Source organism: Schistocerca americana, chromosome 5 (genome assembly GCF_021461395.2).
Source record: "Schistocerca americana isolate TAMUIC-IGC-003095 chromosome 5, iqSchAmer2.1, whole genome shotgun sequence".
NCBI lineage: Eukaryota > Metazoa > Arthropoda > Insecta > Orthoptera > Acrididae > Schistocerca > Schistocerca americana.
Genome location: NC_060123.1, coordinates 225,149,758 through 225,221,846, shown reverse-complemented (window position 1 = coordinate 225,221,846; position 72,089 = coordinate 225,149,758).

Genomic DNA, 72,089 nt, shown 5'->3' with positions numbered 1-72,089 from the left:
AGCGATCTCCTACACTGGCCGTACACCACTGGTGATCGTCGAGGGGACACTGAATAGTGCACGGTACATCCAAACCGTCATCGAACCCATCGTTCTACCATTCCTAGACCGGCAAGGTAACTTGCTGTTCCAACAGGACAATGCACGTCCGCATGTATCCCGTGCCACCCAACGTGCTCTAGAAGGTGTAAGTCAACTACCCTGGCCAGCAAGATCTCCGGATCTGTCCCCCATTGAGCATGTTTGGGACTGGATGAAGCGTCGTCTCACGCGGTCTGCACGTCCAGCACGAACGCTGGTCTAACTGAGGCGCCAGGTGGAAATGGCATGGCAAGCCGTTCCACAGGACTACATCCAGCATCTCTACGATCGTCTCCATGGGAGAATAGCAGCCTGCATTGCTGCGAAAGGTGGATATACACTGTACTAGTGCCGACATTGTGCATGCTCTGTTGCCTGTGTCTATGTACCTGTGGTTCTGTCAGTGTGATCATGTGATGTATCTGACCCCAGGAATGTGTCAATAAAGTTTCCCCTTCCTGGGACAATGAATTCACGGTGTTCTTATTTCAATTTCCAGGAGTGTAGTTCACATATTATTAAGCATCGGTTAAAATGAAAGTTGCAGAAATGTGATAGATGAAGCCCTCATGAATGAAATGGGCGTGCGAGAGAGAAATGTTAGCAACGAAGAACAACAATGGAGCATGGTGCCGTGTTGCGTAACCTGTAGCTCTAAACATCTCGCTGTGTTGTACCGACAGCGGCTGGTGGTTATCCTCTTTCGCAGGTTTTGCTTCAGTGGTTTTTTCTGTGACTATATGTGTGCAGATGTAAGCTCTGTGTGTGTGTAATTTTTATTTTACTATTTTTTTCCACATATAAAAATAAATATAATAAAATAAAACAAATAAAACAGCGCGCACACACACACACACACACACACACACACACACACACACACACACAGATTACACACAGATCTTACATCAGCACACATATAGTCAAAGCAAATACAATCGATGCAAAACCTAAGAAAATTGGCAATACTTACAACAGCAATGACACTTCACACACAGAAAAATGTTATATGTTGGAAACAGTGACCAAAAGGGAAACTGTGTACTTTCAACCAGTTTGCTACGTGAGAATAAGCTTTCTGGCTTAAAAATAATGAATTAGTACCCGGGCCTGTAAGTACTTTTGAATTTTGTTATAAAAACCTCAATGAACTGTTTTAAATTTATAGCATATTTGTGTAAACGGTAACCTGTATGTGGAAACGAAAACATCGTGTAATATTTCAAGACACCCAATGAAGATACCTTGTAAGTAAAGCTAGACGCGTCTGGGCGTGTAAGATAGATAAAAAGAACTTAATGTGCAGCATACAAAAGGAGTTTTTCTTTTGAAATACTGTGATTTATATACAGCTGCTGCGAAAATGGCCAGCACAAGGAACTCGTTTTTAGTTTACTTTATAGCTTCACTAACTGACAAATCCGATACTGGCCGGATATTCATTTTTGAAAATTTTCTATTAAAAACGAAACCTTGTATGTACTCCTGCAGTAGGCTTAGTGTGATATGATCCCGGACAGTTTATGTATGAAGGGTGCAACTGCTTCACGTGTCTCCAACACGATTTTGTAAACGTCTCTATGGTAACGCCTCCGCAACTTCTATAGACGGCAGTTGTTTTCGCCTACTGCCGTTTGCGCTTCGCTGTTAAAAGCTGTCAAAGGCGCTGCCAGGTGTCGGGGATTTCCGTAAGCTTATTCGACTGTAGGAGTTTCTAAGTAGTATTCATGCATCATGAAGCATTTTTCGAGCATCTCAGAGTTTATGATGTGATATCTCTTGAACTATGTGTCATACAATGATTTATTTGTGTAGACACATTCAGCGGCATATGTGGATACTGCCTGAGGAATATATTGCGAATAGAGGTAGTATCACAGGCGTAATAAATTTAAAAGCCGTGCACGATGCGATAGTTTTTCATGAACGTCATTATTTATGGCGTCATATCTCCTCAACTACGATGGGTGGGTGATTCTTATTCAGACAGCGATTGTTGCCTGACAGTAATTAATATGTGTACCAAGTTTGGTTGAAATACGTCCGGTGCTACATGAAGAGATGTGCAACATACATACTATGTATGTATCATGCACATCACAAATTAACGTGGTCTTCTCATTCTGATAGTGACTGAACTACTGCTTCCTCTCCTCGTGAAGTCTTGGAGATGACCCCGTGAAGGTCGGACATGGTAATATCCAATTGAAATTTTACGTGATTCTGCTGGCCAATAAATTTTAAAATTAATTTAATCAACCACAGTCGTCTCCATTACGATTGAAGTATTCTTTCCAAAAGTCTTCGATTTGTAGTTCTTGTAATGGTCTTCAGTCCTGAGACTGGTTTGATGCAGCTCTCCATGCTACTCTATCCTGTGCAAGCTTCTTCACCTCCCAGTACCTACTGCAACCTACATCCTTCTAAATCTGGTTAGTGTATTCATCTCGGTCTCTCACTACGATTTTTACCATCCACGCTGCCCTCCAATACTAAACTGGTGATCCCTTGATGCCTTAGAACATGTACTATCAGCCGATCCCTTCTTCTACTTAAGTTGTGCCACAAATTTCTCTTCTCTACAATTCTAATCAGTACCTCATCATTAGATATGTGATCTACCCATCTATTCTTCAGCATTCTTATGTAGCACCACATTTCGGAAGTTTATATTCTCTTCTTGTCCAAACAATTTATCGAGCAAGTTTCACTTCAATATAGACTACACTCCATACAAATACTTTCAGAAACGACTTCCTGAAACTTAAATCTATACTCGACGTTAACAAATTTCTCTCCTTCAAAAATGCTTTCCTTGCCATTGCCAGTCAACATTTTATATCTTCTCTACTTCGACCATCATCAGTTAGTTCGCTCCCCAAATATCAAAACTCATCTACTACTTTAAGTGTCTCATTTCCTAATCTAATTCCCTCAGCATCACCCGATTTAATTCGACTACATTCCACTATCCTCGTCTTGCTTTTGTTGATGTTCATTCATATCCTTCTTTCAAGACACTGTCCATTCCGTTCCAGGTCCTTTGCTGTCACTGACAGAATTACAATGTCATTCGTAAACCTCATAGTTTTTATTTCTTTTCAATGGATTTTAATTCCTAATTCGGATTTTTTTTGTTTGTTTCCTTTACTGCATGCTCAATATACAGACTGAATAACATCGGGGATAGGCTACAACCCTGTCTCACTCTCTTCCCAACCACTGCTTCCCTTCCATGCCCTCCAATCTTATACCGGCCGTCTAGTTTGTGTAAAAATTGTAAATAGCCTTTTACTCCCTGTATTTGACCCCTGTCACGTTCAGAATTTGAAAGAGTGTTCCAGTCAACATTGTCAAAAGCTATCCCTAAGTCTACAAATGCTAGAAACGTAGGTTTGCCTTTCCTTAATCTATCTTCTAAGATAAGACGTAGGGTCAGTACTGCCTCACGTGTTACAACATTTCCACAGAATCCAAACTGATATTCCCCGAGGTCGGCTTCTATCATTTTTTCCATTCGTCTGTAAACAATTCGCGTTAGAATTTTGCAGTCGTGACTTATTAAACTGATGAAATTTTCACACGTGTCAACATCTGCTTTCTTTGGGATTGGAATTATTATATTCTTCTTGAAGTCTGAGGGAATTTCGCCTGTCTCATACATCTTGCTCACCAGGGTTGGCTCTCCCAAGGCTGTCAGTAGTTGTAATGGAATGTTGTCTACTCCCGGGTCCTTGTTTCAACTTAGGTCTTTCAGTGTTTTGTCAAATCTTCACGCAGTATCATATGTCCCATTTTATCTTCATCTACATCCTCTTCCACTTCCATTATATTGTCCTAAAGTACATCGCCCTTGCGTACACCCTCTATATACTCCTTCCACATTTCTGGCTTCCCTTCTTTGCTTAAAACTTGGTTTCCATCTGAGCTCTTGATATTCATACAAGTGGTTCTCTTCTCTCCAAAGGTCTCTTTAATTTTCCTGTAGGCAGTATCTATCTTACCCCAAGTGATATATGCCTCTACATCCTTACATCTGTCCTCTAGCCATCCCTGCTTAGCCATTTTACACTTCCTGCCGATCTCATTTTTGAGGTGTTTGTATTACTTTTTGCATGCTTCATTTACTGCGTTTCTATATTTTCTCCTTTCATCAATTAAATTCAATATTTCTTTTGTTACCCAAGGATTTCTACTAGCCCTCGTCTTTTTACCTACTATATCTTCTGCTGCCGTCACTATTTCATCTCTCAAAGCTACCCATTCTTCTCCTACTGTATTTCTTTCCCCCGTTCTTGTCAATCGTTCCCTAAGGCTCTCTCTGAAACTCTCTACAACCTCTGTTTCAGTTTATCCACGTCCCATCTCCTTAAATTCCCACCTTTTTGCAGTTTCTTCACTTTTTATCTGCAGTTCATAACCAATAGATTGTGGTCAGAGTCCACATCTGCCCCTGAAAATGTCTTACAATTTAGAACTTGGGTCCTAAATCTCTGTCTTACCATTATATAATCCATGTGAAACCTTCCAGTGTCTCCAGGCCTCTTCCATGTATACAACCTTCGTTCACGATTCTTGAACCAAATGTCAGCTATGATTAGGTTATGTTCTGTGCAAAATTCTACCAGGTGGATTCCTCTTTCATTCCTTACCTTCCAGTCCATATTCACCTTCTACTTTTCCTTCTCTTCCTTTCCCTATTATTGAATTCCAGTCACCCATGACTATCAAATTTTCGTCTACTGTAAGTATCTCAATAATTTCTTTTATTGCATCATACATTTCTTCAATCTCTTCATCATCTGCGGAGCTAGTTCGCATATAAACTTATACTACTGCGGTAGGCGTGGGCTTCGTGTCTATCTTGGCTGCAATAATGCGTTCATTATGCTGTCCATAGTAGCTTACCCGCACTCCTATTTTTTTTTATTCATTATTAAACCTACTTCTGCATTACTTCTTTCTGATGTTGTATTTATAACCCTAAATTCACCTGACCAGAAGTCTTGTTCCTCGTGCCACCGAACTACACTAATTCTCACTATATCTAACTTTAACCTATCCATTTCACTTTTTAAATTTTCTAACCTACCTGGCCGATTAAGGGATCTGACATTCCACGCTCCGATCCGTAGAATGCCAGTTTTGTTTCTCCTGATAACGACGTCCTCCTGAGTAGTTCCAGCCAGGAGATCCGAATGGGGGACTATTTTACCTCCGGAATATTTTACCCAAGAGGACGCCATCATCATTTAACCATAGAGTAAAGCCTCATGACCTCGGGAAAAATTACGGCTGTAGTTTCCCCATGCTTTCAGCCGCTCGCAGTACCAGCCCACCAAGGCCGTTTTGGTTGATGTTACTAGGCCAGACTGTTTCTCCTGCAACTACTGAAATGGCTGTTGCCCCTCCTCAGGAGCCACATGTTTGTCTGTTCTATCAATAGATACTCCTCCGTTGTGGTTGCACGTACGGTATGGCTATCTGTATCGCTGAGACACGCAAGCCTCCCCACCAACGGCAAGGTCTATGGTTCTTGGGGGGAGGGGTCTCCGATTTATTGCAGGGATTCTGGGAAACTAATTCATCTACAAAAGAAATTGCCTCAAAACTACTGTAGTAGTACAACAGTGCTCGAATCAGTGAGACGGACATCATGTCGAACTACCTGGAGAAGACGAGTGTACGGTTAGATGAATGGCGCGAATGACCACAGGTCTAGTTGAGTGGCGAGAGCTGGAACTGAAATGAGAGAAGTTTCAGTTGCTCTCAGGAACACGCCTCATGTCTCGCGAAATCTTGCGTATAAAACTCCGAGAACCGAATTTGAGGTTTGTAACTATATCTATTCCTGTCGTAAAGAACGCACAGATAAAATCAGGCAAACAGCGTCTCGCACAGACTAGAGGAAACAGTCGGTTTCTTTCACGCTCCACCCATGAATGGAACGAGAAGAAAGTTTATTTTTTTATTGCTACATTTATTAAACTCTCTGTCTTGTCATCGAAAAACGAGTCACACGATTTACACAATGTTTTTGAATAACTGATGCTTAATGTTTTATATGAATTTAAAGCACTTAAAATTTGTCATTAACAAAACTTATTACGATATTTATTATTAACAAAACATAACAAGCTGATAGTAAAACTTGGTTAAAGAAATAGGAACAAGCTACGTTACATGTTCCCCGCTGATTATGCCAGTTTTCTGCAAAAGAACTCAGGTCTGCTCAGTGAGTTTGTAACAGTCGTACGGTGCGACACTTTTGCGGATATGGAATGTATTGACATTTACGGAGAGCCAAGACACTTCAGGTAGTTTTTTGCTTTCACATTCATGGCCTTCGCCAACTCACAACCAATCTGTCACACTCCAACCTAACGTAGACTTCAGTCTGTCACTTCAACTACGTTTTTAGCTTTCACATTCGTCGGTGTAGCCAAGTCACATTCCAACGTAACCTAGATCTCAGGCTAAGCAGCAGAAAAGTCAGTCCAACAACTGTCACATTCCAACGAAACGATGTCTGATAGGCAAATCATCCTGAAACTGATAAAGGCAAAATAAAATACAGCATGTCTCAGGAAGAATGAGGAATATTTAGGGATATGACAGGAAAGATCATTCGAAGCAAAAATGTCTCGTAAACATGGGATCTAAAATGCATGCCGTAAGAGCTATGAGCATTTCTTTATCTTGTCACTGTGCAACAAATCTTTTCTACCGTAAGCTCTTTGCTTTTCATATTTTGAGAGAATAAAAAAATAACAAAAAATAAAAAGAAGTTGTGTCCAGTAAACATAGGTCCTAAAGTACATGCCTTAAGAGCATTGAGCAATTATTCATCCTCGCTACTGCGAAACACATCTCTTCTACTGAATAAGTCTATGGGTATGCATTTTAGAGCGACTATTTACTCGACAATTTTTTCTTGTTTTGGTGCATACTAGCTCCTCCCAAAATAGGAAATCAAAGAGCTGGTAATAGAAGAGATTTGTTTCACAGCATCGAAAATGACGAAACGCTCAGAGCTCTTAAGGTACGCATTTTAGAACCCCTGTTTACCAGACTTCTTTAGTTCGAATTCTCGTTTCTGTCGCATCCCTGAATGTTGACCTTTCCTTCAAGGACGTCCTGCACAAAAATAGACTGGTCGCTATTTTTCAACCTTTCAACTTTCATTAAAATTAATACCAAATAACACGTGTCGTAGACTACAGCACGCACTGTCACACTGCTAGACAGGAAACAAATTCTTTGTCTGCCTGCATGCTATCTGCGAAAAGCCGCTTAACCCAGCAAGTGCCCCTTGCACCTCGGAAATGTCTCTCTGTAAAAGTGTCACTCTGCAGAAATGTGCCAACTGACTGCTCATTCGCTAGGATGAGCCTACTGTAGTGTTGTAGTATTAGTACCAGTTACTACATCTGTTGTAGTGCAACAAAATTTGTGAGACTCCCGAACGGCTTGTTCGGCAAACCACCACTATAAACACCATGTCCTCTACACTCCTTGTTGTAGTTGTTGCGGTCTTCAGTCCAGAGACTGGTTTGATGCAGCTCTCCATGCTACTCTATCCTGTGCAAACTTCTTCATCTCCCAGGACCTACTGCAACCTACACCCTTCTGAATCTGTTTAGTGTATTCATCTCTTGGTCTCCCTCTACGATTTTTACCCTCTACGCTGGCCTCCAATACTAAATTGGTGATCCCTTGATGCCTGAGAATATGTCCTACCAACCGAACCCTTCTTCTAGTCAAGTTGTGCCACAAATTTCTCTTCTCTCCAATTCTATTCAATACTTCCTCATTAGTTATGTGATCTACCCAACTAATCTTCAGCATCCTTCTGTAGCACTGAATTTCAAAAGCTTCTATTCTCTTCTTGTCTAAACTATTTCTCGTCCACGTTTCACTTCCATACATGGCTACACTCCATACAAATACTTTCAGAAACGACTTCCTGAGACTTAAATCCATACTCGATGTTCACAAATTTCTCTTCTTCAGAAACGCTTTCCTTGCCATTCCCAGTCTACATTTTATATCCTCTCTACTTCGACCATCATCAGTTATTTTGCTCCCCAAATAGCAATACTCATTTACTACTTTAAGCGTCTCATTTCCTGATCTAATTCCCTCAGCATCACCCGATTTAATTCGACTACATTCCATTGTCCTCGTTTTGCTTTTGTTGGTGGTCATCTTATATCGTCCTTTCAAGACACTGTCCATTCCGTTCAGCTGCTTTTTCAGGTCCTTTGCTGTCTCTGACAGAATTACAGTGTCATCGGCGAACCTCAAAGTTTTTATTTCTTCTCCGTGGATTTTAATACCTACTCCGAATTTTTCTTTTGTTTCCTTTACTGCTTGCTCAATATACAGATTGAATAACACCGGGATTGGCTACAACCCTGTCTCACTCCCTTCCCAACCACTGCTTCCCTTTCATACCCGTCGATTCTTATAACTGCCATCTGGTTTCTGTACAAATTGTAAATAGCCTTTCGCTCCCTGTATTTTACCCCTGCCAGCTTCAGAATTTGAAAGAGAGTATTCCAGTCAACCTTGTCAAAAGCTTTCTCTAAGTCTACAATTGCTAGAAACGTCGGTTTAACTTTGCTTCATCTATTTTCCAGGATAAGCCGTAGGGTTAATATTGCCTTACGTGTTCCAACATTTCTACGGAATCCAAACTGATCTTCCCCGAGGTCGGCTTCCATCAGTTTTTCTATTCGTCTGTAAAGAATTCACGTTAGTATTTTGCAGCTGTGACTTATTAAACTGATAGTTCGGTAATTTTCACATCTGTCAACACCTGCTTTCTTTGGGATTGGAACTATTATATTCTTCTTGAAGTCTGAAGGTATTTCGCCTGTCTCATACATCTTGCTCACCAGATGGTGAGTTGTTCTAATGAAATGTTGTCTATTCCCGTGGCCTTGTTTCGATTCAGGTCTTTCAGTGCACCGTCAAACTCTTCACGCAGTATCGTATCTCCCATTTCATCTTCATCTACATCCTTTTCCATTTCCATAATATTGTCCTCAAGTACATCGCCCTTGTATAGACCATCTATGTACTCCTTTCACCTTTTGCTTTTCCTTCTTTGCTTAGAACTGGGTTTCCATCTGAGCTCTTGATATTAATGCAAGTGGTTCTCTTTCCTCCAGAGGTCTCTCTAATTTTCCTGTAGGCAGTATCTATCTTACCCCTAGTGATAAGCGCCTGTACATCTCTACATTTGTCCTCTAAACTGCTCACATTTTCTAAATGAAGGAAAGCGTTATAACACCACGCTGCTACATTAAAAAATAATACCGCTGAACCACTGTTTAACTTTTAGATAAAGGATCAGGTGCTATCCGCTAAAACCTGTAGCTATCCGCATCGAAAGTGCCTTAGGAGCTGCTCATGATGACACGGGCGGTGCAGGGGAAAGTGCTTCACAAACTGTTTCATCACTAAAGTCATTCACATTTTTAAGTACAACTGTAATACGTGTTTGCTTTAAAAATACCCTACGCCAGACAGCTCGTAGCGATTGGCTGAGTACAACAGTAGACAGTCGTCCAAGGCAACCGCAGCCGGTGGCCCACCTCCGTGCCAAATACGGACGCAGTGGCCAGTGTCTCAATGACACGGCCCGTGACCCTCGCAGCTGAGTAATTCACCGGCGCTATTCTTAGGCGCCACCGGTGAATACGTAGGCACGGAACACGGGTTTCACTCCGATGTGTCAGCACCCGGAAGAACGGCTGGACACCTCAGCGGACAGATATGCCGAATTCCCAGTCCGGTGAGTGTGCTCGAACTCTCTGTCAGCGCCCACGGCAAGGACAGCCACCAATTGCCGCCGAGTGGCCGCCACTGCCCAAGTGTGATCTAAATGTCATGCAGTTCGAGTCCTACTGGTGATGCAGTCGTGGGAACAAGGCGTCACTGCTGTCACTGATTTCATGTTGTCGTTTCTTTACTGATTTTCAGTCCTTTGACAGACAATAAACCCTACTTCTTTGTGAACATTTACGCAGTCTTTTTTTTTTTTTTTTTTCTTTTTTGGTCATCAGTCTTCCGACTGCTTGGGTGCGGCCCACCACAAAGGCCTCTCCTGTGCTAACTTCTTCCTCTCAGAATAGCACTTGCAACCTACGTCCTCAATTATTTGTTGGATGTATTCCAATCTCTGTCTTCGTCTACAATTTCTGTCCTCTACAGCTCGCTCTAGTACTATGGAAGTTACACTACTGGCCATTAAAATTACTAAACCACGAAGATGACGTGCTACAGACGCGAAATTTAACCGACAGGAAGAAGATGCTGTGATATGCAAATGATTAGCTTTTCAGCGCATTCACACAAGGTTGGCGCCGGTGGCGACACCTACAACGTGCTGACATGAGGAAAATTTTCAACCGATTTATCATACACAAACAGCAGTTGACCTGCGTTGCCTGGTTCAAAAATGGTTCAAATGGCTCTGAGCACTATGCGACTTAACTTCTAAGGTCATCAGTCGCCTAGAACTTAGAACTAATTAAACCTAACTAACCTAAGGACATCACACACATCCATGCCCGAGGCAGGATTCGAACCTGCGACCGTAGCGGTCGCTCGGTTCCAGACTGTAGCGCCTAGAACCGCACGGCCACTCCGGCCGGCTGCGTTGCCTGGTGAAACGCTGTTGTGATGCCTCGTGTATGGAGGAGAAATGCGTACCATTACGTTTCCGACTTTGATAAAGGTCGGATTGTAGCCTATCGCGACTGCGGTTTATCGTATCGCGACATTGCTGCTCGCATTGGTCGAGATTCAATGACTGTTAGCGGAATATGGAATCGGTGGGTTCAGGAGGGTAATACGGAACGCCGTGCGGGATCCCAACGGTCTCGTATTACTAACAGTCGAGATACAGGCATCTTCTCCACATGGCTGTAACGGATCGTGCAGCCACGTCTCGATCCCTGAGTCAACAGATGGGGACGTTTGCAAGACAATAACTATCTGCACGAACATTTCGACGACGTTTCCAGCAGCATGGACTATCAGCTCGGAGACCATGGCTGCGGTTACCCTTGACGCTGCATCACTGACAGGAGCGCCTGCGATGGTGTACTCGACGACGAACCAGGGTGCACGAATGGCAAAACGTCATTATTTCGGATGAATTCAAGTTCTGTTTACAGCATCATGATGGTCGCATCCGTGTTTGGCGACATCACGGTGAACGCACATTGGAAGCGTGTATTCGTCATGGCCATCCTGGCGTATCACCCGGCGTGATGGTATGTGGTGCCATTGGTTACTCGTCTCGGTCACCTTTTGTTCGCATTGACGGCACTTTGAACAGTGGACGTTACATTTCAGATGTGTTACGAACCGTGGCTCTACCCTTCATTCGATCCCTGTGAAACCCTACATTTCAGGAGGATAATGCACGACCGCTTGTTGCAGGTCCTCTACGGGCCTTTCTGGATACAGAAAGTGTTCGACTGCTGCCCTGGCCAGCACATTCTCCAGGTCTCTCACCAATTGAAAACGTCTGGTCAATGATGACCGATAAACTGGTTCCTCGCAATACGCCAGTCACTACTCTTGATGAACTGTGGTATCGTGTTGAAGCTGCGTGGGCAGCTGTACCCGTACACGCCATCTAAGCTCTGTTTGACTCAATGCGCAGGCGTATCAAAGCCATTATTACTGCCAGAGGTGGTTGTTCTGCGTACTGATTTCTCAGGATCCATGCACCCAAATTGCGTGAAAATGTAATCACATGTCAGTTCTAGTATACTATATTTGTCGAATGGATACCCGTTTATCATCTCCATTTCTTCTTGGTGTAGCAATTTTAATGGCCAATAGTGTATATAAAAAAACAACTTTTGTAGGTGCGGGAGTACCTTTCGCCCCCCCCCCCCACCCCTCCACACACACACTCACATTGACACACCGCCACAACCTCACACTTGGATCCGCAACTGCTAGTTGATGAAGTAGATTAAGTTATTAGTCACATTGCGTATGTTGCGGAATGGATACGCAAATAAGTGGAGTGCGGAAGTACTAAGGAATGACGAGACAGAGTTGAAGTTCTCTAAGGTTATAGATACAGCAATAAGGAATAGCGCAGTAGGCAGTACAGTTGAAGAGGAATGGACTTCTCTAAAAAGGGCCGTCACAGAACTTTGGAAGGAAAACATAGGTACAAAGAAACTGCGAAGAAACCATGGGTAACAGAAGAAATACTCCAATTGATCGATGAAAGGAGAAAGCACAAATATGTTCCGGGAAACTCAGGAATACAGAAATACGAGTCGCTGAGGAATGAAATAATGCTAAGACGAAATGGCTGCAGGAAAAATATGAAGACATCGAAAAAGAAATGATTGTCGGAAGGGCAGACTCATCATACAGGAAATTCAGAACAACCTTCGGTGACATTAAAAGCAAGGGGTGACATTAAAAGCAAGGGTGATGACATTAAGAGTGAAACGGGAATTCCACTGTTAAATGCAGAGAAGAGAGCGGATAGGTAGAAAGAATACATTGAAGTCTCTATGAGGGGCAAGATTTGTCTGATGCGATAGAAGAAGAAACATGAGTCGATGTAGAAGAGATAGGGGATCCGGTATTAGAATTAGAATTAGTGTGACCGGTGTACTGTGACGAGCCATTTGCTCGGCCACCATTGACCAGACGTTTTCAATTGGTGAGAGACCTGAAGAATGTGTTGGCCAGGGCAGCAGTCGAACATTCTTTGTATCCAGAAAGGCCCCTACAGGACCTGCAACATGCGGTCATGCATTATCCTGCTGAAATGTAGGGTTTCGCAGGGATCGAATGATGGGTAGAGCCACGGTTCGTAACACATCTGAAATGTAACGTCCACTGTTCAAAGTGCCGTCAGTGCAACAAAAGGTGACCGAGACGAGTAACCAATGTCACCACATACCATCACGCCGGGTGATACGCCAGGATGGCCATGACGAATACACGCTTCCAATGTGCGTTCACCGTGATGTCGCCAAACACGGATGCGACCATCATGATGCTGTAAACAGAACTTGGATTCATCCGAAAAAATGACGTTTTGCCATTCGTGCGCTCAGGTTCGTCGTTGAGTACACCATCGCAGGGGCTCCTGTCTGTGACGCAGTGTCAAAGGTAACTGCAGCCATGGTCTCCGAGCTGATAGTCCACGCTGCTGCAAACGTCGTCGAACTGTTTGTGCAGATGGTTGTTGTCTTGCAAACGTCCAAATCTGTTGACTCAGGGATCGAGACGTGGCTGCACGATCCTTTACAGCCATGCGGATACGATGCCTGTCACCTCGATTGCTAGTGGTACGAGGCCGTTGGGACCCAGCACGGCGTTCCGTATTACCCTCCTGAACCCATCGATTCCGTATTCTGCTAACAGCATTGGATCTCGGCCAACGCGAACGGTAATGTCGCGATACGATAAATCGCAATCGTGATAGTCTACAATCCGACCTTTATCAAAGTCCCTTTCAACAAACTCCGCAAGCCACCATATGGTGTGTAGTGGAGGATACCATGTACCACTACTAGCAATTTCCTTTCCTGTTCCACTGGCAAATGGAGCGACGGAAACACGATTGCCTATAAGGGTCTGTACGATCCCTCTTTTCTCTTATCTTGCCTTCACGGTCCTTACGTGAAATGTACCGTAGCGAGACTATAATCGTTCTGCAGTCAGCTGAAAATGTCTATTCTCTAAATTTCCTCAATAGAGCTGCTTGAAAAGAACATCGTCTTCCCTCCAGGGATTCCCATTTCAGTTCTAGAAGCATCTCCGCAAACTCCTGCGTGATCGAATCTACCGGTAACAAATCTAGCGGTATGCTTCTGAATAGCTTCGATGTCTTCCTTTATTCCGACTTGTTGATAATCCTAAAAACTCGAGTAGTACCCAAGAATGCTTCGCAGAAGTGTTCTTTTCAGGTGAGCAACACTTTCCTAGAATTCCTTCACTAAACTGAAGTCTCGCCTTCCCAACTCCAGGCATAACGTGCTCGTTCCATTTCATATTCGAACATTACAGGACTGTTTTTCCTACCAGTCGGTATGAAGATACTTCTAGCTACATTGAGAGAAACCTGACACTCGTCACACTAAATAGAAAATTCTGCCTCCAAGTCATACCGTTGTAAGTAGGCTGTTTAGGTTTTTTGTGTTGGTAACGTCACGTAGCGCTCTGAATGAAAATCACTGGCTGTGCTGTGTGCAGTATGTGGCTGGCTGGCATTGTTGGAATATTCGCTATTGTAGTGTTGGGCACCCCCCATGAACCATGGACCTTGCCGTTGGTGGGGAAGCTTGCGTGCCTCAGCGATACAGATGGCCGTACCGTAGGTGTAACCACAACGGAGGGGTATCTGTTGAGAGGCCAGACAAACATGTGGTTCCTGAAGAGGGGCAGCAGCCTTTTCAGTAGTTGCAGCGGCAACAGTCTGGATGATTGACTGATCTGGCCTTGCAACATTAACCAAAACAGCCTTGCTGTGCTGGTACTGCGAACGGCTGAAAGCAAGGGGAAACTACAGCCGTAATTTTTCCCGAGTACATGCAGCTTTAGAGTATGATTAAATGATGATGGCGTCCTCTTGGGTAAAATATTCCGGAGGTAAAATAGTCCCCCATTCGGATCTCCGGGAGGGGGCTACTCAAGAGGACGTCGTTATCAGGAGAAAGAAAACTGGCGTTCTACGGATCGCAGCGTGGAATGTCAGATCCCTTAATCGGGCAGGTAGGTTAGAAAATTTAAAAAGGGAAATGGATAGGTTAAAGTTAGATATAGTGGGAATTAGTGAAGTTCGGTGGCAGGAGGAGCAAGACTTTTGGTCAGGTGGTTAGAGGGTTATAAATAGAAAATCAAACAGAGGTAATGCAGGAGTAGGTTTAATAATGAATAAAAAAATAGGAGTGCGGGTTAGCTACTACAAACAGCATAGTGAACGCATTATTGTGGACAAGATAGACACGAAGCCCATGCCTACTACAGTAGTACAAGTTTATATGCCAACTAGCTCTGCAGATGATGAAGAAATTGATGAAATGTATGACGAGATAAAAGAAATTATTCAGGTAGTGAAGGGAGACGAAAATTTAATAGTCATGGGTGACTGGAATTCGACAGTAGGAAAAGGGAGTGAAGGAAACGTAGTAGGTGAATATGGATTGGGGGGGAAGAAATGAAAGAGGAAGCCGCCTTGTAGAATTTTGCACAGAGCATAACTTAATCATAGCTAACTCTTGGTTCAAGAATCTTAAAAGAAGGTTGTATACCTGGAAGAATCCTGGAGATACTAAAAGGTATCAGATAGATTATATAATGGTAAGACAGAGATTTAGGAACCAGGTTTTAAATTGTAAGACATTTCCAGGGGCAGATATGGATTCTGACCACAATCTCTTGGTTATGAACTGCAGATTGAAACTGGAGAAACTGCAAAAAGGGGAATTTAAGGAGATGGGGCCTGGATAAACTGAAAGAACGAGAGGTTGCAGAGAGTTTGAGGGAGAGCATAAGGGAACAATTGACAGGAATGGGGGAAAGAAATAAAGTAGAAGAAGAATGGGTAGCTCTGAGGGATGAAGTAGTGAAAGCAGCAGACGATCAAGTAGGTAAAAAGACGAGGGCTAATAGAAATCCTTGGGTAACAGAAGAAATATTGAATTTAATTGATGAAAGGAGAAAATATAAAAATGCAGTAAATGAAGCAGGCAAAAAGGAATACAAACGTCTCAAAAATGAGATCGACAGGAAGTGCAAAATGGCTAAGCAGGGATGGCTAGAGGACAAATGTAAGGATGTAGAGGCTTGTCTCACTAGGGGTAAAATAGATACTGCCTACAGGAAAATTAAAGAGACCTTTGGAGAGAAGAGAACCACTTGTATGAACATCAAGAGCTCAGATGGCAACCCAGTTCTAAGCAAACAAGGGAAGGCAGAAAGGTGGAAGGAGTATATAGAGGGTTTATACAAGGGCGATGTAGTTGAGGACAATATTATGGAAATGGAAGAGGATGTAGATGAAGATGAAATGGGAGATGCGATACTGCGTGAAGAGTTTGACAGAGCACTGAAAGACCTGAGTCGAAACAAGGCCCCGGGAGTAGACAACATTCCATTAGAACTACTGACGGCCTTGGGAGAGCCAGTCCTGACAAAACTCTACCATCTGGTGAGCAGGTGAAATACCCTCAGACTTCAAGAAGAATATAATAATTCCAATCCCAAAGAAAGCAGGTGTTGACAGATGTGAAAATTACCGAACTATCAGTTTAATAAGTCACAGCTGCAAAATACTAACGCGAATTCTTTACAGACGAATGGAAAAACTGGTAGAAGCGTACCTCGGGGAAGATCAGTTTGGATTCCGTAGAAATGTTGGAACACGTGAGGCAATACTAACCTTACGACTTATCTTAGAAGAAAGATTAAGAAAAGGCAAACCTACGTTTCTAGCAGTTGTAGACTTAGAGAAAGCTCCTGACAATGTTGACTGGAATACTCTCTTTCACATTCTAAAGGTGGCAGGGGTAAAATACAGGGAGCGAAAGGCTATTTACAATTTGTACAGAAACCAGATGGCAGTTATAAGAGCCCGCATCTCGTGGTCGTGCGGTAGCGTTCTCGCTTCCCACACCCGGGTTCCCGGGTTCGATTCGCGGCGGGGTCAGGGATTTTCTCTGCCTCGTGATGGCTGGGTGTTGTGTGCTGTCCTTAGGTTAGTTAGGTTTAAGTAGTTCTAAGTTCTAGGGGACTGAGGACCATAGATGTTAAGTCCCATAGTGCTCAGAGCCATTTGAACCATTTGAGCAGTTATAAGAGTCGAGGGGCATGAAAGGGAAGCAGTGGTTGGGAAAGGAGTGAGACAGGGTTGTAGCCTCTCCCCGATGTTATTCAATCTGTATATTGAGCAAGCAGTAAAGGAAACAAAAGAAAAATTCGGAGTAGGTATTAAAATTCATGGAGAAGAAGTAAAAACTTTGAGGTTCGCCGATTACGTTGTAATTCTGTCAGAGACAGCAAAGGACTTGGAAGAGCAGTTGAACGGAATGGACAGTGTCTTGAAAGCAGGATATAAGATGAACATCAACAAAAGCAAAACGAGGATAATGGAATGTAGTCAAATTAAATTGGGTGATGCTGAGGGAATTAGATAGGAAATGAGACACTTAAAGTAGTAAAGGAGTTTTGCTATTTGGGGAGCAAAATAACCGATGATGGTCGAAGTAGAGAGGATATAAAATGTAGACTGGCGATGGCAGGGAAATCGTTTCTGAAGAAGAGAAATTTGATTCGCGTATAGATTTAAGTGTCAGGAAGTCGTTTCTGAAAGTATTTGTATGGAGTGTAGCCATGTATGGAAGTGAAACATGGACGATAAATAGTTTGGACAAGAAGAGAATAGAAGCTTTCGAAATGTGGTGCTACAGAAGAATGCTGAAGATAAGGTGGGTAGATCACGTAACTAATGAGGAGGTAATGAATAGGATTGGGGAGAAGAGAAGTTTGTGGCACAACTTGACTAGAAGGAGGGATCGGCTGGTAGGACATGTTTTGAGGCATCAAGGGATCACAAATTTAGCATTGGAGGGCAGCGTGGAGGGTAAAAATCGTAGAGGGAGACCAAGAGATGAATACACTAAGCAGATTCTGAAGGATGTAGGTTGCAGTAGGTACTGGGAGATGAAGAAGCTTGCACAGGGTAGAGTAGCATGGAGACCTGCATCAAACCAGTCTCAGGACTGAAGACCACAACAACAACAGTGTTGGGCAGTTGGATGTGAACAGCGTGTAGCGTTGCGCAGTTGGAGGGGAGAGAGAGATGGCAGAATTTTGAGAGCGGACGATCTGGACGTGTGTCCATGAGAAAGAGTAACTTTGTAATACTGGATATCATGAATTGATATATATATGATGACTTTTGAACATTATTAAGGTAAATACATTGTTTGTTCTCTATCAAAATCTTTCATTTGCTAAGTATACCTATCAGTAGTTAGTGCCTTCAGTAATTAGAATCTTTTATTTAGCTGGCAGTATTGGCGCTCGCTGTATTGCAGTAGTTCGAGTAACGAAGATTTTTGTGAAGTAAGTGATTCATGAAAGGTATACGTTATTGTTAGTCGGGGCCTTCTTTTGTAGGGATTATTGAAAGTCAGATAGCGTTGCGCTAAAAATACTGTGTGTCAGTTTAGTCTTGATCAGAATAAGTAAAGAGAGAAATGTCTGAGTACGTTCAGTTTTGCTCAGCTGTTTGAAAACCAAATAACCTAAGAGGTTTATCAGCACAGTCATTCATAAATTTTTCTTCTAAGGGGACGTTTCATATGGCGACCCTTAGCCGAGGATACCTCACTGGTATCTTCTGACTTTTTTTGTAGTTTGTGTAATTAGTGTAGCTATTGTTTATTGCTAGCGCGTAATTATAGAGAGAATTTCCTTTGTAATTGTAGTTTTTCATTGTTGTACAGTAAAACAGTTGTGGCATGCATGTAGATTTGCACCAAGTATTTCGCAGCTGCGCTTGCAATTAACTAGATGTTACTTTCAGTGCGATGTTAATGTGTTTTCTTGTTTTTGCTCTTCAAATTGTGCTTTTCTTGTTATCGTGTGAATTACGTGATAATTATGGCGTGTGAAAACCGTAACACTAGGCTCCAAAGTAAATTGAGAAATGATAGTGACGACGAGCGTAACTTATCAGCACCACTGTGTAATGAATTAACAGACATTCAAAGTAGTAATTTGGTAATTGTGCATAGGAAACTGGAGCGGGCGGAAAAATGGTGTAGACAGTGAAACAATTAGTGAAAATGGAAGCATTATCAATCGATCGGTCAGCAACAGCTCGCCTCAGGATTCCGAAATGACAGGACACAGTCTTGCAAATACTGTAGATTCAATTTTTGCGTCCTCACCGTTTTCTCAAATAAGTCAAGACACATTTTCTGCTTTTCAAAATGCGAATATTGCCGCTTCAGATGCACTGCCGAATAGCACTGAGGAACATGTTTCAGACACCAGTGCATTGTTATTACAATTAATGCAACAAATGGGACAAAAGCTTCAAAGGTTAGACACAATGGAACAAAATCTTCAAAAGTTAGACACAATGGAACAACACCACAGACAAACACAGCAACAGCTTCAAAAGTTAGACACCACGCTTGAACAGACACATGAAGGTTTAACTGCTCAGTTAATTAAAATCGAATCGAAATGTCAAAAAGTCTGTAATGACGTAAAAACACAAATTTGTGAGTATTTCCAACATATTTTTTCGCGTCATGAAGCAGCCATAAAAGAACTGCAAACTATTGTTCATGAAAATCACGACACCTTGCAAGCTAAAATTGACGCAGTTGCATCTACCGATTCGGTTACGTAACTTGCAAAAACTCAGGAAAACTTAGAGAAACACAGTAGATACGTTTTCATCACAAATGGACACTCTGAAACTTGGCTCAGAAAAACACACTGAGGAAACCAGTTCATTATCAGAGAAAGTAGCCGAACTTTCGGATCTGTTCACTAACTTATCTACAAAGGTAGATGATGATCTGAATGACACAAGACCCGTAGCCTTCATTGACACAGAAGAGTATGAACAAATTAGAAAATTCAAACAAAATCAAAATCAAATCAATACACAGTACAAAAGAGAAATCCGGGAAGCACAAGATCAGTTGGCACAAGTAATACAAGAATTACATATTTCAGAGGAGACTCGCGCTCCAACACGGGAAGAGAGACTTAGAAATACGGAAAAGCCATAAAATAATAACACTGGGCATTTCGGAAAATATGAAAGAAATTGGCAAGGTGCACCGAATTTTGAGATAGAACCGCCAACACGACGTAACAATGACCGATATGCGACTCGCCAAAACGATGACTTTGACTATAAGCTGTTCATTACTACACGTTAATTCAAAACATTTAAGAATTCTGGCAACGACATTCATCCACAAGCGTGGCTTCGTCAATTCTCTCATTGCTTTCCTCCCAACTGGTCATTAGAACACAGATTAGAATTTATGTGTGGCTATTTAGAGAATGAACCAGCTGTAAGAATGCGATCGGTCATTCACGATTGTCACAGTGAAGGAGAATTTTATCATGCCTTCCTCTCAGCATATTGGTCTCAAGCTACACAAGACCAAGTAAAACACAGCATCATAATGATGAAACATTTCGAACAATCTTATTTTTCCTGTCTTGTGAAATATTTTGAAGACATGTTGCATAAGAATCAGTATCTGTCAAACCCATACAGCCCCTCAGAACTTATTCGTATTTTCTTAATCAAATTGCCTGAACATTTACGACATATTATTTTGGCAGGACGTTGCAAAGACGACATCGAAGCTTTTCAGGGACTGTTACAAGAATTGGAAATTGACACTGACAATCGCGGGACGCAAAAACAAGAACACAACAATTACAGGTCACATCCGTCACAATTCCGCGATGACAGAAATAATAACTGGATACGACAAGGCTATTCTTACAACGCAAATCATGACCAAAACAGACACCACCCGTATGACAACCGTTGGCAGAATAATAATTGCAGAGAAAGATCGCATTTCCGTAGTAATGAATATGACAGAAACAACCATAGAAACAGAAAATATGGGAACCAAAATAATTATTATCAAGGGAGACAGAATAACTTCAGACGCAACGTTCCACCACGCAGTTATGACTCAGGGAGAAGTTCTCCAGCACGTGACCAACAAGAAAGAAATTACAGAAACTACCGACATGACGACAGACGACATAATCGTAACAACAGACCAGAATTTAATCTGAACTGGCGGGATTCAAACAGGGCTGGGCCCTCTCGACAAGGTGAATTTATAGAAGTTACGTCTCCAGATCCCAGTAACGATGCGCAACAACAAAGGTAACAGACAATGACTCGCAGTGCAGGCAGTCACGTGCGACGGATGGCTCAGAGAAAAATAACATAGATGCTAACCTTGAGAAAAATTTGAGCATTCTTTACCGATGTATATCTACCGTATCTTCCTTCGCCGTCGGCGTTGTCGTTGTTACCGTGAGACATCGTTATACCAAGAGGAAAGGCGCGTCGATCTTAGAGCATGAGATATGATGACCTTATGCCATTGACAACACACAACGGTCACGGTAGCACCTGATTCCAGAATAGCTGCAGTAGTTAGGATCTACGAACTGTCCCCTCTTGACCAGGTCCCCAAAACCTAACTCGTAACGAGATCCCATCGAAGCAAATTGTCATAACGATCGTCTATAAAGGCTTCGTACAACGAGATTAAATGTTACAGTTTATGGAATAATAACAGATACGACCAGACTGTCTTGTCTCTTCTGCTTTATTTAACATAACTTCGTTCACAGTTTCATTTCGCATTCACCACTCATTCACCGAAACCCTTTGATGAACAGTTTTGGTTGCTTGACACCAACAGTCAATGATAATGATACAGCTTTTCTCCTTTTTATAAATTGAAGCCCGCTCTCCGCGATATAATAAAAAAAACGGTCTCAATACCGCGTCCCTCGTGAGATGCGAATAAACTTATCCCGGAATTGACCGCCCTGTAGGTGCATTCAATTTAATGACCACACTTCGCTATCCGCGATTTCGTGTAACTAAATGTCCATTTGTTAGTCTGATAATACACTGTAGCTATTTAAAATTCGCCCCTATATTTTTCACATCGCACAATTATCACTTCTTTACTTGTTTATTTCTAAGAGTAAACGGAAAAAAAGACGCCATATCATCGGCTTAGTCGATATAAAGCAAAACACCTTCATATGCCCAGTTTTACCTCTTCTTACAGGATCGGCTACCTTACTCATTAATTTACTACATATTATTTCCAATAACACTAAACAGGTATATTTTAATTGTATTCAAAAGCATGTTACTACTATTATGACCGACCAGATCGTAACAAATCGCGCGGCGTGCGTTTTTAACGATAACTTTACGCTATTCAAGTTCCGTTACAGCTGTCTTGACTTGTAATGTTACATATACCACATGAAAATTGCGTTGAAGCTGAAGCTCTGTGTACTAGGAAGAGTAAAGGTTTACACTACGTTTCACACGTAAAACCATTTATTGACAGATAATCTGATTTATAACTTAGTCTTTGCCATAAAAGTTTTCACTTCACTTTACTAGTACGGGTTGTCACACTTAGAAACTGTTAACATGCAACAGTGTTTTGAAGTCAACTATACAGGCAAGAACCTAGGGAACATATTTAGACAGTAATTACAAATGCATTGTTACAGTGAACAGACGACACAGTGTCATCGTGTGTACATTCTTCCTTGTTCATTGCATGATTATGTAACGACTATAAGGCTCACATGCCTAGAACATATACCGGTACTGCTAATGAGATTTTAATGCAACATTTTGGTTTACTTGAAAATACATTCTGGATTTAAAGTACTTTCTGAGAGATACTAGACGACACAGTGGTTAGATTATTTGACAGCTACACGATTATATCACGACGGTACTAATGGGTGACACAATTTATATTATTGCTTTTGCACTGTATCTGTTTTATATCTGCACAGTTTTTCTGAATTCTTGTGGAAAGTAAAACATGTTTTAGTAGTAACTTTTGTGGTATAGCTACAATGAGACAGCCTTTTTCGTAGCACAACAATATGTTAGAGTATAGTATTTTCTTGATCACAGTACTGTATGTAATGACTACGATATGTATACACATTGCATTTTGTTTATTACGAGGTAAGTACATTGACTTCTACATAACTTTGCTTACGGACGATGATAATTACGACACTTGGCACATTTTTTACCCTTAAGTAATGACAGAGATTATTTTACAACAAGACGCACAGTTTAGCGCTACAGTGCACGTATTTGAGTGATTAATTTTGTACTTAAAACATTTATTTTTAAAGACTTTTGAACTACAAAGATACAAAGGTTTTCCGTGATACATTTCATTCCATTGCTGTAATCTGTAACACCTGAGGGTATAATTACATTAATCCTCAGGGGGTACACGCCTACTTTGTGTACTAAGCGTGCAAGCGCTAGGAGCCCTAGCTAATATGGTATTTGCTTATACAAATTTACACATATTTCTGTAACACAGAATTACGCAGCTATCTGATCATTTAACTGAGAGAGATAAACATGTTTTTTTACTATGTCAGTGACACATGTTTACGCAATTACACAACTGGATAACTTCACGCTTATGAAATTGTATTTTGTCTGTACTTCGTAAACTCTTCATATTTTTTCAGAACCATTTGATACTATGAGAGCTTTGAATGATGCATTTGGTATGGTATCATGATTTTTAAAGTACATTTGAGGTAGATGACACTATTGAAATGAGCAGAGAATTTTTTTTTTAGGTTTTGAAATTATTGCAGAAAGCTACGACGTTTTTGAGATTTGACTGAGGTGTTATGATGTTATTACTATGATGACAATGTGTATTATGCTGTTGAGGTATGTTTATGATCAATAAGCTGATGCTATGTGAGGAATTTGATTATGCTACATATTTATTATGATGAAATATTGAAGAAGTGTTGACGAATATGTATATGTGTAATAAGGTAAGGAATTATGAGTAGTGGTTAGGGACTCTGATTTGTGAAAAAGGATGTTGGAAACCAAGAATCGTACTTTTAAGCGTTATGAAACGTCTGTACATGCATGTATCACAACACTGCTATTCATGAGATTTCGTTTCTACACATTTCTGCTGTAATTTTTCGACCTGTGAAATTTGATTGGTATCAAACTGTCACTGTAGTGGACACCGCAGTCGTAAATGTTTCGGTAAGGAAGTTAAGTGACCTTGACGTAACGCATTGTGAGCGCCCATCTGCGCCAGTCGCCTGGAGAAAAAGGCATTAGGTGGAGAAAAAAGAGTCCATTAACCTCACTGTTGACATTCCTTTGTAGAAAGCATCGCAAATACGACACGCTCGTACTTGAAAACATGTGATTACAGTTTGGAGCTTTTACTTTCTGTTAGTTACTGAAATGCCTAATGAAATGATGAGAAACATTTTTATGACTAATGTCTTTCTAGTTGAAAGATATTTTACTGCCTTAGGAGATGCCATATGGCTAGTGAATGACATCTCATGCCTTGCTTTATGTACATATTTGCCTATTTTGTTTAATATCTAGCTTCTAGTTGCACTGCAGCATTGGTTCACATAAAATGTAATAGATGTACTAATATCACTATTTTATGCCTACAGATCCATTAAGTAATAACTATATGATCTACTTTCTTTAAAAAAAATGGGAGGAGCACAATCAGACATTTTCCTTCACAGGAGCTGCATACATAATTTTTCAATGATTTTGAAACTTTTTTGACAGAGTAAGTTTTGTGATGCATCACTCTTGTGTTAAGATCTGACTTAGGTATTAGACATTTCCTATCTTTACTGTAATATTCTTTCTGCTTGAGCTTTACCACGTTTAGGTGTAAGTTATTCCATTTGCTGCTGCTGTTTGCCAGGCATAGTTCTACTGAATTTTACATTGTATTAACCCAGTTTTACTTCTGATTTATTTTTCTTGTTGCTGCACATTGGCTCATATTAGTTGTAATGTTGCATTTGCTTTGCTAATTTAGATATACTGCTGCTTGCTTTGCCAATTTGCATTTTTTTGTTATTGCTGTTTGTCTTAATTGTTTTGTGCTGCTGCATTGCCTCGTCCCTTAGTTTAGGTATCTGAGCTCAGTAGATTTAAGTTAGCTTAAGAGGAGGGGAGACTATATAAGAAACTCACTATGAAGAACAACGAAAGAATGCATTGAGAAGTTATATGAAAAAGATTTGGGCCAAAATGAGTAGTGTACAATGAAGAATGATTATTTTGAAAGAGGATATGAACAAAACAGTAGCGTTTAGGGACAACAGGTATAGATAGGACTTTTTGGGAATAATGATGAACTAAGGGAAATCTCCAAGAAGTAAAGAAAGTTTTGTTTGCAAATCAAATACTATAAATACTACATTAAAAAAAACCTGTCCTTTCCTTTTGTGTTATCCTGCTATGTGTTGTGTACCCTTGTGTATTTGTGTTCTTTCTGTCTTTATGTGTTTATCTGATAAGAGTTATGTCATAGAATTTTTCTAATAATATGTTATTTTCCTTGTAAAGATGTTTAGACATTATTTATTCTGTTCTGTTTTAATGCTCATGTGTAAAATTAATGTTTCGAAAACTATTCTCATTATTTTATTTATTTACTCATGTCATAATGCCTGTAACACTGATGTATATGTTTATTTCTATTCTTTTGTAACGTCTGTATTACTACAAATGTTATCTGTATTACTCGTTTTTTAATGTTGTTTTCTGTACCTTTGTAATTGTATTCTCATGTTATGAAATTGTAATTGACACCAGTTCATCAAATTAAGTAAGTTGTAAGCATTCATTTCAGTGCACACATTTCTGTTGGCTATAGTATATGCACAATATGTGAGAAGTTGGGGCTGTTAGTGTTTGCACATGTGTTAATAATTCAGCAAGAGACTGGTTAACAGCATTTCTGGTTCTAAGAACAATTCCAAAAACTTTGTGAGTGCACAAGTTGTGGTTTATAGTCTTGCTATATTGTCCGCAAGACTCTTCGATGGTGATTGTGCACCAGCACAGTCGCAACAGATGGCTGCTGACCGTGTCCACAAGGACTGCAGTGGGTATGCACCTTTGATGGCCCACCAATACCATACTCTCTACCAGGACTACAGTGGGTTTGCTGTGTGATGACCTACCTGCCAATATTCTTGAAAACTTCGACTGACTCTGCGGTGGGTTTGCTCTGTTGTGGCCCATTACCTGTCTGCATGTCAAGAGTCAGCACTGTCTTTCCGTTGTAAGGACAACACTACTTCTTCAAGACTGCATGGAAATCCACTACTTCCGTGTGCATTTTCTTTTACTGCTCAGACTTTGAGAAAAAAAAACTGCAATTACTACTGTGATGAATGATCAGGACTGTCTTTATGGACTGTGAGAATGTCTGGAGAATACGGCAGGTGGAGTAGGACTTCCCATTTTAACCTTTCGAAGTACGTTTTGACCTCTTTAGCAACATGGGGTCCAGCGTTGTCGTGCTGTAAAATCACTTTATCGTGCCTCTCGCTGTATTGCGGCCGTTTGTCTTTTAATGTTCTGCTCAGACGCATTAATTGCGTTCGATAACGAGCACCTGTGATTGTTTCACTTAGTTTTAACACCTCATAGTACACGACATCGAGCTGGTGCCAACAAATGCAGAGCATGCTCTTGGAGCCGTGAATATTCGGTTTGGCCGTCGACGTGGAAGTTTGCCGGGATATCTCCATTAATTTTTACGTTTAGGGTTATCGTGACGAACCCTTTTTCGTCCCTGGTCACAATGCGATGCAGAAATCCCTTCCGTTTTTGCCTCTGAAGCAACTGTTGAGAAACACACAAACGCCGTTCAACGTCTCTTGGTTTCAGCACACACAGGACCCAAGTTCCTTCTTTCTGAATCACGCCCATTGCCTTGAGACGTTTTGAAATGGCTTGCTGTGTCACTCCCACTAATCGTGCCAATTCTTTTTGAGTTTGACGCGAGTCTTCACTCAGCAGTGCCTCCAATTCTGCATCTTCGAAAACATTCTCTCTTCCATCACTATGCCGGTGTACGACGTTAAAATCACCGTTCTTGAAGCGCTGAAACCACTCACGACACGTTCTTTCACTAATAGCGTCCTTACCATGCGTACTTGAGAGCATTCGATGAGACTCAGTCGCTGTTTTCTTCAAATTTAAATACAACAGTAACACCTCCCGCAAATGACGAGAATTATTCTCGTAAACTGACATTTTCAGTCAAGAACAACTTTGTGACGAAGACACAAATCGACTAATGTTTGAATGAGGTTAGGTTGACCGAGGTCCAAACTAACTGCCTGTTGTCTGCGATCTGTTTCTTTCGAACGCTACTTACCGTTGTCGCCACCTATCGGCAAACGGCGGAAGCAAAGTTGTACACCTTGTATATAGAGAGAAAGAGCGCTCCTATTACACGTCCATAGTGCATTCCTGTCCGCCCCAGTAGCTGAGTGGTCAGCGTGACGGATTGCCGTCCTCTGGGCCCGGGTTCGATTCCCGGCTGGGTCGGAGATTTTCTCCGCTCAGGGACTGGGTGTTGTGTTGTGTTCATCATCATTTCATCCCCATCCGGCGTGCAGGTCGCCCAATGTGGCGCCGAATGTAATAAGACCTGCGCTATGGCGGCCGGACCTGCCCCGCGAGGGGCCTCCCGGCCAATGACGCCAAACGCTCATTTCATTTCACAGTGCATTCCTGACTACGCGCTTGTATCTGATGAACACTCCCCGTCGATGACAACATACTGGGTTCTGTTGCTTAAGAAGTCTTCGAGCCACTCACATATCTAGAAACTGTTCCGTATGCTGAGAGCTCCGATAGCAGTATGCAGTGGGGCTTCGTGCCAAACGCTATTCGGAATTCTAGGAATACGGAATCTGCCTTTCGCTCTGCATCCACAGTTCCCAGAATATCGTGTGACAAAAGGGCAAGTCGAGTCGGCATGAGCGATGATCTCTAAATCCGTGCTGCTTTGTGGACAGAAGCTTTTCTCTCCCATCGAAAATTATTGTATTAGAACTTATAGTCTCCATCTGAAACGTTCCAGTAACGTTAGACGCACTCACTTAAAACGCGAGGTCTCCAATCCTTTCTGCATGTTTTAATTTTCATTCCTGCACTCGTTTGTCTTCATAAATTCTACATTAGCGGGTTTTTAAATCGAAGAACGATTCTTCTAGGCACTCCCCTCTGCTTAATAAACGTACTTTGCTACTCCAGGCGGGTGTAAAAATGAATGTGCACAACGGAAAATAATAAACGCTAAAATGATGATTTGGCCCTGTCTGACTACACCATGAAGCAGATCTTAGGATATCTTAATGCTCTTTTTTACATATAAATTACAATCTAAACATGAATGAATGATGAAGGCAACTACTACCATTAAATGATAAACATTGTTGTTCAACATATATTTATTATAGATTAAAATCACCCCTTAAGTACAATTGTCTATATTTCCAACATAAAATTATTAATCAATTACCCAACTGTGCCACTTATTATGACCGTGTGGTCTAATATCGCTAATGCGAAATGACTGACATCATCTACGTACCAAACACTAGAAGACACTACTTTCAAAGATGATCTACGATGGTGTGGAACCTCAGTGGAAATAAACTAACGTGATCACAGCTCTTTAGCTTTATAGCCCTAATAAGCCGAAGCAATGGCGATATCACTTTATGTACTGTGTCTGGTGCGTCGGCATGCTGGTTCTCGTACACGTCTGCGTCGATGGAAGAACTCCAGCCGCAAAAATAAAAAACTCTTTCTAACACTAGGACGGCAGAAGGCTCTCCTCTGACTAATATACTCTAATACTGTCTTTTTCACTCTGTGTTCTACAGACGCGAATTCCCAGCCACAAGGACGGAGTTCAGATAACGTCTCAATGTAAGCATAGGCAGATGAAGTGCTCTCAATTGCTGAACGCTGCGCACTCAACGACGACCTCCAACCTGAAGGTGAAGTCCAGAATCGCACAGCTTCGTAACACTACAGTGCCTAACTGTTCCAACTATAAACTCTCCTGAGAGCAAAGACAGCAAGTCAGTCTGTACCAACAAACCTGATATTGCGCGACTGTCACACAGGGGCGCTCACAACAGAAGACCTCGCCTCTCCACCGCTGGACTCCCAGCAAGGCCCGGCTCCCCGCCCTCGTAATCCCGAAAACGAATCATATTCCCGAAACCACGGAATATTCCCCCTCTCTACAGATTCTTCCTAACGCCGACCAACCATATTTTAGTCTTTTGTTGTCCAGCGCGGAAAGTTTGCGAGGAACAACCTGAGCGCCTGCGATGATGTATTCAACTGTATTCAACGACGAACCTGGGTGTACGAATGGCAAAACGTCATTTTTTCGGATGAATCCAGGTTCTGTTTACATCACCATGATTGTCGCATCCATTTTTGGCGACATCGCGGTGAACCCACATTGGAAGCGTGTAATCGTCATCGCCATGCTGGCGTATCACCAGGCGTGATGGTATGTGGTGCCACTGGTTACACGTCTCGGTCACCTTTTGTTCGGATTGACGGCACTTTGAACAGTGGACGTTACATTTCAGATGTGTTACGACCCGTGGCTCTACCCTTCATTCAATCCCTGCGAAACCCTACATTTCAGCAGGATAATGCATGACCGCATGTTGCAGGTCCTGTACGGGCCTTTCTGGATACAGAAAATGTTCGACTGTTGCCCTGGCCAGCACATTCTCCAGATCTCTCACCAACTGAAAACGTTTGGTCAATGGTGGCCGAGCAACTAGCTCGTCACAATACACCTGTCACTACTCTTGATGAACTGTGGTATCGCGTCGAAGCTGCATGGGCAGCTGTACCTGTACACGTCGTCCAAGCTCTGTTTGACTCAATGCCCAGGCGTATCAAGGGCGTTATTACGGCCAGAGGTGGTTGTTCTGGGTACTGATTTCTCAGGATCTATGCACCCAAATTGTGTGAAAATGTAACCACATGTCAGTTCTAGTATAATAAATTTGTCCAATGAATACCCGTTTATCATCCGCATTCCTTCTTGGTGAAGCAATTGTAATTGCCAGTAGTGTAATTGTGTTGTAGTCTTGGATGGGTGCTTGTCAGGTGCGAAAAATAGCCACCTTAGAGCCTAGGAAGCTGTTTTCTCGGATAGGTCGGCAACATTCAAGAAAATCATATTAACGATATTTATTACACCAAATGAATGATCAATACCTAACTTAGCTGATTTACAATGAAGTGAAGCAAGCAAATGGCGACATGCAAATAATCAATGTCGTTCGATATTTACAGTTTCCATGGAATCAAATCACAGAAGTTCATAAATCACTGCTATATCAGCCCGTCTTCTAGTGCGGCTCTTCTATTGCGATTGAGGCTAGCTGGAGCGGTACTTATATTCTCTTCATATAGGCGCCGCTCCTGTCGTGGTGTCGTCCTAGTCAGCGTAGTATTGGCAGACGTCGTCTCACAGTCTTCTCTGCTGCAACGTTTCGGCCCGGCGCTTGATGTTACGCCGGAAGGGCAGTAATAGAGAAAGTCTCCAGACTCTTCGTTCAGTGCCAACGAAAACTGTTGCAAATGACTGTGGAATACTAGAATAACGCGTGCAGCTTAAGAAATTTTATTGTTCGTACTAAGAATTTCTTTGCTTGCTCTGCAGCTGCAAATTTAGCACAAAGTTCTTCTTGATCTGCAGAACAATGAATCCCATTTAGCCATCGTTGTAATTTTTTGGTCTTTCATTGTCAACTAAATCTATAAAATCTTTCTTCATAGTACTACACTATCGTTTCAGACCAAATCTGCAGTACACGTTGATTATGCGACTGCATAATACTGTATAGATACTGTGAATTCTCGTTCTTCTGTCCTTCCCATTCATTTTTAAAGGTTGTGGCGACAGATCGCTAGCCTGCCAGTTTTAATGCAAACAGCAACTAGAACTGTGCACGACCTTCATACCACGAATAAACAGCGAAGGATAAACAGCGCTGAACCATGATTCGGCCGAACTGAAGAGAGTTGTGCAGACGGAAATATGTCGCTCCGCAATACTAAATGAAATATGGCGCTGTTCCGGGTACTTCCGAGAGGCACCGAGCAAAGCCGAGATAGATCGTCAGCCTGCACGTGGTTCGCGCACCCGGCACACGTGTTATTTGGCACGCCGTGCCCGGTTGTATTTTAAGTAATAAAGTCCAGTACATTGTACTCGACGGCGAATGTTCATCAGAGTTAATAAACACAGCCTTCCGAAATGGCTTCACAAAAGAAGACGAAGTAAATATTCCAGAATTCGAATCGAGAACAGCTGCCAACATGAGTAATGTAGAAGTAAATATCCTCTGAGTAGTGAAGCAACTTAAATCTCTTAATACAAGCAAGTCTTTTGGTCCAGACTGTATACCAATTAGGTTCCTTTCGGAGTATGCTGATGCATTAGCTCCATACTTAACAATCATATACAACCGTTCACTCGACGAAAGATCCATACCCAAAGACTGTAAAGTTGCACTCGTCACACTAATATTCAAGAAAGATAGTAGGAGTAATGGACTAAATTACAGGCCCATATCGGCGGAGTGGCCGAGCGGTTCCAGGCGCTACAGTCTGGAACTGCGCGACCGCTGCGGTCGCAGGTTCGAATCCTGCCTTGGGAATGGATGTGTGTGATGTCCTTAGGTTAGTTAGCTTTAAGTAGTTCTAAGTTCTAGGGGACTGATGACCTCAGAGCCATTTCAACCATTTGAACAGGCCCATATCGTTAACGTCGATATGGAGCAGGATTTTAGAACATATATTGTTTTCGAACATTATGAATTACATCGAAGAAAACGGTCTATTGACACACAGTCAACATGGGCTTAGAAAACATCGTTCCTGTGAAATACAACTAGCGCTTTATTCACATGAAGTGTTGAGTGCTATTGACAAGCGATTTCAGATCGATTCAGTATTTCTGGATTTCCGGAAAGCTTTTGACACTGTACCACACAAGCATCTCGTAGTGAAATTGCGTGCTTATGGAGTATGCGACTGGATTATTCATTTCTTGTCAGAGAGGTCACAGTTCGTAATAATTGACGGAAAGTCATCGAGTAAAACAGAAGTGATTTCAGGCGTTCCCCAATGTAGTGCTACAGACGCTTTACTGTTCCTTATCTAAATAAACGATTTGGGAGACAATCTGAGCAGCCGTCTTAGGTTGTTTGCAGATGACGCTGTCGTTTATCAACTAATAAAGTCATCAGAAGATCAAAACAAATTGCAAAACGATTTAGAAAAGATAGCCGGCCGGGGTGGCCGTGCGGTTCTAGGCGCTATAGTGTGGAGCCGAGCGACCGCTACGGTCGCAGGTTCGAATCCTGCCTCGGGCATGGATGTGTGTGATGTCCTTAGGTTAGTTAGGTTTAATTAGTTCTAAGTTCTAGGCGACTGATGACCTCAGAAGTTAAGTTGCATAGTACTCAGAGCCATTTTTAGAAAAGATATCTGAATGGTGTGAAAATTGTAAGTTGACCCTAAATAACGAAAAGTGTGAGGTCATCGACATGAGTGCTAAAAGGAATTCGGTTACACGATAAATCCGACTAATCTAGAAGCCGCAAATTCAACTAAATACCTAGGTATTACAATTACGAGCAACTTAAATTGGAAGGGACGCATAGAAAATGTTGTGGGGAATGCTAATCAAAGATTGCGTTTTATTGGCAGGACACTTAGAAAATGTAACAGATCTACTAAGGAGACTGCCTACTCTACGCTTGTCCGTCCTCTTTTAGAATACTGCTGCGCGGTGTGGGATCCTTACCAGATAAGACTGACGGAGTTCATCGAAAAAGTTCAAAGAAGGGCAGCACGTTTTGTATTCGACATCGACATAACAGTTTTTTGGGTATGGTACCGCACCATAATGTAAAAAACTACTGCTGCTGGAGAAAAACCAACGTTTCGGCCACGGTTGCAGAGGCCTTCTTCTGGGTCTAATGGTGCGCTCTAGCTATGCAGTGTCCTTTTTATTTTGTTGTTAGTGTTCATTGCGCATGCCATTGCGTCATAATTTTAAAAAGGTAGTTAGTTTCATTGGTCACTTAAGGAAGAAGGAGAGGGGACTTTATTTTAATAGGTTATTGCGGTGGAGGGAGAACGTGACCGCTTTTGTCTATTGGCTCTTGTGTTATGTACCATGATTGGTGGTCACCGTCGAATGAGAAGTTGGCTGCTGTTTACCAACTGCTGGACATCGGCCGCGCGGCGTCAGTTACTCGCCGGTAGTGCTCGTGCCTCGTGTTGACAGTGCGGTCTGTTGGGCTCTGATTGCTGGCAGCCAAGATGAGGGAAGTCTGAGTCCATCCTCCCTGTTTTGTATTATCGCGAAATATGGGAGAGAGTTCACAGAAATGATACAGGATTTGGGCTGGACATCACTAAAAGAAAGGCGTTTTTCGTTGCGACGGAATCTTCTCACGAAATTCCAATCACCATCTTCCTCCTCTAAATGCGAAAATATTTTGTAGACACCGACCTACATAGGGAGAAGCGATCACCACGATAAAATAAGGGAAATCAGGTGTTCGTTCTTTCCGCGCGCTATGTGGGATTGGAATAATAGAGAATTGTGAAGGTGGTTCGATGAACCCTCTGCCAGGCACTTACATGTGATTTGTAGAGTAGCCATGTAGATGTAGATGTAGATGTAGATATCCGAAGTAGCCCAGCAAAGGGTGATAGGAGCGCTGTTATTCTCCACGTACATAAATGGTCTGACTGATGGGCTGAAAAGCAATGTACGGTTGTTTGCTAAATATACAGTGGTGTACAGAAATTTATCGACGTTGAGTGACTGTAGGAGGATACAAGGTGACTGAAAATTTTTTAGTTGGTGTGATAAATGTGGCACCTTGCTCTAAATGTAGAGAAGTGCAAGTACCTGTGAATGGCTAGGGTAAACAGTCGTGTAACTTTCGAACAAAATATTAGTAGTCTGCTGCTCGATACAGTCACATCGACCGAATACCTGGGCATAACTTAGCAAAGCGACATGAAATGCAATGAGCACGTCATATTAGTAGCAGGAAAGGCGAATAGTCCACTTCGTTTGCTTGAGAGTATTTCGGGAAAGTGTAGCTCAGCTATAAAGGATACGGCATAAAGACCGCTAGTGAAGCTCTTTTCCGAGTACTTCTCGAGTGTTTGAAATCCCCACCAAGCCGGATTAAAGAAGACAACGAAGTATTTCAGAGAGGTGGTGCTACATTTGTTACCGGTTCATTCGATCATTACGCGAGTGTGACGGAGGTGGTTCGATAACTCAGTTGGGAATCCCTGGAGGGAAGACGATGCTCTTTTCGCGAAACACTGTTGGGAAAATTTACAGAACAGGCATTTGCAGCTGATTGGATAGCGATTCTACTGTCGTCAGCGTATATTTCGCATAAGGGCCGCGAAGACAAGGGAATTTATTTCTCGTACAGAGGAATATAGGGACTCGTGTTTCCATGGTTTGTATGTACACTCATGCTCATAAATTAAGGATACTTGCAGAATGGAACACACGACACATTTCTGTAAGTCCAGTATTGGTGACAAGTTGAGAAAACCGTCCCGAAACACATGTGCTACAAAACGCCACTGTTTCCTGTGCATGTACCCCGACCTCAGTATGGGATATGATCACCATGAACACGTACACAAGCCGCACAACGGGTTCGCATACTCTGGATTAGGTGGTCGAGCAGCTGCTGGGGTATAGCCTCCCATTCTTGGTCCAGTGCCTGTCGGAGCTCCTGAAGCGTCGTAGGGATTTGAAGACGTGCAGCGATACGTCGACCGAGAGCATCCCAGACGTGCTCGATGGTGTTTATGTCTGGAGAACAGGCATGCCACTCCACTAGCGTGACATTTTCTGTTTCAAGGTACTCCTCCACGAAGGCAGCTCGGTGGGACAGTGCGTTATTATCCATCAGGAGGAAGGTGGGACCCACTGCACTCCTGAAAAGGGTGCAAAATGACGTCCCGATACACCTGACCTGTTACAGTTCCTCTGTCAAAGACATGCAAGGGTGTACGTGCACCAATCATAATCCCACTCCGCACCATCAAACCATGACTTGCATACACGTCCCTTTCAAGGATATTAAGGGGTGGTATCTGGTTCCTGGTTCACGCCAGATAAAAATCCAGCGAGAATCGCTGTTCAGACTATACCTGGACTCGTCCGTGAACATAACCTGGGACCACTGTTCCAATGACCATGTACTGTGTTCTTGACACCAGGCATTGCGGGCTCTCCTGTGACCAGGGGTCAGTGGAATGCACGTTGCAGGTCTCTGGGTGAATAAGCCATGTCTGTTCAGTCATCTGTAGACTGTGTGTCTGGAGACAACTGTTCCTGTGGCTGCAGTAAGGTCCCGACCAAGGCTACCTGCAGTACTCAGTGGCCGTCTGCGGGCACTCATGGTGAGATACCGGTCTTCTCGTGGTGTTGTACTGTGGACGTCCCGTACTGCAGCGCCTGGACACGTTTCCTGTCTGCTTTGTGGCACATGGAGCGCCTGCGCTATGACCTGCCGTGTTTGACCAGCCTCCAGTCGCCCAAGTATTCTACCCCTCATAACGTCATCAATATGTGTGCTTCGAGCCATTTTCAACGCACAGTCACCACTAGCACGTCTGGAAACTTCTGCACACTTACTCGCTGCACCGTACTCTGACATGCACCAACACACCTCCGCGTATGTGGACTGCTGCCAGCGCTACCGTGCGACGACTGCAGGTCAAATGCACCGCGTGGTCTTACCCCGAGGTAATTTAAACCAGCAAACCGCCCACCAAAGCGTTGTTTCACCATGTATCAGCATTATCCTTAATTTATGAGCATGAGTGTAGATTAGATGCAGACTGTAGGAACAGCCTTTTTCTGTACTCAAAATAAACTTACATAACGATGAAATTTAGATCAGCACATTCCACAGGCGTAGAAATTCTGGAGTATCTGCATGGCAGCATTCGTTAAAGCTGTTAATGTTGTAATACCTTCAATTCCTGTGTCACTAGAGTTTTGCAGAGTCATTCCATTTTAGGCAATTCGGAGTATTACTCCTAGATATTTTGCGGTTCTTTATGTTTCCAGCGATTTACCACCAACAGTGAAATCGAACAATAACGTATCTCTTCGTCTATTCATGGTCAGTACTTTACCGGTACCTGAAGCATATCCGCCTCTCCCATCCCCCCTTCAATCCATCCGCCCGCCCCTCCGTCCCCCTTCGTTGCACCGTGCTGTTTACCGAGTATGGGAGATGTGTATGTAAGCTGCTTTGGCTGTGGCGCTTGCTTGCTTGTCCGACCTGACGTTGGCACCGCATTCCAGCGACCTCCTTCTCTCCTGCCAGGCGGGCTGGACCGGTATTCCTGGGACAGAGCCCCTCGCTTTTTGCTCCCCCATTCATCCACGGGCCGTGTCTGACCTCAGGATAAGCCGCGTCTCGCAGCACCGTCTGTCTGACTGTTATTGTACTCGCGCGTAATTATTGTTATAACAAGGCCGACTGCTAGCAGTCGTGTTGCCCTCTTTGGCTTGAAGTTGGAAGTCGACTCTTGGCACTCCACTAATTGGTTCATTCACACTAGGGACATAACGGAGCTGGTTTTGTCGTAACCGAAGTCAGAGCCGGAGGCAGCGCTAGAGCTTTGGTGGACTCGGAGTATTTATGTAACTATCATTTCTGAATAACGACGCTGTTTACCTAAATGATGTAAAGATGGCGCTCTCATAAGCGCAGTAGTGTCATCGTTTTCTGCTCTTTGTTACATATGAGCGAGAGATTTAGTTTACATCGTCAAGAAGAACACAAAATTTAAACATTTGGTTGGTGTCAGAAATTACCTAGCTCTTCTGTGGATCAGATTACAGATACACTGCTCCCATCTGCATTACGAAACGGCTAACAAGGTTATTGCTTCGTGGTGCACTGTTCCAGTTGCGGGTTGCCTATCTGTAGACTTCAAGAGGAATAGAAATTTGATTTTCAGTAAGGCATATAATTAATGGCTGAACTTAAATATCTGTAGTGCTGTTATAATTTATTCATTAAGAGTAACAATCTTTTGTTAAATGTTTAACACAGTATGACAAGAGTTATAGTTAGAAACTCTCTCTATGCCTTGATACAGGTAACTCTTTAACACACAAATACTGAGACTATATTAATCCAATATTTCAGAAAGAGAGAACTTTCTGTGCTTGCAACAAACTTTTCACATAACTTCAAACCTTTACGAAACTTTTCCTGCTTACGTCCTTACATGCTTAATGACAAACGTTTAAAATATTAACTGATTTGTAAAATATTCAGAACTTTGAAGCTGTTTTACATACGAGACTTCGATTCTTTACAGAATGGTGGGGGGTTACTGATTCACTTGTAAACTCCTGCCGTTTGACGCCACTAGCTGATTTACAAATGTTTCCACTTGTTCTTGTTGTTTTTGTGGTCTTCAGTCCTGAGACTGGTTTGATGCAGCTCTCCATACTACCCTATCCTGTGCAAGCTTCTTCATCTCCCAGTACTTACTGCATCCTACATCCTTCTGAATCTGCTTAGTGTATTCATCTCTTGGTCTCCCTCTACGATTTTTACCCTCCACGATGCCCTCCAATACCAACTTGGTGATCCCTCGATGTCTCAGAACATGTCCAACCAACCGGTCCCTTCTTCTTGTCAAGTTGTGCCACAAACTCCTCTTCTCCCCAGTTCTATTCAATACCTCCTCATTAGTTATATGATCTACCCATCTAATTTTCGGCATTCTTCTGTAGCACCACATTCCGAAAGCTTCTATTCTCTTCTTGTCCAAACTATTTATCGTCCATGTTTCACTTCCATACATGGCTACACTCCATACAAATACTTTCAGAAACGACGTCCTGAATTTTAAATCTATACTCGAAGTTAACAAATTTCTCTTCTTCAGAAACGCTTTGCTTGTCATAGCCAGTCTACATTTTATATCTTCTCTACTTCGAACATCATCAGTTATTTTGCTCCGCAAATAGCAAAACTCCGTTACTACTTTAAGTGTCTCATTTCCTAATCTAATCCCCTCAGCATCACCCGACTTAATTCGACTACATTCCATTATCCTCGTTTTGCTTTTGTTGATGTTCATCTTATACCCTCCTTTCAAGACACTATCCATTCCATTCAACTGCTCTTCCGAGTCCTTTGCTGTCTCTGACAGAATTACAATGTCATTGCCAAACCTCAAAGTTTTTATTTCTTCTCCGTGGATTTTAATACCTACTCCGAATTTTTCTTTTGTTTCCTTTATTGCTTGCTCAATATACAGATTGAATAACATCGGGGAGAGGCTACAACCCTGTCTCACTCCCTTCCCAACCACTGCTCCCCTTTCATGTCCCTCGACTCTTATAACTACCACCTGGTTTCTGTACAAATTGTAAATAGCCTTTCGCTCCCTGTATTTTACCCCTACCACCTTCAGAATTTGAAAGAGAGTATTCCAGTCAACACTGTCAAAATCTTTCTCTAAGTCTACAAATGCTAGAAATGTAGATTTGCCTTTTCTTAATCCAGCTTCTAAGATAAGTCGTAGGGTCAGTATTGCCTCACGTGTTCCAATATTTCTACAGAATCCAAACTGATCTTCTCCGAGGTCTGCTTCTACCAGTTTTTCCATTTGTCTGTTAGGAATTCGTGTTAGTATTTCGCAGCCGAGACTTATTAAACTGATAGTTCGGTAGTTTTCACATCTATCAACACCTGCTTACTGCCGGCTGTAGTGACCGAGCGGTTCTAGGCGCTACAGTCTGGAACCGCGCGACCGCTACGGTCGCAGGTTCGAATCCTGCTTCGGGCATGGATGTGTGTGATGTCCTTAGGTTAGTTAGGTTTAAGTAGTTCTAAGTTCTGGGGACTGATGACCTTAGAAGTTAAGTCCCATAGTGCTCAGAGCCATTTGAACCATTTTCTGAACCTGCTTTCTTTGGGATTGGAATTACTATAATCTTCTTAAAGTCTGAGGGTATTTCGCCTGTCTCATACATTTTGCTCAGCAGATGGTAGAGTTTTGTCAGGACTGGCTCTCCCAAGGCTGTCAGTAGTTCTAATGGAATGTTGTCTACTCCCGGGGCTTTCAGTGCTCTGTCAAACTCGTCACGCAGTATCATATCTCCCATTTCATCTTCATCTACATCCTCTTCCATTTCCATTATATTGTCCTCAAGTGCATTGCCTTTGTATAGACCCTTTATATACTGCTTCCACCTTTCTGCTTTCCTTTCTTTGCTTGGAACTGGATTTCCACCTGAGCTCTTGATATTCATACAAGTGGTTCTCTTTTCTCCGAAGGTCTCTTTAATTTTCCTATAGGCAGTATCTATCTTACCCCTAGTGAGATAAGCCTCTACATCCTTACATTTGTCCTCTAGCCATGCCTGTTTAGCCATTTTTGGCTTCCTTTCGATCTCATTTTTGAGACGTTTGTATTCCTTTTTGCCTGCTTCATTTACTGAATTTTTATACTTTCTCCTTTCATCACTTAAATTCAATATTTCTTCTGTCACCCAAGGATTTCTACTAGCCCCGTATTTTTACCTACTTTATCCTCTGCTGCCTTCACTACTTCATCCATCAAAGTTACCCATTCTTCTTCTGCTGTATTTCTTTCCCCCATTCTTGTCAATTTTTCCCTTATGCTCTCCATGAACCTCTGGACAACCTCTGGTTTAGTCAGTTTATCCAGGTGCCATCTCCTTGAATTCCCCCCTTTTTGCAGTTTCTTCAGTTTTAATCTACAGTTCATAACCAATAGATTGTGGTCAGAGTCCACATCTGCCGCTGGAAATATCTTAAAATTTAAAACCTGGTTCCTAAATCTCTGTTTTACCATTATATAATCTATCTGAAACCTTCCAGTGTCTCCAGGCCTCTTCCATGTATACAACCTTCTTTCATGATTCTTGAACCAAGTGTTAGCTACGATTAAGTTATGCTCTGTGCAAAATTCTACCAGACGGCTTCCTCTCTCATTTCTTACCCCCAATCCATATTCACCTACTACGTTTCATTCTCTTCCTTTTCCTACTGTCGAATTCCAGTCACCCATGACTATTAAATTTTCGTCTCCCTTCACTCTCTGAATGATTTCTTTTATCTCGTCATACATTTCTTCAGTCTCTTCGTCATCTGTAGAGCTAGTTGCCATATAAACTTGTACTACTGTAGTAGCCGTGGGCTTCGTGTCTATCTTGGCCACAATAATGCGTTCACTATGCTGTCTGTAGTAGCTTACCCACACTCCTAAATTTTTATTCATTATTAAACCTACTCCTGCATTACCCCTATTTGACTTCGTATTTATAACCCTGTATTCACCTGACCAAAAGTCTTGTTCCTCCTGCCACCGAACTTCGCTAATGCCCACTATATCTAACTTTAACCTATCCATTTCCCTTTTTAAATTTTCTAACCTACCTGCCCGATTAAGGGATCTGACATTCCACGCTCCGATCCGTAGAACGCCAGTTTTCTTTCTCCTGATAACGACGGCCTCTTGAGTAGTCCCCGCCCAGAGATCCGAATGGGGGACTATTTTACCTGCGGAATATTTTACCCAAGAGGACGCCATCATCATTTAATCATACAGTAAAGCTGCATGCCCTCGGGAAAAATTACGGCTGTAGTTTCCCCTTGCTTTCAGCCGTTCGCAGTACCAGCACAGCAAGGTCGTTTTGGTTAGTATTACAAGGCCAGATCAGTCAATCATCCAGACTGTTGCCGCTGCAACTAATGAAAAGGCTGCTGCCCCTCTTCAGGAACCACATGTTTGTCTGGCCTGTCAACAGATACCCCTCCGTTGTGGTTGTACCTACGGTACGGCCATCTGTATCGCTGAGTCACGCAAGCCTCCCCACGAACAACAAGGTCTCTGGTTCATGGGGGGGGGGGGGGGGGGGGGGAGGTTTAATACACTACTACAGGCCGTTAAAATTCCTACTCCAAGAAGAAATGCAGATGATAAACGAGTATTCATTGGACAAATATATTATACTAGAACTGACATGTGATTACATTTTCACGCAATTTGGGTGCATAGATCCTGAGAAATCAGTACCCAGAACAACCACCTCTTGCAGGAATAACGGCCTTGACACGCCTGGCCATTGAGTCAACCAGAGCTTGGATGGCGTGTACAGGTACAGCTGCCCATGCAGCTTCAACACGATACCACAGTTCATCAAGAGTAGTCACTGGCGTATTGTGACGAGCCAGTTGCTCGGCCACCATTGACCAGACGTTTTCAATTGGTGAGAGATCTGGAGAAAGTGCTGGCCAGGGCAGCAGTCGAACATTTTCTGTGTCCAGAAAAGCCCGTACAGGGGCTGCAACATGCGGTCGTGCATTATCCTGTTGAAATGTAGGGTTTCGCAGGGATCGAATGAAGGGTGGAGCCATGGTCGTAACACATCTGAAATGTAACGTCTACTGTTCAAAGTGCCGTCAATGCGAACAAGAGGTGACCCAGACGTGTAACCAATGGCACCCCATACCATCACGCTGGGTGATACGCCAGTATGGCGATGACGAATACACGCTTCGAATGTGGGTTCATCGCGATGTCGCCAAACACGGATGCGACCATCATGGTGCTGTAAACAGAACCTGGATTCATCTGAAAAAATGACGTTTTGCCATTCGTGCACCCAGGTTCGTCGTTGAGTACAACATCGCATGCGCTCCTGTCTGTGATGCAGCGCCAAGGGTAACCGCAGCCATGGTCTCCCAGTTGATAATCCATGCTACTGCAAATGTCGTCCAACTGTACGTGCAGATGGTTGTTGTCTTGCAAACGTCCCCATCTGTTGACTCAGGGATCGAGATGTGGCTGCACGATCCGTTACAGCCATAAGGATAAGATGCCTGTCATCTCGACTGCTAGTGATACGAGGCCGTTGGGATCCAGCACGGCGATCCGTATTACCCTCCTGAACCCACTGATTTCATATTCTGCTAACAGTCATTGGATCTCGACCAACGCGAGCAGCAATGTCGCGATATGATAAACTGTAATCGTGACAGGCTACAATCCGATCTTTATGAAAGTCGGATACGTGGTGGTACGCATTTCTCCTCCTCACACGATGCATCAGAACAACGTTTGACCAGGCAACGCCGGTCAACTGCTGTTTGTGTATGAGAAATCGGTTGGAAACTTTACTCATGTCAGCACGTTGTAGGTATCGCCACCGGCGCCAACCTTGTGTGAATGCTCTGAAAAGGTAATCATTTGCATATACAGCATCTTCTTCCTGTCGGTTAAATTTCGCGTCTGTAGCACGTCATCTTCGTGGTGTAGCAATTTTAATGGCCAGTAGTGTAAAGTAAAAATAATTAGCGAGTATTGTGGTATCAGCTCGCCCTACTCTTGAGGTAATCCTGACTTGCTACAATACACCACACAGATCTGAAGTAAATCCTGTACAGTTAATGTTATAATCGTTGCTAATCAAACAAATGTAAAAGATATTTCCAGGTTGAGGACATTCTTTATAAACAGCGTTCTCTACTTGCTATAAATTCTCTCCTCTTAATCATAGAATTCTGAAATTTTTATGGACACTTTTATACAAACTGATTAACTTCTCATTGCTGGGCTTCACATCCAAGTAAAATTTTTAAAATAACGCCATCATCGACTTTTTTTTTGTAAAGAGAGTAATGTGGCTACTAGATGACGTTGCAATAATCTACTTCCACGTTTCTGTGCAAAGGAATCAAGACAACACCTACTCTGGCTGACAGATCAGACATGGTGGTCCAGTGGATGGCCCACTCATTCACCAGATTCTCAACATTCTAAATTTATAGTTGTGTGAGCACCTGAAAGAAGTTGTGTATGTGGAGACAATCTCGAATGTGCAGACATTGGAATAATCCATTCATGTTGCCTTTGAGGCCGTTCAATTGTAGGCTGGCACATTTGAACATGTGTGTCAGTTGTGGGCCACTTCAAATACTTTGACTAATGGTGGTCACATCGCAGCTTGTCATGCATTGCTTTGTACTGTACATTCATGATGGGTAAATAAATACCACGTAGTATAAAGCCAATGCATTTCCAGCCATATATCGATGTGACCTTTTTTTACTTCTTATCCTCTGAGCAATTGATTCCTACAGTTTCTCCGACTCAGTAAAGTCATTCTGTATACTAATATAGGTTGAAACAATGCTTTTTTATATAAGAGCTGTTACTATGGATTTTGTTGAAACGATGAGTCCCACACTTATTCCCTTTACAAACCTCAGTTTTTGAATGTTTTTTCACATTAGCAGTCCATGACTCATTGCTAAAAGCAAAAAAAGAAAGAAAGAAAAAAACGTTAGTAATCATCTATCACAGTTTTTTCATTTCAGACAAATAGGGTCTTTGGTTGAAAACCCTAGTTAGTTTACTAAAAGAATCCAGGCCATTTTTACTCTTATGTTACATTTTTTCCTTCCATAATAATTTACAACTGCCCTAGATTAAAAATCTAATGTGATCTATAACATTGATGTATTTATTAATCGGTATACTACCATATTGTGGGTCAATATCTTGTTTCTCAGGTACTGATGGTGCAGTGTTTAACTGAAGCATAGTCAAAGTTTTCTTTCTCAAAACCCTACATAAAATAGTAATTCATACTCACTGTTTCATTTAAAACTTCGTTATGGCATTCAAATCGTCCATTCTGCTATATTAGTACTATACATCCACCGGTACTGGGACATCAACTCCTGACCTACGTTCAATTCTGTTTTTAGCCTACGATATACTTTCTCTAATGACACCACAAAATTAGTGGGAAATGCAGAAATTGGTGGAAAATTCAAATGGTTCAGCGAATGAGCTACTTTTTCCTGAGACACTCTTCTTTTAGTCCATGGCCTACTTATTCCTGTGACGTCACAAAACTGGTGGAAGTCCCATCCCAGACTTACACGGGCTACCATAATTGCTTGCAACCATTCCCAACTGATATGGTCTATCATAAGTGTCAGACAGCAACTAAGGAGGCTATTTACTTGTGGATATAAGCCCTGCAGTTAATCACTGTAGCTAGTTTTCAAAGCATTGTTATTGTTCACAAGTACATTTTATTTGACAGGTTTTTGTCTGAAACACATCAGTGTTGGTATAGCACAAGACATTGAGTTTATGACTATTCTTGAAGTAGGGAATGTACAGCAACATGGGGTGGAGATATTTACATGATAATCTGTCATATGTAGGAAGTCAACTCGCCACAGAATACAAACCACATGAGTTGGAGATAAATATTTTATCCAGAACCATCATAAACACCAGCAGCAGTAACACCAGAAGTTGTGTTACCACTTAAATAGTTACCATGATGGTGACACATCAGGTATTCTGAGATTAAATATAGTATATGTTTAAAAAGAAAACGGTTTCAAACATATGAAGCGTATATGATGCAGTGCATTTTTCAATAGAAAGAATATGTCAGTTAACTGATAGTGTAAATAAAGCAGTTAGTGAGGTGGTAGAATGTACAATGTTATATGAAGTTCAAATGAGCATTGAATTGGATGACTGCATAGCTGCATGTGAACATGATCACAGATGTATAGAGTTTAATGTATGCTAAAGGTAGTTCTTTGCTAAATATTGCCTTTTTCATTAAAAGATAAATGACTATATATTAATATTAGTTTGTATATATAAAAGTAATATTTTTAAGATTGAAGAGGTTGAAAAATCAGATTATGATATTTAATTTTGTTTCTTACTTGCAGTATGTGTTTAATTTGCACTTGTGACTATTACAGTATTTCCCTTCAGTGGTTTTATTTATGAGACATAACTCCACATTATTCCAAGGTGTGTGGAAGATGAATAAAAATGCTCTAATTTAAAACATGAAACTCATAATAGTTGCACTGAGCTAACATAAGCTTTGCAGCACACTCATATCTCTGTCACACCACTTTATTAACTATAGAATAAATGTATCTCAATAGTTGTAAAGAAAAGCTTTGTGATATAATCACACCTCCTGTAAATAAAAATTGGTTCAGTGTGATGCATTTCAGCGCTCATATAAAAGGGAAATGAAATTGCTCATGACATTGGAGAATATCTGTATTCAATTTATACTTAGTGATACACTAATATGTCAAGTTCATCACTTTATTACAGCGAGAGAGGTGCATACATTACAATTCAGTTGCATCTGTGCAGTATATATAGTATGCACATCTCAATAGCCACAAAGAAAATTGTTTCAGTGCATTGCATCTCAGTGCTCATATAAAAAAAGTAGCAATTGAGTATACACACCATGTACCACACAAGCTTCATATTTCAATATGGGCAAAGCAAGTGCAGTGTACATAACTGTACAAATGTGTTTGACACATTCAAGCATAAAGATGATAAATGTGGGGGGGGGGGGGAGGGAGAGGGAAAAAAGCAGAAACAGAATTATTATTAACAAATCAGACACATTTTGTTTTTTAAATGTACATTGATAACAGTCATTTTATAGAAAATTACTTCAACAAAATATTCATTGCAATGTGCAACAATATTCTGCATTTCCATACATCAGAGAGAGGTATTATCGAAAATAAAACCAAGAAATATTAAATATCTATACAGGGTGATCAGAAACAGGCTGAAATGCTTTAAAGTATATTGCAGTGGAGGTTGTGTTGAATAATAATTGTTAACAAAAAAATTAGATATATTTCGCGTTTTCTGTGTTATTTAGCACTGAATTTAGCCAGTTAGGTTGTCGTCCATACTGGTTCAGACAGCCTGCTAGAGACAATGTTACCACAAGTGTTCTTCGTTTTGTTTCCTCAGCTTGAACAAACGTACCTTTTGCTCACCTACCATAAATTTATCACTTACAGAAAAGGCACATTGTAACTGATTTGAGCATTTGAACTATTGGTACCTCACAAACCGAAAGCTGTCTGGGCATTACCATATTTTAGCGCGTGCAAGAGATTGAATTTCCACACGCAATGGCCTTATTGGCTAACACCAAAGCTAAATAACTCGCAAATGGCGCAATGTTACGAATTTCTTTTAACAATGATTTCTCATTACAACTTTTCCTGCAACACTTTTACAAGCTTTTCAAACTGTTTTTACAACTCTATAGATGTATTCAGTTTTATGAAATGAGCGTATAATATACAAAAATATTAAGGCAACCTTTTAAACAATAGCTTTACAGAGAAAATAATCATTCACATACCATACATTTAAGGATATAATAACTAAATATATATGGTATCGAACACTAACAGCATATAATGTCAAGAGTATCAAATTCATAAATGCAGTCTCTTTATCTAAAACATCTGAGTTCATGTTACATTTATCTATATTTTACTATTCATAAAGATATTAGTAAGTGAATGTACTATGACCATAAGGGCTTTGGTTTTCTGATTTTTATGGGCACTGGGAGTGGTACTGCCCACAGCTGGAGTCATAGACCAAAGCCGTTTTTGGGGAATTTTGTTAGTTTGGGTTGCCTACATCAGGGGGAAGTATGCACAAAGGTGCAAACCTATTGTTGTCCTATGATTGACAGGTCATCAGCCTATTGTTTTCCTTTGATTGACAGGTCCTTAAACTATTGTTCTGCTAAAAGGATCCTTCCTTTTGATTAACAGGTCCTTAACTTATTTTTCCCCTCCCCCTCCCCACAGGAAACCACCCCCCCTCACTGCTACAGGTACACTTTTATGACTGAGGTATTGGAATAGCCCCTCTCACTCTCATCAATTTGATTGACTACTTAATTAAATTGATCAATTACTTAACCTCTCCCCCTCTGGTAAACACCCTCCCCTTCCACCCTCCCTCCTGGAAATTGTAGTGTATGGAATACTGTTTGAACAATTTAGACAATGTGTAGAATATTGTTAGTTATTTATGGCAGTGTATGGAATATAGTTTATTTATTTAGTTAAATAATTTGTCTACAAATCGATTGCCATGTATGGAATATTGTTTAAACAATCTAGACAATGTGTGGAATATTGTTTATTTAAACAATTTAGGGGATTCAAGGCAGTGTATGGATTATAGTTTATTTATTTATGTGAATAATTTTTCAGCATATCGATCACCACCCCCACTATCCCATCCCCACCCCCCTCGCCCTCTCCCTTCTCCCTCTCCCCTATACCTGGAAATTGGCGGCTCAGCGGTGGAGAGGAAGGACCTCACGAAGGGAAATTCAGGGGATATTATTATTTTATAAAAAAAATCAGTTTGTGCAGCTTGGGTTACACTTGCTCATCATTCTCTGGAAAGATGCAGGTTTTATGAGAAGTAATTACATTGATTGCATTTCTTTTTTTATTCCGATTGCTCAAGGAATATCATCATGAAACACACATCACACATGATTACACACAGTTAAAAATCTTTCGATCGTGAAGCACGCACTTCCCGCCACACCCTGTTCACTGGACCGCACAGGACACCACCAAACCCGCTCCCAGGAGTCAGAATGCACCGGCGGCTCTATGAAGCAACGACATGGCCGTCAGCTGCTGAAACACCCGCAGGTGTCAGTTCGGGTCCCACAAGACTGAGGCAGTGGCGTTCCTTTGACACATGACACACGAGAAATACCTGTCAAAATACTTGTTCACTTAGGCACTGTTGCTGGCGCGATGATGCAGAACTGCAGGTCTAGCCCTACAGAAATCTGTTCCAATGCTTCCCAGAATAGCTCATGGTGCATTGTTCCTAGAAATCCTAACGGAACGTGCGAGCTGCGTCTAGCTGTACACGCATGTTTACCTGCCCAGTGTGGCTGATGCCTTGCCGCAAAATATTAGTGTAGTGCATCACCACTGCAGGTACATCTAAGAGGTTATCAGTGTTATACTGACGTCACATGGCTATGTAAATAAGAGCCAAGTTGGCCTTTTGGAAATTGTAAACTGTGGCAGGAACAGTCGCTTTTGTAGAAGCTTTCGTGATGTCTCAGCTTGCCGGCCAGGGTGGCCGAGCGGTTCTAGGCACTACAGTCTGGAACCGCACAACCACTACGGTCGCAGGTTCGAATCCTGCCTCGGGCATGGATGTGTGTGATGTCTTTAGGTTGGTTAGGCTTAACTAGTTCTAAGTTCTAGGGAACTGATGACCACAGAAGTTAAGTCCCATAGTGCTCAGAGCCATTTGAACCATTTTTGTCTCAGCTTGTCTTCATGGAAATTCTTGTTCTAACAGAACCTGTTGACGAAAATAGCCCAGAACAACACCAATGTAGGTACAGTGATAAAATATATATGTGGCCGGTTTCCTAGGAACATTCTGTCTGTGCTGGTGACCTGTGGCAGGAATGATTCACGTTTTCAGCTAACAGTAAGAGCTGTCCGAATGGAAAGGCCTATTGGTATTCAGGAATGTAGCTGACTTAACCACGGCGTCCTCTAGAAGCTTTCGTGATGTCTCAGCTTGCCGGCCAGGGTGGTCGAGCGGTTCTAGGCACTACAGTCTGGAACCGCACAACCACTACGGTCGCAGGTTCGAATCCTGCCTCGGGCATGGATGTGTGTGATGTCCTTAGGTTAGTTAGGTTTAAGTAGTTCTAAGTTCTAGGGGACTGATGACCACAGAAGTTAAGTCCCATAGTGCTCAGAGCCATTTGAACCATTTTTGTCTCAGCTTGTCTGCATGGAAATTCTTGTTCTAACAGAACCTGATGACGAAAATAGCCCAGAACAACACCAATGTAGGTACAGTGATAAAATATACATGTGGCCGGTTTCCTAGGAACATTCTGTCTGTGCTGGTGACCTGTGGCAGGAATGATTCACGTTTTCAGCTAACAGTAGGAGCTGTCCGAATGGAAAGGCCTATTGGTATTCAGGAATGTAGCTGACTTAACCACGGCGTCCTCTAGACGGCCGAATAGCGGACTAATACTTAGTATGTGTTGGATAGGTTTCGTGATTGCGTGGAAATTTGAGAAGATTCAATATGGACTTGTGTTTGTGCTGGACCATTATTCCCCCCCCCCCCCCCCCCCCAATGCAAATTGTCTGGTTGACTGTTTCTACACATTTCGCGCCGTTATTTAGTTGAGAGAACATCAATTGTGGTTTGTGCATCTAGCAGGTGAAAGATGAGCAGAAGACACGATTGCTTGTTCTCTAGATATGAGAAACACCTGCCTTGACTTTGTAAATTACAGGGATGATTTGGAATCTGTTACATCACTGACATCAGTACTCGTGAGTGGAAATATCAGTTTCCTCTATTTATTCGAGTTTACACATAAAGGTCTTCACAGGCGGGATAAGTTATTAGTTACTCAATCGTTTACAGCACGCTCCACCTCGCTAAAGTTTTGGGTTTGTAGAGAAATAATTTCGTCTACATCTTCGGAATTATGTTGCGCGAGCGCTCAGTAAGATACTGCCATGTGCTTGATATCGAGAAGTATCGCGTAAATAGTATAATATTCTGGCAAACCATGTGAAAATACGAGTGTTCTTGTAATCCCAGAGTCTGGAGATGTATGTAGAAAGCAAGCAAGCATGCAAATCGGTCGGGGCCAGAGGGGAACCGACCCAGCCTTTGTCCAACAGTCTTCATGGTTTATGTACTAATGTCTGGTGGTCGCTTTTTGTGTGTACTATCATGAGGGAGTCATATATTCAGCACATTGATAGCTGTAAGGGGAATGAAAGATTTTATTTTACATGGAAAATTATGTGCGCTATAGATACTGAGATTTGTTCCAGAACCATTGTCGTAAAGAGGACACATATCCAGCACATTGCTTGGTGTCAGATTGTAGCAACATTCCCAATACTTAATTATAGTTACACTGACAAATGTGTGTCTGGTTTCCAATATTCTTGTGAGTCTAGAGGTGGCCGTAAAAAGTGTAGCAGCAAGCAAGCAAGCAGATCGGGGCTGCAAACAGGATCTCAGCAGACGCCTTCGTTCTGAGATGGGGCTTGCCCATCCTTTGTACACCAGTTCAGAGAGTCCGAGAAAGCTTGCAGCTGATGACGGTTTAGCTCACAGCTCCCCTGGGCAGCTGAACAGTGAACCAATACCCAGATTGCATTGAGTTGCCTTTGGGACTGCGTGTGTCACGTGTATACTCTGTGGAAATTTGAGAAGATTCAATACCACAAGTGTTTGCACTGGGAGTATTGATAGCATTCAAACTCCTACCACTTAGGTCCTCCTGGACTGGCGCTAGTCCACAGCCAGCTGACCACTCTCTGGCTGACATGTGCTTCTGCGGCTGTGGTCATGGGCCGTGTTTACCACGACAGTTTCTTCCATCGGTGCTGCACTGAGGCACGGTGAGTACGTGAGATGTATTTGACGATCTGTAGACCACTTTTTGCAGAGTTTAATTGTCAGTGCAATATGGCGATCTGTACAAAATAGTTTTTTGCCGCTGAAAGTCTCGTCTGCAGAAAAAAAGGCGGGCAGTGCTTCCACACTGGCAGCAGCAGCAGTTTGATGGGTAAATTCAGTCGCAGTAGGATCACCAGAAAGAATGCATTCGGTGTTATTCCGGGCTATTTTCGTAAACAGGTTCTATTAGGACAAGAATTTCCATGCAGCCACGCAGAGACATCACGAAAGCTCCTACAAAAGCAACCGTTAACTATTTCTGCGACAGTTTGTACTGAGACCCGAGAACAGTACAAACAGTTAATTCGCTGGGAAAGCCTAAAATCACACATATTTCTGTGTCAGTTTACAATTTCTGAGAGGTCGACTTGGCTCTTATTTATATAGCCATGTGATGTCAGTATAACATTGAGAACCTTTTAGAGGCGCCTGCAATGGTGATGGTTAATCACTATGCTAACGTTTTGCAGCGATGCATCAGCCACACTGGGCAGGTAAACAAGCATGCACAGCTAGACGCAACTCGCATGTCCCATTAGGATCGTTAGGAACAATGTACTCTGAGGTATTCTGGGAAGCATTGGAACAGATTTCTATAGTGGTGGACCTGCAGCTCTGTGTTATCTCGCCAGCAATGGTGCCTAGGTGGACACGTATTTTGACAGGTATTTCTCAGGTGCCATGTATCAAAGGGATGCTGCTGCCTCATTGTTGCAGGACCAGCAGGTTCAGCAGCAGATGGCCGCATCGTCACTTTGCAGGAGCCGCCAGTGCCGACTCCTTGGAGCATGTGCGGTATTGTCCTGTGTGGTCCAGTGGACAGGGTGTAGGAGGCGCTGCGTGCTTCACGATCGAAAGATTTTTAACTGTGTATAATTACGTCTGATATATGTTTCATAACGGTATTCCTTACACAATCGGAATAAAAAAAGAAATGCAATCGATGTAATAACTTCTAACAAGACTTGCATCCTTCCAAACAGCAGTGAATGATGAGCAAGTGTAATCGAAGCCCAGCAAACTGATTTTTTTATAAAACAATAATATCCCCTGAATTTCCTTTCGTGAGTCGCGAGATCCTTCCTCTCCAACGCAGATCCGCCAATTTCCAGGTATAGGGGAGGGGAAGAAGGGAAGGGGCGAGGGGGGCTGTGATGGGGTGGCCAGAGTGGTGATCAATATGCTGAAAAATTCTTTAAATAAATAAACTAACTATATTCCATACACTGCCTTGAATCTCTTAAATGGTTTAAATAAACAATATTCCTCACATTGTCTAGATTGTTTAAATTATGTTCCATAAACAGCAATCGATTGCTGGACAATTTTTTAACTAAATAAATAAACTATATTCCATACACTGCCATAAATAACTAAACAATACCTATACATTGGCTAAATTGTTTAAGCAATATTCCATACACTACAATCGAATTCCCTCCAAATGACCGATCAGCTGAGTCTTTCCCTGCCAATTTCCGAGAGGGAGGGTGGGAGGGGAGGTGGTTTACCAGAGGAAGAGAGGTTAATTAATTGATCAATTTAATTAAGTAGTCAATTAAACTTATAAGACCTAAAAGTGTATCTGTGGCAGTGTGGTGGTGGATTCCTGAGGGGGGGACAATAAGTTAAGAACCTGTCAATCAAAAGGAAGGATCGTTTTAGCAGAACAGTAGATTAAGGACCTGTGACTCAAAGGAGAACGATAGGTTAATGATCTGTCAATGAAAGGAGAACAATAGGTTTACCCCTGAGTGCATACCTGCCCCTGATGTAGGCAACATGAACAAACAAAATGCACCAAAAACGGCTTTGGTCCACTACTAGCGGGTAGCACACGAACAAGTTAGTACATAAGCTTACGTTATAGTGTCCAGTTGCGCGAAAGACGTCAGTAAGAAACATCGCCAAGTGCGAGCCACTGGCTGTGATCCCCTTTCTACTAATTGAAGGAGTAACACCAACTGAAGTTTTCTCATGGATCAGTGCGGTTTACAGCGAAGATGTTATGAACAGAACGAGTGTGTATAAGTGGTTAGGGAGAGTAGTGCAGGCAAAATAAATGTTCGTGAAGACCGTCAGTTGACAGTGGATGAAATTTCTGGATATGCCCACGACTCTTGAGAACTCGCTGATGTAAGAGACGGTATTTAGCACATTTGTTCCACATTACTGTGAGAACTTTCACTGAAAACGTCGACAAGACCTTGGCACTCTACAGTCCTTTCTACGAGATACTTAATGACGTCAAAAAACAGATACTTTCATTAACAAATAAACCTACATGTTTCGCTACATGGTTATCCGAAAAAAGTGAAGACTTTGGCGAAAAATAATGAACCTCTTGCATACTAATAGTCGCACAAAACCTTTGTTGGATCCGTGAGTAGTTTAGGAAATATTAAGTGTGTTCATGTTTTGTATGGGACACGAGCACATGTAATGCTTCAGAATATCGAGTACAAAATTACGAAATATTAGAAATAATAAGCAAAGTTGGAAGTCTATGGAAAGCGCTTACCACTTGAAGCTTTGGTAAGGCACCTAGCAATACTACACTAGTTACTGGTCACACCAGTAGAGAGGGGAGGAGGGTGGCGTGGCGGGAGTGAAAGGAAATAGAAACGTTCTCATATGTAATACAGAATACTGAATGTTTTGCGTGCTTAGTAAGAAATTCACGCAAGCGATATATGACAGTTTTGAACCAGTTGAAAGATAGGCAACTAAAAGAAGAGCGATTAAAGTACAAAATTTGGAAATTAAAGACATGTAATAGAGAAAACATTCTGATAATTAGAGATATTGTGTTCCGACTTAATGGATAAGAAAGGAATTCAGAGGCGCCAGTGAATTTTGGCTGCAGGAAATGCGCGAAGGAGGGAGTGCGTTGAAATTCGGCGATAAGTTCCATTTGGTGTAAACAGTGTGCAGAACTTTGCGAGAGAAGATGGTGTCCTCTAAAAGATCACAAGATTCAGTAATATATTAGTTTGAGCAGCACATTGTACGACAATGCATTAGGAAAGCTTGTCCAAAAAATATATGTTCTCAGACCATAACCTAGCAATGATGAATAGCTGCACTAAATTGAACACATATAAGAGTTATAGGAACAGATACAGATTAAAAGATGTAAAACAATTTATACATATGTTGGAAAGAGCAGTTACGAAGAGATGGATGACTACAGCAAGATGGAGGCAGTCTTAAAACTTCTCGAAAAACTTATGGCTTGGTGAAAAAGATATGTCTAGACGTAGCAAATTATCAGGCTTCAGGTAAGATCCATCATAGAAGTAGTAACAGTGAGCGATAGGCTGTCTCGAAAATCGCGATGTATCGAATTCTCTGTGTATAACCAGGAGGGAACTGGTTTTTAAATACCTGCCAGATATGCAAAAAGATTGAGAGAGATGTACCCGTTCGTAATCATGACGTATGCATCTGGTCCAATTACAACTTCATTATGAATAATACAGGAGAGAATTACCATAGCAGCTACTTAGTTAGAAGGCCCTAGTATAGTAAACTTCCAAGCGAGCTGAAACTGTCGAACGGAAATTCCTTTATGGACCACTTTACAAACGTTTTGGTTGTAAGAGATATTTAATCATTAAAGTGACTTTTATATTAAGAATATGTAATTCACAGTTTTGAGCACCTTATTAAGGAAGACAAATTTCTGCTGCCTTTTTTCATTTCACTGCTTAGGAGCGCGTATTAAAATGTATTTACTTTTCAAAGTAATATTTAAACTGATAAAATAAAATAGATAAGTTTCAATGATGGTACAAGGATTTAAACACATGATGTGCAACAAATATACAAGAATTTAAATGTGATATAAGAAAAACAAAGGATTGAAGTAAAAATATACACACGATCTTTGTCCAGTACTAATCATCAAGTGCCACTTGTGCTTTCCATCATTATATCATGCCTTTCCATGTGGAACCGTGGAGCAGTTACGTAATTGTTCATTATTTTCGACGTTCACAAAGTACTGATCCCATAGAGCAGCTCCATCTCTTCCGGTTGCCTTTGGATCCGCCAACACCTGCACAGCGACTATTCAGCTACTTACATTGTAGCCACTTTGTTTCGTGTGAAGAAGTAAACATCCGGCTGGGTTGCTGCAGCCCACATTTACAAGGACAGAGGTTTCCTCTGAAAACCGTACCTGGATTTCAGGCTTGATCGGTTAGGGAACCTGAACCATCAAGGGAGTTGACTCAATTTCTCGGTGCATATGCCCCATAATTGAAATCAATCACACGAAAAGAAAGAAATGAATAAAACTATGGAGAACAAAGCAAACCAGCACACGCACTATCTGTAAGAACCATCTGGGTGCTGGTGTGGCATCCTGTGACTCCTTATTCGAAAACTAATATGTTATACGGAGGTGACAGTAGCAGTTTTGGTTTGGTCACCACGTCGGTGTGGGCGTGGATGGGCCCCATCCTAGCCGGGGTGTGGCGAGTGTTGGGCAACAGCAACTGATTCATCATGGAAAACTTGTTGTTAAGGAGTTTCTGTATCACTAGCGAACCTGGCACATCCTACGTAAAACAGTTGTCACAGTGTTCAAAGAGGCTTGGAATGCACTTTTGAATCTACATGCTCAGCCTATGCTACCAGAAAATCACCGCTGCAAAACTACTGGTGTGTGCGTCCAAGCAAACCGAGAGATCAGGGTGATATTGACATTTAAGATCAGATAAGAAAACGTGCTCTAAGACCAGTATGTCCTCTGCCACCAAGGAGCACAGGAGGGAAAAAAGTCTACAGACAAACACTGCGGACCACGCAGAAATGGACGAGGTTGGAAACGGATTCTTTCACAACATTCTCTGCAGTACCCACGAATCTAGAAAGCCATGGCTGAATATGAAGAATCCCTTATGCAAAAACTGTACTTAAGCAGCCAGCAGTGATCGGTTTATCACTATATGGGTAGACCTCTGATTATCTTTCGTTTTAGTACAGGACGATAATAATTAAACTTTCGCTACTTGTAAGGGCCCCATGAAAAACGAGTGATCGGAGGACAACGAATCTTTGTTGAAAGATTTGCAAGGACATGCAAAAGAGAAATTACGAATAAACCATTGAAAGAAACACATTTTGATTTCCACAAGAGAGGGTAGCATTTGTTAAACATTTATTTAAGTTCCAGGTTGCAAAACGTCAGTCAGTATGACGACCATCTGCATCCACGACAGCCGGGAATCGCATTAGAGATTAATTTTGATTTTAATGACGAACAGCCTCAGTTGCAATGTTTACCTAGATTTACCTGGGTTTCAATCGGGATAACCCAACCTTCTTCAGAATAAAAGTAAATACCGTTTGTCGATAGTGGACATCGTGAAGCTAAAACTACAAATCCATACATTATCGTCAGACTGTAAAAACTTACCTGAAACTGCCTCGGCCCTACTTCACGACCGCGATGCGGCAGCCACGAGTGCTGTACTGGAACTGACCGTAGCGTCAGTAACTATTACACAGTTTATGGGCAGGCGCAAGTTATTTTGTCCGCCTAAGCGGGCCTCATGACGCTACGGTCAGTTCCAGTACAGCACTTGTGGCTGCCGCATCGCGGTCGCGAAGTAGGGCCGAGGCAGTTTCAGATAAGTATTTACAGTCTGACGATAATTTATGGATTTGTAGTTTTAGCTTGACGATGTCCACTATGGACAAACGGTAGTTACTTTCAATCTGAAGAAGGTTGGGTTATCCCGACTGAAACCTAGGTAAATCTAGGAAAACATTGCAACTGAGGCTGTTGGTCATTAAAATTAAAATTAATATTTATACAGTTTCTGACAGGGCCGCGAAATGTTGAAAATATTCAAGCATTAGAGATTGCTCTACAGCTGCCTGCAACATCGGGGGTGAGATGTTGGCTTCCTCCCCCGCTATGCTTGCCTCCAGCGTGTGTTAATGCCCCATTGATAAACACTGTCCTTCAGGCAACCCCACACCCGGAAGTAACATGTGTTCAAATAAGTGACCTTAGTGAGAACGCAGTTTGGAACGATCGACCAATGATTCAGTTTTACCCAAAACTGTTGCGGAGTAACAGAGTGACCTCACGAGCAGTGTAAGGTGTAGTTACACCGTGCATGGAAACAGCTGAGTCAAAAATGGCTCTGAGCACTATGCGACTTAACTTCTGAGGTCATTAGTCCCCTAGAACTTATAACTACTTAAACCTAACGAACCTAAGGACATCACACACATCCATGCCCGTGCCAGGATTCGAACCTGCGACCGTAGCGGTCGCGCGGTTCCAGGCTGTAGCGCCTAGAACCGCTCGGCCATCCCCGCCGGCAGCTGAGTCCAAATCAGCTCTTTCTGTAATGCAGGGATCACATGTTGGCGAAGCACAGAGCAGTAACGTGTGCCGTTCACGCTGCATGTCCTCGGTTCTTGGGGTCGGAGTTCCTCGAGAAAAATGGACCAGTCATAAACTGTGCCGTAGAGCCATACCACACAGTGACGCGTTTACTACGCAGGGAAACTTCATGAACGTTCGTTGGCGGTGAAGATCCCCAAATGCATAAATTGTGAGTGTTCACTGCCTCAGTGAGTGTAAAATGTGCTTCATCATTCAACGAATGTTCCAACCCTTACATGAGATAAAAGAGCAAAGTCTACTCGAATATCTCAGTCACGGGACAAAAATGAGTGGGTATTGTATGGACAGCATCTCATAATTGTTCGCAGTTCTTTTCGAACGGTGGACCATAGAACGTTCAGCTGTCGTGACAATTCTCGTGCACTGCTGGAAGATCGCACATTGCGTCCAGCACGGTCACCCATGGCAACCTGCAACGCAACAGGCCTTCAGCCTCCCCAGGAGCAAAATTCGAACTCCCAAATCACGTTTGTCAACCCCGGTGCAGAAAGAAGACGTCTCCGCATTCCCTCAATGCGTCGACACCCGCGAAGAGCAATAACAACATTGCTGTTTTGATAAAACAGCTTTACAAGTAAAGCTCTGCTCGCTTTGTCCAGACCCATATTGACTGCCTGTAACTGTAATTCACACTGATGCATATCCTTCAAACCTACGCCGCCGGGCCAGTACCGCGAAATGCAAAGGTCTCAAGTTCTCGTCTCGGTCTGGCACACAGTTTTAATCTGCCAGGAAGTTTCAGTTTAATTATTGGTGATGGAAAACTCATTTACTACTTTTAAGTGAGCGAGCAAGGGAATTTTGTGAAGCTGATAGCGTTTTAAAAACAACGCACATTTTTATGTTCTAGAAGTGAGAACAGTAAAACTGCCCTGCAAATAAAATATACTTAAATAATTATTGCTAGAGATATTTTTACACAATTTGAAAAAAAAATGTACCTGCTTGTGTCAACAGAATGACTCTGAAATCACTTCGAACTTTTATATATCATAAACGTGTGTATAAAATAAGGATTGCTACCAAAAGCTTTTCAGTTTCAAATGAATAGCATCATCAGTAGTCACAGAAAAAACTGCGTTGTATGAGTGCGTCTACGAAGTTGCAGCTAGGATTCACATTAATTCCTGTGTATACACAAATTCATCTTGCGAAGTTCTCACATTTTACAAATAGTTTTGCACGACATTTTTCGTGTTTCTTGGTTGCAAAGAAATTTGTCAGGTTAAACCGCGTTAGTGTCATTCTTGATTTCTCTACTTATTGTATATGTTGAGGGATTTGAAATTAGACTGTTCGGCTTTCGTTCCCTAGGTTCCCCACGCGGTCTGTAACAAATTATGCATTAAAACACGCAGGTAAGGGAATACTTCCATTTTTACGTGCTCGGGAACTGGTAGCAAATTACGGCAAACCAAAAACTGTCAAACACCTCGAAATGTCATATTATGAATTGTTACTTCGTAAATGAAAACATATGCACACTAACCTATACGTAATAATACTTTCTACTTTTGCAACTGTAGAGCAGTATACTTAATAATGAACTAACAGCATAATACATTTTATTTGGTGTGTATACTTATATCAAAGTCATTCTCACAGAAATAAACACACTATCTCAACTGGATCTCTACGAGCGAGCTGCAACCACATTTCACGCATCTTCTCCATCTTTGGAACACTCAAAAACAATTTTTGAGGTGTTTTTGTACAGGATGATCGGAAATTCCCTTTACAAACTTCTAGCATTTGCAGACGGGAGTGAGTAGACAATATTTTGAATTGAAACCCTTGTCCAGAAACGTAACGTTTCAGTGCTACAGCCGTTTGGAAATATGTTCGCTTAGTAGGTATACAAAAGGATAGACATGCTGGGAGGGTTGCTTGCGTCTGACTGGCTGATGTCATTTGATGTCTCTCTTATCTCTCTGACCTGGTTCGGGCCTCATTCACGTGTCTGTGAGTGTTAGAACAACATTGTTGAGTGCACATTTCCAGATTACACTTACATGATTCTTTTGTATGGCGGAGCTCAGGGTAATGGAAGAGCCGCTATTCGCCTTTATCAAGGTCCTTATCCACAACGTACTGCTCCGTCGTACACCCTTGTCGCCGCAGTTACACAAAAGCTTCGAAAAAGGCGCACCTTCACCATCAGCAGGTGTGATTGTGGTGATCCAAGGAGACACCGAACTCCCGAAGTAGAACAGGCCGTACTGCATCACACTGAAGAGAATCCGTCAACGAGTACAGGAGCAATTTCTTTGATTATTAATGAGTGGAAATGTGAAACAAGTAATGTACTTGGTCACGCGTAAGAAATTACTTGTATAAGTGGTCACATTACCAACATGTTTTAAAATGGTTGCAGCATGGAATCGATCCGTTTCCGGACATGGGTTCTTATTCAAAATATTATGTATTCAATGCCCCTTGCTACATCCAAAACATCCTAACGGGAATTTCCGAATACCCTGTGGATGTATTTACGCAATTTTGTACCACACACCATTTGCACCTTATTTTCCGAAAAGTAAATTCCAGAAAAAGATATCACTGTGAAATGAGCTTTGCGACAGTAAGACCAACGTGCTAGCCAGTGACGTTACATGCATCATAGGACTCAAATGGAGCGTTTTAACGGGCTTTCATTTTATTTGAATTTTTTTTCTGACACTGCAACACACGAGGGGAAAAAAGTGTGTAACGAGCATAAAATGGCATGATTAAGCATCTAAGACGATTACCAGGAAACGGTCAAATACCCTATGATAACCACCCTGTAGTTGCAATAGTAATCGTCGGCGTAAACACCTGTACTGAAAAATCTGGAACTTGATGACTTCTCAACAGACTGATCTTTCAAGATGCTACTCCAGGCGGGTGTAAAATGAATGTGCGAAACGGAAAATACTGAACGCCAAAATGAAGATTTGGCCATGTTTGACTATCCCCTGAGGCAGATCTTAGGATCTGTTACTGGTGATATTATCTCCTTCTTCTTGCTCTTTAATATATAAATTACAACATAAACATAAACGAATGATTTAGGGAACTAGTGACTACAAAATGATTAATGCTGTTTCTGTTTATACATTTACTGTAGATTAAAGCCTCTTTATATATTACAAATGTTTATGTATCAATGTCCAATGGACATAAATGGATACAAATGTATTTCCTGACTAATACGATTGATCAGCTGCCCAAATCTGAGCTTTTTTTATGGCTACACGATCTAACATAAATAACGCGGGATGACTGGCATCATCTACCAAACACTAGAAGACTCTACTTTCAAAGATTATCTACAGTTGTGTGCAACCTCAGTGGAAATAACATTTATGAGATCACAGCTGTTTAGGTTTATACCCCTAGTGGGCCGAAGTAATCAGAAATATCACCATATGAACTGCGTCCAGTGCGTCGGAGTGATGGTTCCCGTACACGTCTGTGATGATGGAAGAACTCCAGCTACAAAATAAACTCTTTCAAACACTAGAACGGCAGAAGGCGGTCCTCTGACTATTATAATCTAATTCTGTCTTCTCCTCTCTATGTTCTACAGACAAGAAACGCAGACTCCCAGCCACAAGGGCGGAATTCAGATAACGTCTCAACGTCAGTATAGGCAGAAGAAGTGCTCTCAATCACTGAACGCTGCGTACTCAACAACGACTCACTACCTGGAGGTGAAGTCTGGAATTGTAGAAGTTCGCAACAGTACAGTGCCAAACCATCTATAAAATCTCCAAAGAGCAAAGACAGCGAGTCCGTCGGCACCAACAAAAGCTGATACTGAGCGACCGTCAAACTCGGGCACTCAAAACAGAAGACCTCTTTCTCTGCACCACTGGCCTCCCATCAAAGCTCGGCTCCCCTCCCTCGTAACTGCAGAAGGCGAATCATATTCTCGATAACACGGAATATTCTCCCTCTCTACAGATTCTTCCCAACGCCGACCAACCATATTTTAGGCTTTTGTTGTTCAGTGCGGAAAGTTTGCGAGGAAATACCTATCATCGTTAATTAGAAATACTTACAATGATATGCTTCTCAGGGTGTGTAAAGCAAGACTAACACATCTGTGAGGGCTTTTCCTCCCAGGGCTTGAGTTACGACTGCCATTTCATTTCCATTGGCGTTCCAATCTCTACTAGTATAGGCAATCATTCATTAAACTGTTTTGATAATAAAGAACTCTGTCACTTTTCATGCAATAAGCGTTAACAACTATTTACAAGGTGTATGTGACAATGTAGGTAAGATTTGGTGGAGACCTAGATTGTAGACATATGCATTTTGGTATTTCAGGAAACGTTCTGCCTCCAAAACCAGTTTTTAGTCATTCTGGAATTGCCTGCCACGTCTTCATAGGAAAAAAGAGGAAGAAGTCACTGGATGCCATGACACTAGAATGTGGGCAGTAAAGCAAAATTTAATATTCCAAAGAAGCAGAATGTTGTATTGTGTCGTGCGCACAATAGGCATTGTTGCTCAACAAAATCATCCTTTGGACATGTAACTTCCCCCTTACTAATCGACCTATCCTGCTTGTGATGTAAAATATGACCATGAATTGCGTGTATGCCTAATGTATTTTTACTAGTTGGATAAGGCTATCTTTCCCGAAGAAGTAATACCGATAAGTAAAAGGAAAGTGTACAACCGACCTTTCTGATGGAAAAGTCTACTAAAAATAAAAAGTAATTAAACTGAACAGGGCTATAATTTGGAAAAATGAAAGTTATTTTGTGCACTCACTCACGAACAACACTGGAGAGAAAAGAGATATCACTGATCATGAATCCAAAAGTTGCACTAATGACGAAAAGGAAATAATTAACAGTCGTCAGCCCAGTAGGGCAATTTACATGCAAAATTCTGTACAAAATGATGGGAAAGAAAACATGTATTATTTAACACTGACGTCGCAAATGAAGGTTGTCACGTTTTTTGACACTAATTTTAAGTGAGTATGTAATCATAAAGAAAACTGAGAAGTCAATCTTACGTTATGTTTCGCATTAAATTTTGAAAAAGGCAATCGAGTAATGATTTGAAAATATGTAATTAAACTTTATATTAGTATTGAACTTCATTACGTGAACAATGACATTCAATGACCTCAAAATAACGTCATTAAAGAAATTTAGAAAAAAAACAAGCACTTTTTACATTGCCATTACTTATTTTGCAAATTGGATTCATATTATTGTCTGAACAACTGAGCCTTTTTTACTGACTTGAACAGAATTAAACACTAGAATACGTACCAAACCAAACAGCCATGTGCTCCAAGCTATATGTAAAATAACTAAAACTTCTGCACTCTTAATTTGTGCATTTCTTTGGATTCTGATTTTTTCCAGTGATTGATTCTCAAACTTGAAAAATTAAATTGCTATAATGAAACCTCTGTTGTACAACTGTTAATTGGAAGTAGACTGAGGCTAAAATTCTTAAAAGTTAAATTATTCATTAATAAACTGGCTGTAACTATTCAATTTGTTTCTTATGACATTCAGTCAGAATATAAGGAAAAAAAGGAACAAGGATCTTGCTTGGTAACAATGTCTGGGAGCAATGAGGACACAATCGCCCTGAGTTTAACTGATTATTATTTAAATAAATTTTACCAATCAAATCACATTCAGTTGTGCTGCTGGGTTAGCCGTTAATACGTTCTACCAATGAACAGTCTTACTTCAGTGCTGTACATACGACGAAACTTGGAGCCGACGACGAAACTGTGTTGCTGGAATTGCTGCTGTTGTTGAAGACGGTAGCATCTTGTGGAGCCACAGCTAATTACAGGAACGGGCAATCGTTATTAATACAGCCTCTCCCGCCCATCCACTGTCCGTACTCCTGCTACTAGACATCTGGCCGGCGCGCATACATGATGCCGAAAATGGTACTCTGTACTGCGAGAGCGTTAGCACCACACTTCCCCACTTCCGCGCGCTCCATGCAACAACTCCCTACCCAAAGATTTTACAACGCACAAGCACTGCTATTATCGTTGCTAGTCGATGCAAATAATAATTCCTTTGGCTTTTCCCAGAGCTTATAAGTTTCACAGTAAGACAGTTATCTGTTATCTGTGAAACGTCAACAGACTTCTACCTGAATTTACTTATTATTTATTAAAAGAAAGCATTTGAATTACAAATATTTAAATACAATTCACGGGAAAAAATTATGTATCGATAGCAGGTGCCATGCATTTTCGGTGTTACAGCCAGCTTCTGGAGACACTTCATCTTGATAGCCTCCTGTAACCCCGTCAAAAGATTTCGGTAGTATGTTCCTCTAACAGTTTGCCACTTACGACCATAATATGTTAGCACCAGACAATGACAGGCCCAAAAATCAATCATCCAGTGACGGTCGGGTCTTCACAAATTTAGAACTGTGGTGAATCCACGTTTCCACTGCTTGTTTTGCTCTTTGCAGATCACAGAACTTGTTCATGGGGATTAGCTGCTACAGAAATCTGTGCAGTGTTTCCAGTGCTGGTTCGGATCGGTGGCTTTTATCAACGGAACCCAGCGGGCGGCGATGTTTGTCATGTTCAAAAAGCTGTGCAGGATATTGAAGACTGCTCTGTGACTGTTTTTCACTTTTCCCACTATTGCCTCGATTGCGCTGCGCCTGTCTCTATGCACAAGGGCCTCCACGTCTCCCGTTATTACAAGTTCTTCACACAGATATGTCCCGTTACTTCGTTCTTCGTTACTCACACTTGTTTGAACACAATGGAAACATCTGCTCCACCTAACCACTGCGTCATGTAATGGTCATTGTTACCGTCTCTACTGCTTTCACATGACCTTGACCCCGAGTATCAGGTTACACTAATAAGGACATCCAGTTCAGGATACCCATTTCAGCTCCTCGATGCCCACCACTCCCTGCCTCCCAGGGATCCACAGGGAATTGATCCTCACTGAGGGGAACCTTCCACAAGCCTTAGGGAATGGTGCGTGTTATACTCAAGGTCCTGATGTAACTCAATTGTGGCCACGTTGTCCAAAAATTGCGGAAAATTCCCTCTATCTCCCTCGAGCAATGTGTATCAAGCACACCCTCTTCCCCTCCTTTTCCTCCTCCCCATCTTCATTTTTTATAGCTGGACCACTCGAAGGGACGGTGGTTGGACTTCACTAATAAGTTGAGTAGCATAGGGAGAGGACCAGGTTGTGTCTGTTTGTTAATCACAAATTATATTAAGTCATATCAGTTGAGTTTTAGGCTATGGCTGTTTGTTAATAACAGTTTAATATTACGTCATTGAGTTGCCAGGGGAGGTAAGTACTACAGCAGACATGCAGGTGTTCTTATTCTTCCACAATTTTACATATTTATTCATATTTTACAATTTTTTCGTATTTCCCTCAGTTTTACGTATTTTTCACCCATTTTCGTATTTTTTAATTATACGAATATTTTCCACATTTTTCTTATTTTGCCCATCCCACTCTTCCTGATGCTGTCACCCAGTCACAAGCAGCATGTGTACACATTACTTATCGTTGCTAGTGAAACAGCCACTCCCAATCTTCATCTTTTTTAACTGAGACACCAAATGGGCACCAGTGGGAGAAGTTGTTGTAAGCTTTGTTTAATTCGTCATAAGATATTACGTCACTCAAGGCCTGTTTGTTAATAACAATATAATATTTCGTCATTCAAGACACCAGCAGACACCATACCCAGACATATATATAAGTAAGATATTGCAGTGCCTGTGGTGTTACGAACAACGACGCAATGTTCCTTAGGAATTGCATGCATATCTGAAGGAACAGGAATTGAGGCCACTACATGCGTTATGAAATGCACAAAATGTATTCACAGTTGCGGATACAAACAACCATCAGCTTTGTAAGCAAATAACGACAATGAAAATTTATGCCGGATTAGGACTCGAGCCCGCATTTCCAGCTATATGTGAGTAGTCGTCTTAGCCGGTTTAACTATCTGTCCACAACTCAAGGCCAGATCCAAAATTCCATATGTCACCGTTCCTGCATCGCAACCTGTACTTGTACACACATTGTGTTTTCCCGTACAAGGGAGGATATTTTAATTGAAAGTCGCTGCCTCGTATCTGTGGATAAATACGATACAGCACTTAAGAAGAATGATGCATTGTTCCTTTGGACAAGTATGCATGTTGATGCATTAAATCTTTTCAGCTCTCGCCGTATGAAGATAAGTCCTTCACTGTCGAAAAATATCGTTTTGGCGTTCCACGAGTTATGGTGTAGGGGGCACAATGTTGAATGGGTGTACTGACCTCCAAATCTTTTGAAAATGTACACTTACCGTTCAACATTACCGTGACACCGCACTCCTTCCACATGTACGTCTTTTCGGGAGCGCATTAGGCTCTGACTTCATTTTTATGGATGACACTGGGCCTCCGCATCGAGCAGCACAGATGGAGGAACTCGAGGAAGGAGAGGATATTTGACAAACTGACCGGCTAGCGAGTATACTCGAATCCTTTTCAGACTCCCTCTCCTGTCATCTCACAGCGGAGGTATACTGAATTGAGTTATTTTATAACTGAATAGTGGTTTTAATGGCCCATTTCAACCCGAGTAGTCGTTACACATGGATTTTCAAACAGTTCACATCTACGAAAAGTTAATAGCAGTTGAATACTAAAATTCAGTACCTTCAAAAATTTGGAATGTTCCCTGTCTGTTACAGATACACACATCAAAAAAAGTTTCGTATCACCCAGGTTCCCAGAATTCCTGAAGATAAGCGTTGACGGTGGACACAGTCCCTTTGATTGTTCAGGTATGTCGCAAAACCCGCCCAAAGATGTAAACAACCATGCATGAGTAGCCCCTGTTAGACGGAGGAGATCCGGCGACCCATCAGTTCCAGTCGTTCCACCAGGAAGGAGATACACGGCTCGTGTTGTCTGTAGTTCAACCATACCCAGACGGTCAATACCGCGGTTCGATCATGTCCACATTGTTACTATGTTCCAGGAACGGCATTCAACAAGGGACGTGTCCAGACGTCTCGGAGTGAACCAAAGCAATGTTGTTCAGACATGGAGGAGATACAGAGAGCCGGCCGGTGTGGCAAGCGGTTCTCGGCTCTTCAGTCTGGAACTGCGCGCCCGCTAACGGTCGCAGGTTCGAATCCTGCCTCGGGCATGGATGTGTGTGTTGTCCGTAGGTTAGTTAGGTTTAATGAGTTCTATGTTCTAGGGTACTGATGACCTCAGATGTTAAGTCCCATAGTGCTCAGAGCCGTTTCAACCATTTTTGAGATACAGAGAGACAGGAACTGTCGATGACATGCCTCGCTCAGGCCGTCTTCTGCAGTGGATGACCGCTACCTACGGATTATGCCCGGAGGAACCATGTTCAATAATGCTTTTCGCGCAGCCACAGGTCGTCGTGTTACGACTCAACAGTCCGCAATAGGCTGCATGATGCGAAACTTCACTCCCGACATCCATGGCTAGGTCCCTCTGTGCGACCACGGCACTATGCAGCGCAGTATAGATAGGCCCAACAACATGCCGAATGGACCACTCAGGGTTGGCATCACGTTTTCTTCACCGATGAGTGTCGCAAATGCCTTCAACCAGACAATCGTCGGAAATGTGTTTGGAGACAACCCAGTGAGGTCAAACGCCTTAGACACACTGTCCAGCGAGTGCAGCAAGGTAGAGGTTCACTGCTGTTCTGGATTGGCATTATGTGGAGTCGACGTACGCCGCTGGTGGTCATGGAAGGCGCCGTAACGGCTGTACGATACGTGAATGTCATCCTCCGATCAATAATGCAACCATGACGGCAGCGTATTGGTGAGGCATTCGTTTTCATGGACGACAATTAGCGCCCCCATCGTGCACATCTTGTGAGTGACTTCCTTCAGAATAGCGACCTCACTCGACTACAGTGGCCAACATGTTCTTCAGACGTGAACCCTACCGAACATGCCTGGGATAGTTTGAAAAGGGATGTTTATGGACGACGTGACCCACCAACCACTCTGAGGGATTTACGCCGAATCGCCGTGGAGAGTAGGACAATCTGGACCAACAGTGCCTTGTTGAACTTGTGGATAGTACGCCACGACGAATACAGGAGTGCATCAATGCAAGAGGACGTGCTTCTGAGTATTGGAGATACCGGTGTGTACAGCAATCTGGACCACCACCTCCGAAGGCCTCGCTGTATGATGATACAACATGCAATGTGTGGTTTTCATGAGCAATAAAAAGGGCGGAAATGATGTTTATGTTGATCTCTATTCCGATTTTCTGTACAAGTTCCGGAACTCTCGAAATCGAGGTGATGCAACACATTTTTGATGTGTGTATATGAGACATTTCCCATAATAATTTCTCCAGCACAATGTTATTCTATTTGTCATTAATCCTTCACTGAAATCGTGAGTTATTATCTGCTGCACTTCATTTAAGAATTAGTTCTTGCTTCGCATTCAAGATGATGCATTTTATTATGAATGGACCACACACTACACTGATGTAATATTTTATAATGTTTATTATTTATTAGATGAACCATTTTTTGGCTGTTATGGCGTCATCAGTTACGAAGATAAGTATATGGTGCATTGAAATTTTGTTGGATCAAAGATTTTAAACTAGTGCATGTACAGAGTAGCTTAATTTTCAGAGATGAAAAATATTAATGATAGAATTAGGAATAACACATGAGGCATTATTTCAGTGCAAATGCGACGTAAGATTATTTAACTAAGATAAAATATGTCACTCATAACTAATCAACTGCAGTCAAATTACAACAATTGTACATAGAAGAAAATAATTGAACATGAAACTTTGGTGACATACAAGTAGTCTAAAGCTGTGAACAAAATAATCTTGTCTTTAATGAGTCATAAATTACAAACAGATAAGAGATAATAGTAATATTAAGCAGGTGAGTAAAGCAGCTATGATTCTACAGGGTAAAACTTTTTTTTACACAACGAGAGAAATTATAGTAACTGAAATAAAGGAAATGGGACATGCGAATAAGATTGATAATTTACAGCATGGCCTAGATAGGATTATGAATAGCATCTGCAGTTATAAGTGGTGAATAAGGGAACTGTTTCTGGCCATTCAATACTAAACTTAGGTTGCTGGATATTTGTTTATTAATTTCCAAAGACACTTTTTGCTCAATGGTAAAGACAGCACTCCAGGTTTGGAGAAGATTGGAACATTAAAAATTACTTGTATTTGTGGCAAATTCTACGCAGTGTGGCAGGGCATTATGTACTTGGTGGAAGTAACACCACAGAAGCTAGAAACTTAGACAAGAAGACTACTTTTGCAGACTCCCAGCTTAAGAAGGCCATAGTTACAAGGTGAAAGATGAAGAATTACGAGGTGCATTCAAGTTCTAAGGCCTCCGATTTTTTTTCTAATTAACTACTCACTCGAAATCGATGAAACTGGCGTTAATTCTCGACGTAATCGCCCTGCAGACGTACACATTTTTCACAACGCTGACGCCATGATTCCATGGCAGCGGCGAAGGCTTCTTTAGGAGTCTGTTTTGACCACTGGAAAATCGCTGAGGCAATAGCAGCACGGCTGGTGAATGTGCGGCCACGGAGAGTGTCTTTCATTGTTGGAAAAAGCCAAAAGTCACTAGGAGCCAGGTCAGCTGAGTAGGGAGCATGAGGAATCACTTCAAAGTTGTTATCACGAAGAAACTGTTGCATAACGTTAGCTCGATGTGCGGGTGCGTTGTCTTGGTGAAACAGCACATGCACAGCCCTTCCCGGACGTTTTTGTTGCAGAAAGGAATTTGTTCCTCAAAATATTTTCGTAGGATGCACCTGTTACCGTAGTGCCCTTTGGAACGCAATTAGTAAGGATTACGCCCTCGCTGTCCCAGAACATGGACACCATCATTTTTTCAGCACTGGCGGTTACCCGAAATTTTTTTGGTGACGGTGAATCTGTGTGCTTCCATTGAGCTGACTGGCGCTTTGTTTCTGGATTGAAAAATGGTATCCACGTCTCATCCATTGTCACAACTGATGAAAAGAAAGTCCCATTCATGCTGTTGTTGCGCGTCAACGTTGCTTGGCAACATGCCACACGGGCAGCCATGTGGTCGTCCATCAGCATTCGTGGCACCCACCTGGATGACACTTTTCGCATTTTCAGGTCGTCATGCAGGATTGTGTGCACAAAACCCACAGAAATGCCAACTCTGGAGGCGATCTGTTCAACAGTCATTCGGCGATCCCCCAAAACAATTCTCTCCATTTTCTCGATCATGCCATCAGACCGGCTTGTGCGAGCCTGAGGTTGTTTTGGTTTGTTGTCACACGATGTTCTGCCTTCATTAAACTGTCACACCCACGAACACACTTTCGACACTTCCATAACTCCATCATCACATGTCTCCTTCAGCTGTCGATGAATTTCAATTGGTTTCACACCACGCAAATTCAGAAAACGAATGATTGCATGCTGTTCAAGTAAGGAAAACATCGCCATTTTAAGTATTTAAAACAGTTCTCATTCTTGCCGCTGGCGGTAAAATTCCATCTGCCATATGGTGCTGCCATCTCTGGGATGTATTGACAATGAACGCGGCCTCATTTTAAAACAATGCGCATGTTTCTATCTCCTTCCAGTCCAGAGAAAAAAAATCGGAGGCCTTAGAACTTGCATTCACCTCGTATGTCACATCCATAAAGAAAGGAAGATGAACTATTTTGAAATATTGGAAATTAATAAACATGTATCCAGCAACCCAAGTTTAGTACTTAATGGCCAAACACAGTTTCCTTATTCACCACTTCTAACTGCAGATGCTATTCATAATCCCATCCAGGCCATGCTGTAAATTACCCCTCTTACTCACATATCCCATTTCCTTTTTTTCATTTACTATAATTTCTCACATTGTGTAAAAATATTTTTACTCTGTATAATCATAGCTGCTTAATCACTTGCTTAATATCACTATTGTCTTTTATCTGTTTGCAATTTATCAATTACTAAAGACAAGATTATTACGTTCTGTCACGGCTTTAGCATGTGTCACCAAAGTTTCTTGCTCAATTATTTTCTTCTATGTACAACTATTGTGATTTGTCTACAGTTCATTAGTTAATGAGTCGCATATTTTATTTTATTTAACTAATCTTACATCGCCTCTCCACTGAAATAAATTGTCTTGTTTTATTCCTAATTCTATCATTAACATTTTTCATCTCTGGAAATGGAGGTACTTCGTACATGCATTAGTTTAAAATTTTTGATCCAACAAAATTTCACTGCACCACATACTTATCTTCATTCCTGATGGCAGTGTAACAGCGGAAAACCAGTTTGTGTAACAAATAATAAATATTTTGTAACATGTCTATGTAGTGTGTGCTTCATTTATAATGTATAAAATATTCTATCAAGAAACGACGGAACAGTCAGTCAGTGCAATATATTCAAAGTATCTCGTAAGTATCATGAGTCGTATACATACACAAAACAACTGTATTCCGTTATCTATCGATCTATGAACCATCGCTGGCCACTGTGGCCGAGCGGTTCTAGGCGATTCAGTCCGGAACCGCGCTGCCGATACGGTCGCAGGTTCGAATCCTGCCTCGGATATGGATGTGTGTGATGTTCTTAGGTTGGTTAGGTTTAAGTAGCAGTCTCGGGGACTCATGACCTCAGATGTTAAGTTCCATAGTACCTAGAGCCATTTGAACCATTTATGAACCATCACGTATTTTGTAAGCCATTCAAGCCCAGAGTTGATACTGAAACAGATATTTTAAGGAATGATGTGATTCCAACATTTCTAGTATGGTCAGTCTCAACCCAATTTAATCCATATCTTATTTCTTGAAACTGGGAGATGAAAGTGTAATGTGTAAGTTGTGATGATGTTGTAAGACCTCGATCTTTTTACACAAATTTTCCTTCCAAGGATAGGAAACTGTTGCTTGTGATTGCTAAACCATCCTAGCGCTCAATGAGAATCCTAATCTTCTCATTTTTAACCGTCAGTTTATCACTAAAGTAAAAGGTTTCTAGAAAAACATACCTCTTGTATGATTTGCTTCTCACCCTGATCTGGGGCTGTTATATTAAGTGACATCATTATGTGATTTCAAGCCTAACAATACAAAGGACATGCAATTCTCTTGCATTATCAGATGATGCTTCCATTGTAAATCTGTATGCTGATGACTGCATCCATTTTGTACCTTACACCCATTTTGGTGCTACTGTCTCAAGTACAGTTACATTAAAATTTCTTCACCTCGAAAGTTGACTGTTCTGCCATTCTGGACTGCTGTATTCAACTCGAGATGCTCTAATGTCTGGACCGTCACACCACAGATTGTGTTGATCAAGCAGTCATTGAGATACAGATCTGATGCAATATTACGTTCAAGACGAATCGTGCTAATGAGTAGAATATCTTTGTTTTAGCTAACTCACAAAATTGTCCATATTCCCTCTCCAAAATTTGACTTCTTGAGAAACCTGCCAGTTGTCCTACTGAACCTTTCCGGCTAAAGTTTATTGTATTTTTTTGTCGTTTTTATTTCCATTTTAAATATATTAACATCTGATTGTAGCTCAAACCCCTCTACACACTGTTTTATAGTTGCATTTTATTCGTCAATATTGTATGAGCCAGGGGGTATTTCCAGAACTTTATCAACTCCTAGATGTAGTTCATTGTTCACAGTGATATTAGGAGTGCTGTTGTATGTCTCTAGACCGATAAATGCAATAGTCCATTCCCCTTTGCTTGGATAAATTAGCAGAAAATACTTTATGAATAATATTGCAGTCACTCTTTTAAAGTCAGAGTTTATGATGTCACATTTAAACCCCAACCATTATAGTGACTTGCATTATGCTCGTTTTTAAGCAGTTGTCAGGAAGAACATGAGGCAGAAATGTATACCTAGATATGTATCGAAGTTTTCGTGTTGTTTACATTGTAAAACACATGCTTTTTGTTAAAGTAAGTTTTAAATCAGTGAATTAATCAAAATAGAAAATGTTATTCCATTTTATATACATATGTTACCCAATGAGTTCCAGATCCTCCTGCAACATTTAGATTTACAGTCCGCAATGTCTAGATTTCCACATTGACTTAGAAAAAGAATTCCACATTAACATCCCACGGAATATTGGAATGTGGATTTTTTTTTTTACTATCTTTAGCAAAACTGTATTTGTAAGTGGTTTATCAGGAAGGAACTTTCTTTTATGAACAGTCCAAGCCCTTTCCTCTCTGCTTTAAACGTAAGGCAAAAGGCAGAAAGGGACCGCTTGCCACAACTTTTCGAGTTTTGATTTTTTATTATTTTCGAACTGAACATCAAATT